The 72,089-nt window shown below is 38.1% G+C and overlaps 1 protein-coding gene and 1 long non-coding RNA gene across 17 annotated transcripts; one reads left to right on the top strand and one right to left on the bottom strand.

The window, feature by feature from the left end:
- Positions 1-39,310: 39,310 nt before the first annotated feature.
- Positions 39,311-53,313, bottom strand: LOC127132472 (uncharacterized). 15 transcript variants are annotated; one of them, XR_007806737.1, is made up of 8 exons: positions 53,170-53,304; positions 52,898-53,035; positions 52,571-52,770; positions 52,363-52,450; positions 51,932-52,177; positions 51,638-51,798; positions 39,910-40,037; positions 39,311-39,737 (listed from the first exon to the last, which is right to left on the bottom strand). It is a non-coding gene; the product is annotated as an uncharacterized LOC127132472 (long non-coding RNA). The 15 variants fall into 15 exon arrangements; XR_007806738.1 differs by having other exon boundaries at positions 39,910-40,034; XR_007806725.1 differs by lacking the exons at positions 51,638-51,798; positions 51,932-52,177; positions 52,363-52,450; positions 52,571-52,770 and adding exons at positions 40,117-40,277; positions 40,411-40,656; positions 40,842-40,929; positions 41,050-41,249.
- A 16,829-nt stretch (positions 53,314-70,142) lies between these two features.
- Positions 70,143-71,770, top strand: LOC127132471 (uncharacterized). 2 transcript variants are annotated; one of them, XM_051061419.1, is made up of 2 exons: positions 70,143-70,571; positions 70,708-71,321. In XM_051061419.1, exons 1-2 carry the CDS (start codon positions 70,182-70,184, stop codon positions 70,759-70,761), a joined length of 444 nt encoding a protein of 147 aa, XP_050917376.1. In that variant the 5' UTR covers positions 70,143-70,181; the 3' UTR covers positions 70,762-71,321. The 2 variants fall into 2 exon arrangements, with proteins under 2 accessions (XP_050917376.1, XP_050917377.1); XM_051061420.1 differs by lacking the exon at positions 70,708-71,321 and adding an exon at positions 71,344-71,770 and having other exon boundaries at positions 70,154-70,571.
- The last annotated feature ends 319 nt before the right edge of the window (positions 71,771-72,089 follow it).

Below are 72,089 nucleotides of genomic sequence, written 5' to 3'. Positions count from 1 at the left end.
TTCTAAGAAAGGAACTTCTTCATTTGCGTCCTATAATGATGCGAAGTTGGCCATTGAGCATGGCGCAACTACTGGTTTAGGACAAATGATTAAGTTGGAAGACAATAAATCCCGGGCTGGCATAGGGTATTCTTCAGGCACTTCCAACAAGCACGGTCTGTTCCAGAGTGGTGGTTTCATCCACATGGTTGACGACCAGGAAGTTGCTGCTATTGTGGAAGAGGATGCAGAGGAAGATTCTGGCGACTTTGTTATCCCTGGAGGAGTCTGCAATAATTGGGTCGCTGTTGATGTTCCAACAGTTGTCCATAAGTCAACGTAATGTTCATTTTGGTTTAAAAACCCTTCTCCCATGCCAAAATAAGAAGTGATGACATTGTTGGCCCATAAATACAATGATATTCATTCAATAAATTCATGTTAAATATTTGTTTTTCTAAATTATTTTCACTTTTTGCTTTTTGCATAAAATTGGTGATCACATAAAACCTTAAAAAATAGAATAAAATCAATCTTTTCATCTGCATAATAATTTGCCTTGTTTGAATTCTAAAATCTCTTTTATATCCAAAATTATTATGCAGGTTGATCAAACCCATTGAACATAATGATCCAACACCATCTCCCAACTTTGAGTTCCCTGTACTTGAGGCCGAAGAAGATGATGTTGAAGAGATTCCTGATGAGACTACCCGTCTATTTGAGCACGAAGAGAAGATCATTAAGCCAATCTTGAGAATCTGGAAACAGTCAACTTGGGGTCTGAAGATTGTGTTCGTGAGGTGAAGATTGGAGCACTCCTTGAAGAATCTGTTAAGAAGGGGTTGATTGAGTTGCTACGAGAATATGTCGACGTCTTTGCCTGGTCATATGAAGACATGCCTGGTCTGGATACTGATATCGTGCAACATTTCCTGCCTTTGAAGCCTGAGTGTGTGCCTGTGAAGCAGAAGCTCAGAAGAACTCATCCTGATATGGCAGTGTAGATTAAAGAGGAAGTTCATAAGCAAATTGATGCGGGGTTTCGGGTGACTTCTACATATCCTCAATGGGTGGCCAATATTGTGCCCGTGCCTAAGAAAGACGGAAAAGTCCGAATGTGTGTGGACTATAGAGACTTGAATAAAGCTAGTCCAAAAGATGATTTTCCTCTACCACATATTGATATGTTGGTAGACAATACAGCTAAATTCCATGTCTTCTCATTTATGGACGGATTTTCCGGTTATAATCAGATCAAAATGGCACCCGAGGATATGGAGAAGACAACATTCATCACACCTTAGGGAACATTCTGTTATCGAGTGATGCCCTTCAGTTTGAAGAACGCCGGAGCCACGTATCAACGAGCTATGACTACCTTGTTTCATGATATGATGCACAAGGAGATCGGGGTGTATGTTGACGATATGATTGCAAAGTCGAGAACGGAAGTTGAACATGTAGAACACTTGTTGAAGCTTTTTCAGCGTCTGAGGAAGTATAAGCTTCGTCTGAATCCTAACAAGTGTACATTTGGAGTCCGTTCCGGCAAGTTATTGGGCTTTATTGTCAGTGAAAGAGGTATTGAAGTTGATCCTGCCAAGGTCAGAGCAATACAAGAGATGCCTGCACCCAAAACTGAGAAGCAAGTTCGAGGTTTTCTTGGCCGCTTGAATTACATTTCCAGATTTATATCCCACATGACTGCCACATGTGCACCAATATTCAAGCTCCTCCGGAAAGATCAGCGTCATGATTGGACCGAGGATTGCCAGAAGGTCTTTGACAGTATCAAAGAGTATCTGTCCGAGGCTCCGATTCTGTCTCCGCCTGTGGAAGGGAGACCCTTGATTATGTATCTGGCTGTTCTTGAAGACTCTATGGGTTGTGTCCTTGGTCAGCAAGATGAATCAGAGAAGAAAGAGTATGTCATCTACTATCTGAGTAAGAAGTTCACTGATTGTGAGTCTCGATACTCGATGCTTGAGAAAACATGTTGTGCTTTGGCTTGGGCCGCTAAGCGCTTACGCCAGTATATGTTGAATCATACGACTTGGTTGATATCCAAAATGGATCCAATCAAGTATATTTTTGAGAAGCCTGCTTTAACTGGGAGGATTGCCCGTTGGCAGATGCTGTTGTCTGAGTATGATATTGAGTACCGAGCTCAGAAAACTATTAAAGGTAGTATCTTGGCTGACCACTTGGCACATCAACCAATTAAGGATTATCAGTATGTTCAGTACGACTTCCCGGATGAGGAGATTCTGTATTTGAAGATGAAATATTGCAATGAGCCTACGCTCGATGAAGGGCCAGAGCCTGGTTCCCGATGGAGCATGGTGTTTGATGGCGCTGTAAATCAATATGGAAATGGTATTGGGGCAGTGATTATTACTCCTCAGGGCACACATTTTACTTTTACAGCAAGGCTGACTTTAAAATGCACGAATAATATGGCGGAATATGAGGCCTGTATTATGGGTTTGGAAGAGTGTATTGATCTTAGGATCAAACATCTTGATGTTTATGGTGATTCGGCCCTTGTTGTTAATCAGATTAAGGGTGAATGGGAGACGAATCATCCTGGCCTCATCTCATATAGAGATTATGCAAGGAGGATTTCAACTTTCTTTACTGAGGTTGATTTCCATCATATTCCACGAGATGAGAATCGGATGGCAGATGCGCTTGCTATGCTTGCTTCGATGATTATGGTGAAATTCTGGAATGAAGTCCCCAATATCACTGTGATGCGCTTGGATAGACCAGCTCATGTATTTGCAGTAGAAGAAATGAAAGATGATAAGCCTTGGTATTTTGATATCAAATGTTTCCTTCAAAGTCAGATTTACCCGCATGGGGCATCTGTGAAAGATAAGAAGACTTTGAGGAGATTGTTTGGCAGTTTCTACCTCAATGGCGATGTGCTTTATGAGAGAAATTTTGACATGGTTCTGCTCAGATGCGTGGATAGACACGAAGCAGACCTGTTGATGACTGAAGTCCATGAGGGTTCATTTGGTACTCATTCTAATGGACATGCCATGGCTAAGAAGATGTTGACAGCAGGCTACTATTGGCTGACAATGGAGTCTGATTGCTGCAAATATGTGAAGAAATGCCACAAGTGTCAGATTTATTCAAATAAGATTCATATTCCCCCAACACTTTTGAATGTGTTTTCATCACCATGGCCTTTCTCTATGTGGGGGATTGACATGATTGGCATGATAGAGCCAAAAGCGCACAAGGGTCACAGGTTTATTCTCGTAGCAATTGATTACTTCACCAAGTGGGTTGAAGCGGCATCATATGCAAACGTGACCAGGCAGGTGGTTGTGAAGTTTATCAAGAATCAACTCATATTCCGTTATGGTGTGCCGGATAAGATCATTACTGATAATGGATCTAACTTGAACAACAAGATGATGAAAGAGCTGTGTAGCGAGTTCAAGATTACGCATCATAATTCTTCTCCTTATAGACCCAAGATGAATGGGGTTGTTGAAGTTGCTAACCAGAATATCAAGAAGATTATTCAGAAGATGGTTGTTACGTACAAAGATTGGCATGAGATGCTGCCATTTGCTTTGCATGGTTATCGTACATCTGTCCGTACTTCAACAGGGGCAACCCCTTTCTCCCTTGTATATGGCATGGAGGTTGTGCTCCCAGTGGAGGTGGAAATCCCATCAATGAGAGTCTTGATGGAAGCCAAGTTGACTGAGGCTGAATGGGTTCAGAGTCGTTATGACCAGTTGAATTTGATAGAAGAGAAGAGATTAACTGCCATGTCCCATGGTCAGTTATATCATCAAAGGATGAAGAAAACCTTTGATAAGAAGGTCAAGCCTCGTGTGTTCAGAGAAGGTGACCTTGTGCTCAAGAAAGTCTTGTCTTTCGCGCCCGATTCCAGGGGCAAGTGGACTCCAAACTATGAAGGTCCATATGTTGTTAAGAGAGCCTTTTCAGGCGGTGCTTTGATACTTACAACTATGGATGGGGAGGATTTCACTCGTCCTGTGAATTCAGATGCAGTCAAGAAATACTTCGCCTAAAATAAAAATAGAATAACTCGCTAAGTTGAAAAACCGAAAGGGCGGCTTAGGCAAAAATGAGCGTCTCGGTGGATTGAAAACCCGAAAGGGCGATCCAGGAAAAAGTTAGAGACATATATTATATATATATATATATATATATATATATATATATATATATATATATATATCTATATATATATATATATATATATATATATATATATATATATATATATTATATATATTATATATATATATATATATCCCGCTAGATTGAGTACCTCACCCTGGGGAAATCTAGGCAAAAATTAGGGATTTGGCAAGTAACTGCATCCTGACAAGACTTTGTTCTACAACTTTCTTCTGTCAGAAATTCTCGCCCAGTCATCATCAACTGAAGATTCAAATACATTGAATTCAGAGTTGGTGGAGAAATGGTCATTATGTTCAATGCAGCCCTTTTCCAATATATATCACCAATTTCAATTTTGTAAAGATCTGTGGAGTCTTGCCATTTGCAGACTACCATTCCATCAAATAAATTTGAGCCTTTACCCAATTCTTTGCACTCTTATTTGTTTCTGTTTAACAAATGTTTGCATGTTTTAATTTCTAAATATCATTGTTTTAAATAAATAAAGTTTTTTTTTATAAATTGTGTTTAAACGAAGTGAACATTCACAACGACTGAAAGGATAATTGGGACATCTTCAGTGCTCTCCCAAGGATAGTATGATCTCCAAAAGGGTAAGACATTTGTTCATATTCCTAGCATATATGTATCCTCTTCATTATATTTTAGGTTGTCTCCTCCGCGAGCACAGAAGAAGGTTAAGCATCACCAACTTCCCCTGAGAGAGTCTGGAGTTTGGCCTTGGTATTCTAGCTCCCTAGTGGAGTCTGGGTCTAGCATTTGTGTTATCAATTATATCGTTGTCATCCCTTGTGCGGATTAACCTAAAATACCTTATAGATTGATAAATTGGTATGCTAATCTTTTCGAGGAAGATAGTCTTCCCTCATTCAGGTTGGAAATCTCCATAGAGCGAGCAAGAAATCCCAGCATGAGTGGAATTTTCAAACAAGTTGGTTTGTAGTTTATCCTCAGCAGATTCGCGTACTGTGATCTCCAGCAGGTTTGCTTCCCATTCATCCTCAGCAGGGTTGTTCACGTGAGACTTCCCCAATTTGGTCGCCAGCGGTTTATCTCTAGCTGATCGTCTTCAGGTTGTTCCCGGTTTGATCCCCAACAGTCTTCCCCCAGGAGAGTTGTCTAATCGAAGCCTCCTTGCTGTTACTTCCTCCTTCTCGGATAGTTTTTCCTCCTAGCAGAGAGGGTGATGGAAATGTTCATTTTTTCTATCCCCAGTGGAGCTTTGTTTCCCTCTTTCTCAGCAGAGATTGTTTCCCCAGCAGTATGAGGAATTGTGATGGTTTTGAAACCTCTATTTGGTGATTGTTCCCCACATAATTTCATATCCTATCCCGATAGATTCCCCAGTAGATTTTCTTCTACAATGGAACCTTATCCGTGTAGTCTCCCCCCAACTAAGGCACTGTCTGATTCTAGTTTGACGTTGGAATTGCTGAGGAAGACGTTTTCCTTCCTTCCCCAGCGGAGTGACTGGTTCTCCTTCTCCGCAACAGAGACATTCCTTCCGTGGTTAGAAGTGAATGATTGTTTGATGTGCTTTTATTTGGTGGTTGTTCCCCACAGAATTCTACATCATCCCCTGATAAGATCCCCCAGTAGATTGCTTCTCTGACTGATCTTATCCTTGTCTCTGCGTATTGTTGAAAGATCCCTAACTTTGGTAATTGTCATCCCTTGCTTATTCCCAACAGCGGTCTCTGATCCCCGGTGATCCTGTTTGTTCCCCTAGCAATGATCTTTGCCCCTGGCAGTGATTTCGCTTGTTTCTCAGCATTGGTCTTTATACTCTGTAGAGATTGGTGTTTCCTGGTATTTTGTTGCCCCCACCAGATTGGTTTTTCTCCTGTGGGCCTGGCTTTCTCTTTTGAGATGTATTACCGGATGTATGTCCATTGATTCTTGGACCTGGTTGTGTTAGATATGTCTGTTTGTCAGCATTCATCATACATAAATCACGCATATACATGCATAATTTTAAAATTCAGATATTCATGTTGCATTCTTTGCCATATATCTTTGTTTGTTGTCTCCTGCTATTTGGTGATATATATTTCCTCAAGCAGATGTTTGTGTCTGATCTCTCCATATAGAGTCAGCCCTATAGGCAGAAAGCGTTTATCCTTTCTTCCATATTCCCCACTGAGTTATGTCCTCGTGGATGATTGTTGTTTCTATTTCCTCCCGAAACATGTATTGGGATGGAATTACTCCCCTGAGTTATATCCTCATTTGGTTGAGTCTTGTTTCATTGCGTCTCTCTAGTTTGTTCCTAGATTGACTCCTTGCTTATTATTTCCCCTGCAGTTCCCCGTAGTTTAGATGAATGATTTCTCAGTAACCAGTAATTGTCCATCTTTTACCCAGCGGAGTTTTGTGGCCTTCTACCCAGTAACCGGTAGTTGTAAGTCCTAATTTATGTGGATTTCTACCCAGTAACCGGTAGTTGTAAACCCCATTTTATCCCCTTGCAGAGTTAACCCTTGATTTTGTTCATCCTAACCGATGACGGTTACTCTCTTCTGTGGTTTTCTACCCAGTAACCGGTAGATGTAATCCCCTCTTTATCGGTTATCTTTATCCAATATTCGGTATTGATATTCCTTCGTTCTGAGTATACCACTCAGTAACCGGTGATATATCTCTTAGATAATTGCTCTGATCAAGCAATTTATCCCCAGCGAGTCATCTTTCATTTACCCTTGTTTGGTAATGATGGTCTCTCCCATTGATTGGTCATCATTTTATAACCAGTAGCCGATATCCCGATGTCCTTTCTTTTCGGTCGATTTCTCCTTTATTAACCCAGTAACTGGTTGTGGATAATCTTCCATGAGAGTATGTTGTCTACGTTCTAACGGTAATAGATAATGTATCTCATGCGCTCTTCGGTCGAAGTCCTTTTCTTCCCCAGTTGAGTAAGATTCGTATTTCCTTATGGGATCGAATGTCCATCTAGTAAACGAGTTTGCTTTTTCAGCCCTCATTTCGGATGATGAGTGTCTTGGAAATATTCCCTAATTCACGCCTTGGTTGGTCACCTATTATATGCCCAGTAACCGGTATCCCTGGTGTTCCTTCCTTCTGCTCCCTATTATGACTTTTTGTCCCCTGTGGAGTCAGATTTTCCTGAGTTGAAATATGCCTTTTAGGTTTTCCTCAGATGTGTTTTAGATAATTGGTATCTCTCACCCTTATACCGGTCTTAGATATTCATTCTCCCCGAGCGTGTTGTTCTCTCACCCTTATACCGGTGTTTTGATCACATGTCTCCTTGAGCTTATTACCCAGTAGCCGGTAATACCTCAGTTTGTTGTTTCCTCAGTTGAGTCCTTTATGGATCTTCCCAGCCTGAGTCCCTTTGTGGGTTTTCCCCACCTGAGTTCGGATTTTTATCCGATGTTTCCTTTGTAGATAGTTTTGCTGTATTGGCATATTCCCCAATACATGCATCTTTGCATCAGCTCGAGTCTTTCCGTTGATTTATTTTCATGGAATCCCTCTCGTGTCTCTCAGCAAGTTTTAAGTCGTGACCTGCTCACGTATTTTATCCCTTTATTCCCCAGTAAAGTCCCCAGAGTCTCTATCCCATTTATGAGTGTATTATTCACATGGATTGTCAGTCTCTCCTGATTTCTTTTTCCTTTGTGGACATATATCCCCACAGAGTATTAAATTTTGCATACATACATTTGCATCATGAGGTCTCTTAGGGACCAAAATTCTTCTCTTTGTTATTATTTAAGCCCATTCTACCTCGTCGAGACAAAGATTTTAACCTTCACTTCTCCGGCTAGAATGGTCTTAAATAGGGGCATCTGTAAGACCCTAATGTTGACCCTAAGTGAAGGTGAGAAAAACAAGAAAGGGGGGTTTGAATTGTTTTGGACAATAAGCGCTTTTGCAAAATAAGAACACACAGAATTTTATACTGGTTTGCTTATAACACAAAGCTACTCCAGTCCACCCGGCCAAGGTGATTTCGCCTTCAAAAAGGACTTAATCCACTAATCTTGAAAGATTATTACAACCAAATGTCTAAGAGAAAGATCTCTTAGTCCTCCCAAGTATACAGACTACGCAGAGTCACTTGAGGAACAAAATCAATTTTATCAAAAGGAATTGTAATCTAAAGTGCTTCTAAGAGTAAGCAAATATTACAGCAAGTAGAGCAAGCAAGTGTTTTCACGTATGAGCAACGACTCGTGAAACACTAAGAGAGAAGGTAGAGAATTTTCTGTGCGTTCAGGTGTGTCTCTCACTGAAGTATGCTGTCATTTATATAGTGGTGAAAGGACCATTGGAGTGATGACAGAATATTGGTCTTTGATGAGCATTCAATGCCATTAGTGCTGTGTTTCTTGCCATAACCAATTTGTCTCCCTGAATAACTTCTTTCCAAATATACTTTCTTTCCATTTGAAGTTGTTGTTTCCGTTACTCTTTCTGGATTTTGGAGAACCTTTATCAGAGTCCTTGTTATCTCGGAGTTTCTGGGTCAAACGGAGATAGCGTTGAGGTTACATCAGAGCTTCTAAGAGTACTGGTCTTTTAGATCATCAGAGTTGAGTCCAGTGGAAGTTTAGAGCTTCTAGTATTCTGTTGTCCTGTTTTGCTCAGAGTCAGAACTTCTAGAGCGCACTTCTTCTTCAGATGCTTCTGATCTTTTAGTACTTTGTATCTGATTGGAGTTTATATCTGATAAAGCGATCAGATAGCTTTGTTCTTGGTCAGAGTCCTGCACACTTAGAGAAATTTCGTTAGGGTACCATTTTGGGTTTCATCCTTTGTTATCATCAAAATCCTGGAATCTATTGTAGAACTAATTTTGTTCTTACACTAAGATCCCTCATGGCATCATATCATTGCACTCTGCATTTTCCTCAAGGATCATAGCATTTTGGCTCCTTACCCTAAGCTGGGACTTGTGTGAGTTGGTTTGAGATCACCAAGCATGCTTGAATTGTATGTTATTGCTTTTCTTATTTTGTTTACTAACCAAAAGCACAAAAATATGTCACTAACATCTTTTGTTTTGTAGCTTGAGCAATCATAAGATCCAAGGCTCCTAGGAGGCCCCTATGCTCAAAGAATGGCCAGATGAAGTTGAAAGCAAGCATAGTAATGGTTCCTAAAGCTCTCAATCATCATATATGCCTCCCAAGTATCTCAATTTGTCAATTTGATCAAGATAAACCTAAGGGCTTGAGGATTGTTTCCCAAGGAAACCCTAATTCAACTATGCATCAACTATGCCTTGCTCATGAAGCAACCTTAACCCATGATCAAATAAAATCAAGGGAAGTTATTTCATTCATCATTTTATGCATATATGTGTCTATGTGAGTGTCCTCAATCATCAATTCATCAAGATTTGAAGTTTGGACTTGAAAAGTTGATCAGTCAATTCATCTGACTATTTTGAAATCTACTGAGACTTAAAGTTTGATGTGTTTGTCAAATTATGATGACTCCAAGAGAAACAATGTTCTAAAGAACCATATGAACAACTTTCATGTTCATCAAAAATTGATTTGAAGCTTGGAAGGTCATCATTCATTTCAAAACATTAAAGGTCATTTTGACTGAAACCCTAATTTTGGGTCAACTTCCCAAGGACCTAACTCCTTCATTTTTCATGATTTTGAGGTGGGATCAAATGAATTGGAAAGTTTAAGATGTCTAATTAATTTTTTATATTGAACAAAATTTCATAATCCTAAAAGAAACACATGTGATAATACAAAACATTATAGGTCACTTTGGACCAAAGTCATTGAAATGTGAAAAAGTACAACTTCAAGTGCCCATAACTTTCTCATCAAAAATCCAAATGATGCAAAATTTAAGTCCAAATTTATTGTCTTAAAAATATCTACAACTTTGATGTTGAAGGTTTTGTAATTTGAGGCTTTCATCATTGAAACAAAAGGGATTGAAGTTGGTCCATTTTGACAAAATTCACATACACATGTTTTGTACATTGAACTTCATGGCCTGTTTTCATAAGTTTCCCAATCCCAAATGGATTTTTGTTCAACATAATAATTGTTCCTCATGTCAAGACCTTTCCAACCATTACCGACATGGCCATGTTTCAATTTGGCAAAGTGCATTTTCGAAGAGATGAAGATTTATGTTCATTTATGCATAACATATCCAAACTCCATGCACAAGCCAATTCAATCACATTTTCACGTCCAAAACACTCCAATTACACTTCAGCATGCTAAACCAACTGCATTTGGGCCTCCCATGCGCCTATACAGACCCATGTGTAACACCCCTTTTTCTACCCCAAAATACTTAACATATAATCAGAGTAAATAAGCACGCATATAAACAAAAGGGCGTCACATCAACGTTTTCAAAAACTAAAAACTTTCAAAAACCAACAACATTCATCATCAATATACATGCACCTGGTCATTTAAAATAACACATTTCAATTATCATGAATATTCAAGAATATGCGTTCGCAGCAGAAAATAATGAATACTCATGCATTTCATAAAATGATCCATGTCCCATACCATGATCATCTCTCAATAATCTCTTCAAGATAACTAAAACCATATCCAGAATATTTGGCACGATGGCCTCTCCAACAGCAATTTCAAATAAATATGTTCACAAGTAATAACGTAATGCATATCCAAATAAGATATGAGTTCAATACTAACAATCTACCCCGTGTTACATGACCAGAGCATTGAATCATTACCTAGTCTTCAACTAAAATACGGAAACTCTCCGGCTAATCTCGAGTGAGCTACCGTCCACTTACTTCAGCAATACTACTCCTGAGTATCTGCACGATACCCATGTAAAGGTAACATTCAAACAGAAAGGGTGAGAATTCAAATCATTATGAAGAAGTATAATAAAGCACAATGATTAAATCAACAATTAAAGGAATTCATCACACTTCGTATAACCATGTAAATAATATTAACCAGCATTTATTTCACATGTTTCAAACATTCATCAAAAACTCAAGGAGTATAATATTCAAATCCAATACTATATTCCCAAATATACACATAACTACAATCATCACATAATCATATACTTTGCCAAGTTATGTATCCAAACATCATCAAATTCAATTACACACATCACAATCACAATAATGCATACACTCAATTATCACATAACTCTAATGTGACTCAATGCAAGACATGTGACTCTATGCATGTGGTACCTCAATGTGAACCCAACGTTTCACCGCATTCCGATTCAATATCTAGAATCCAAGCCACGCTTCCGATCCGGACAAGATCAAAGCCACTGCTACGCCTATTTCCAATTAAGGATCAACGTATGCTACGCCTATTTCCAATTAAGGATCAACGTTTATGTGAACCCACAATTTCATCGCTTTCCGATTCAATATCTAGAATCCAAGCCACTACTACGCCTATTTCCAATTAAGGCTCAACGTATGCTACATCTACTACGCCTATTTCCAATTAAGGATCAACGTATGCTACGTCTACTACGCCTATTTCCAATTAAGGATCAACATATGCTACCATGTGAACCCACAGTTTCACCGCTTCCACCATGAAGCCGACCATGCCATGAATGAATGTACAAATACCAACACATATGCAATTAAGATCATCTCTACCATCTTAACATTCCACATATCACCATAATTCAACTCTATGAATTATCCATCAATGGTACATATACACATTCATAACAAATACACCATTCACATAATATGCAATTAAGATCATCTCTACCATCTTAATCATTCCACATATAACCATAATTCAACTCTATAAATTATCCACCAATGGTACATCTACACATTCATAACAATCCACTATTCACATATATATGCTAATTATCAAATACACACACCTAGATTTCATTCCAAATTGAATACACCTTTTAAAATCTCAATTTTTCATTTTTCACAGCAAGTAACCGGTTAACGCTCGGTGGGTAACCGGTTAACATAAAACAGAATTAATTTCCTGCGCAGATTTTCAAGCAAGTAACCGATTAACGCTCGGTGGGTAACCGATTAACACAAAAACATAATCAACAGATTTTTAAGCAAGTAACCGGTTAACGCTCGGTGGGTAACCGGTTAACATAAAACAGAATGCAGAATTTTCTGCGTTTTTCATCGTTGGAGGACTTTCGGACCTCCGATTTCGATTCCGTAAAAAGCCAAACGTTCAGAAAATTATGACTCATACAATACTCTAAGTATATAACATTAATTTACAATTTTAACACAATAAAATCACCACAAATCGAGAATACTCATCAACCTAACAATTTCAAACAACCATACAAAATTAGGGATTTTAACCTAAACATACATCTACCCATTGACCCGATCATACTAACCCATAATAACAAGGATTCCCCCCTTACCTCTTCAATTTCCTGGAAACCCTAACTTCTCTCTTGTTCTTCCCCTCTTCTCCTTACTTTTCCTCTTCTCTTTCTCTATTGTTGTCAAATGATCAAAATAACCCTACTCCTCACTCTCCTCACCTCTTATATACTAGTATTATATTTAGGCTTAAAGAGTGATACCTCTAATTTAATTAATAGGCCCAATAAGACCTAATATTTAAATATCTCTATTTAATTCAAATAAATCAAACCAACTCAATATACACACCAAGTTAATTAATTCCATTATTCATTATATCTCATATCAACTAAATAATTAATTAACACACCAAATTAATTAATATAATCGATTATTATACTACCTAACAACCAATTAATTAATTCACACTCCAAATAAATAAAATAAAATATAGTAATAATAATATAAGAAATAATTACTAAAATTGGATTGTTACATCATGCATGGAGGCCTTCATTCCACATGAACACGAGTTTGGCAAGGCTTGCATCAGCTTTCACTATAAATACAGGTGCTTAGCTTCATTCATTTCCAACCTTAAGGCGCCTAATACTCTGCAGAATTGAAATCCCACCCTTCACCTAAAGGAATTTTGAGTTTTCTTCAATTTTTCAGTTCAATATTCAACTTCCTTGGTTAATTATTGAGCTTCAATTCCTAAGCCTAGCTACTTTGCCATCTCAAGATCACACTGCATCAAAGAGTTGGAAGAGATCGTGCCTTGTAAAGATGCACTTCAAAGGTTGTTGTTCAAACTTTTTCCATTGGAATCTCCCTGGATCTTGCTCATTTCTTGTGTTTGTTGGTTCTTCTGAAGTCCTCTCATAAGAGGAAACTGATCTGTGTATTTAATTTCATGAATTCATCAAGTTCAGTTTGAACTCCATAATTTTCTATCTCGAATTTCTCCTTCTATAAGAGTCTAGAGTAGAAACCAATGGCACATGGATGATGTACATCACCCCAGCTTTCCAATTATATGAGGATCGTGCATTTTGGTGAACTTTTTAAGACCTGCAACTCAGGCCGGAGTCGGCTTGCTCGTCGGAGAAGACGGTGGTGTACACCACCGTCCCCCACGCCAGTTTGCATCTAGACCGTTGGTTGTTGTTTCCAGATTGAATCATGACCTTTGATTGTTATGACTTTTTTAAATGCTTCGTTTGGTGAGCGCGCGCTTTACAGCCATCTGATGTGCCACATCATTTAATGAATCTGATCCAACGCGCCAGGCTTTTTCTAAATTTCTGAATTTCATTTTATTTTCTTTTATTTCCTTTTATTTCAAAAATTCATATCTTCTTCATTTTTAATCCAAAAAATATGGGACCAATTGCATTATTTCCCTTTTTAATTCTAGTTTATGAAAATGATTTTTAATATTTTTTATGATGTCATTTAATATTTTTTTGTGAATTTTCTCTTTTCTGGTTATTTTTAATTCATTTTAAATAGTTTCCAATATTCAAAAAATGCAAAAAATATTTTCTTAACATCTTTGAATGATGATGAATCTATGAAAAATATTCTCATCAATTTTTTAATTGATTTGATATTTATTTGAGATTTTAGTTCAATTATGTTATATTATCTTCATTTTTAATTGTTTAAAATTAGTTTCTGGTTTCTAAAAATGATGAAATTTTTTGTCAAACTTTGTTTAACCTTGTTGAACTTAAGATGATCCATTTGGACTTTTTCAAGTTGATTTGAAATGGATTTGAAGTTTGACCTTTATTTGTTTATTTTAATTCAAGTATTATTTTAATTCTCAAAAATACCAAAAATATTTTATTTGTTTCTTGACTTCTAAGCTTCATCTTGATCAATGTGTGTTGATTATTTCATTTTGAAATCCATTTATGTACATTTCCATTTCTTCTTCTTCTTCTTTTTTCTTTTTGATCAATGAGTTAAAGATTGGCGGTTAGCCTTGACATATGAGAGGCTTAACCTTCCTTGGTTCAAATCAAATTCATCTTGATCAAAGATCAAGTGAATTGCTTTGCATTAAGGATAGGTTGCTTCTTGGTCAAGCAAAAAACCTAAATCAATACAAGATCATCCTTCTTTTCTTTTGGCATGGCAAGTTGTAGGAGCTTGGCTTACTAGTCATGATCTCTAACTTGTGGTTGTTGCCTATAGTTTTATTGACCGACCTCAGATAGGTGTGACTACTACATTAGTCCACTTACGATTGCTTAACATAGAGCTAAATTGCCTTATGGCACACTAACATTAATTACTAATGACTAACTTTTAATTCAAGTCTTTAATTCTTGCAATTTACTTTAATGCAATTTAATTTCTTGCACATTAATTCATTTTCTTTTGCCCTTTGCTCACTTGAGCTCATGTTTATGTTAATACAATTTGCCTTTTGCTCACTTGAGCACATTATTGTGTATATACTATTGTGCTTGTTTTGTTGTGTTTGTGTGAACCCAATGCAAATGGAGAAAGGACTTAGATTTAGGACCTTACCTATGCTAATGGAGTTTGAAGAGCAACTAGGTCTCATGCCTTTAGAGTGCTAGAATTGTCAAAGAGCAACTAGGCCTTATGCCTTTAGAATGCTTAATCTTGAAGATGAACTTGAAAGGACCCTAATTCTAAACTCACTCTTGTCCATTCTTTATTTGTATTGTGGAACCTTTTGATTTGTGTGTTCTTGTGTGCTAGGGATCCCAAACTTTCCAATTAGAAGAACCATTGTCATGAGCATCCAAAGTGAGAGATACAAAAGCCATTGAAAGATTCCTTGGAGCTTGATTGCTTGCTTGATTTCTTGAGTTATTTGCTTATTGCTTGCTAATTCCAAAGGATGGGAGCAACTTGGATCATCTTTATGATCTCAAGAAGGGAACCCCAAGTGGTTTTATTTCTCTTCCTTCATCTTTGCATGTTTAGGACCTAGCCATTCTTCTTCTTCCCTCCACTCTAACCCAAGCCAAACTTTTGTGCAAACATTAACATTGTTTTCAAAAATTAGAAACCTAAGCACTATGCTTTTGATTTTCCAAACTCTTTTCATAACACTTATCTTGAATTGAATCCTTAAGTCAACTTTGACCTTATTTTGTAAATACTTTTCATTTGTAAGTACAACTCACTCAATTGTTTTTGTGGTTTCAATGGCCACTTTTGCCAAAGCTTTTTTCATAAACATTAGCTATTAGGTTTGAGTTATCCTAGAGGTTGATATAATACTCACCTACATCCTTAGTGATGGACTATAAGACTTCCATGCTTATTATAAGGTTAACCCCTCACTAACATGTTGAAGGTCTCCTCACATGGTGGATTTGTGGTTTTAGATTGAGTTTTCTCCCTTTGATAACAAAAGACCTTAAGGATTTTAGTTAAAATCAATTCACCCATCTTTGAGATTTTTACCCCGAACTACGAGGTTTTGATCCTAATCTTTTTTAAGATGGTACGTAGGTAATGGGTTTATCCATTCAAACACAAAATTGTAAATAACTTGTGTATTCTTCTCTCATCTCCCCAATCATGTTTGCACAAATACATTTTCACAAATACCAACCTACCTTACAACATTGGTGAAAAGGGCTCCCTTAGAGTACTAAGGATGTTTTGGGTGCTTAAAACCTTCCCATTGCATAACCAACCCCCTTACCCAGATCTCTGACATTTTTATTAGTTTTTGATTTGATAAAACTTCTCGGTTTTTGTTCGCTTTCTAACCTTTCCTTTGGATAAATAGAAGTGAGGTGGCGACTCGAATTGTATGATTTACTTTTGATTTAGTCAATAAATCTAAAGGTAACGAATACCCCGCTACAATAGTCTATATAGGCCATGCAGCTATCTGTTACCTTGTAAGCAAAAAGGATGCAAAACCTAGATTACTCAGGTGGATCCTTTTGCTACAAGAATTCGACTTAGATATTAGAGACAAAAAAGGAACAGAAAATGTAGTTGCTGACCATCTTTCCAGACTAGAGCATTTGAAGCCAGATCATTTACCTATAAATGATGACTTCACTTATAACAGATTGATAACTAAGTTAGATACCGTTCCCCTTGAACCTGATAGAGACAACTTTGGGACAGTTTCAGAAATTAGCAGAGTACCATGGTACGCTGATTTTGTGAACTATTTAGCCGCTGATATCATACCACCTGACCTCAACTATCAACAGAAGAAGAAATTCTTTAAAGATATAAGACACTTCTATTGGGACGAACCACTCCTTTTCAAAAGAGGAATTGATAACATATTTCGATGTTGCGTCCCGGAAGAAGAAGTCAGAAACATCATAGAACATTGTCACTCTTCACCCTATGGTGGACATTCAAGCACATCCAAGACATACACTAAGATCTTTCAAGCTGGTCTTTATTGGCCAACATTATGGCGTGATGTCCATACATATATTGTCCAATGTGACCGGTGCCAACACGCTGGGAACATCTCAAGACATGACGAAATGACTTTGAAGAACATCCAAGAAGTAGAACTATTTGACGTTTGGAGTACAGACTTCATGGGACCATTTCCATCTTCGTTGGGAAACAAGTAAATTTTGGTAGCTGTTGACTATGTGTCCAAGTGGATAGAAGTTATAGCCGCACCCACCAACGACACGGGAGTAGTCATAAAGATGTTCAAGAATAATATCTTTCCCAGATTTGGAGTTCCACACACTGCACCTTCTTCCTCTAACCATTTTGCAGGTGCCACTCCCGGTTCGTACATCACCGAGGAGATGTGGCGCGAGCACCTGGCTCGTGAAGAAAGGCATGACACCCTCCTGAATACCATGAACTAACAACTAACAGATAATATGAGTTTTATGGTAGCTTCCCAGCAGCATAGTGAGCAAGCACACCAGACTATCACTTAGTCCTTACTTGTGATCACTAATGAGCAGCATCGCCAGCGACAGGCTAATGAGCGTCACTTCGCTCTTATCGAGGCCACCCAAGAATCTCTCTTAGGTCGCTCTCAGCAGCTGCAGGAAGGACTTAGTACTCGTAACAGACATCGTCGACCCAGGCATCCTGACCAGGGCGGTGACGGTGACAGTACCGGTGATCACCCCTAGTTCTCTCTCTCTCTTCCAGGTTACTCCTACCCTATCTCATATCGAAACATTGAGGATAATGTTCGGTTTAAGTGTGGGAGGAGATTTTTATCGCTTTTTATCGTTTTACTTTATTTTTATCATTTTTTATCGCTTTCCTTTATTTAGTATGTTTTGTTTGTTTTAGTTGTTTATTTTTCCTTTCAATAAAATAACATGTGTCTGACGAGTCATCTGTGTAGTGTATCCGTATTTCTCCCATTTCTTTAACCTTACCAAAAAAAATTTGAGCAAAGAAAATAGTACATCTTGAATATTCAGGCTGTAAGACAGGTTTATAACAGGATGTAAAAGACTTGGGAAAACTTTTTCTAAAAAATCGGTATTGTCTCAACACCTTAGGCTTCATGATTATAAGAGTCGATCCCGATACCCCATATGTTGTGGCCCCAATTTTTGTTCCAAATAAGTCCTTAAGTAGTTTATCCTTGCAGTCAGCTCCGGCTTAAGCATGCTCTACGTAGGGGACCGATGAAAATAAGTGAATGATCACAAAAATTCCTGCCTTGTTCTCAAATCGTATGAAAATCCAGGCTAGGTGACTCTCACACGGTCATTTAACCTAGCAAAATAAAGACATATGTGGAACATGCAGAAGAAAAATAAAAATAATAATAAGCCTATTTGTTGGTTGGTGTAGCGGGGTATTCGTTACCATTAGAGATATTGAATAAATCCAAGGTAAATCATACAAGTCGAGTCGCCACCGCACTTTTATTTATCCAAAGGAATGGTTAGAAAGCGAACAAAAACCTAAAAGTTTTATCAAATTAAAAACTAGTAAAAGAGAGTCAGAGATCTGGGTAAGGGGGTTGGTTATGCAATGGGAAGGTGTTAGGCACCCAAAACATCCTAGGTACTCCTAGGGAGCCCTTTTCACACTTGTCGTAAGGTTGTTGTTTTGTGAAAAATTTGTTTGTGCAAACATGATTGAAGAGATGAGGAGAGAATGTACAAGTTATTTACATTTTGTGTTTGGATGGATAAACCCATTGCCTACGTACCATCTTAAAAAAGATTAGGATCAATACCTCGTAGTTTGGGGTAAAAATTTCAAAATGAGTTGGTGAATTGATTGGTCCAAAAGCCTTAAGGTCTTTACATCAAAGAAGTACAACATGGGTAGCTAGACAAAAATACAAGAGAGAAGGAAAATGATCATCCCATGGATCCCTAGAAACAATCATCTAAAGCTCGGGACACAGGAATATAAGAAGCGCGAAGCCTCTTCACCTCTTCCTCATAGGCTGCCTCCATATCTGCCTTCTCCTTGGCGAGTCGATCGTACTTCCTCTTCTAGAACTTGGAAGATTGAGGAAGTAGAGAAGTCCATGCATCATTAGGATCATCAATAACCTGATGCTCGAGGAACTCAATCAAAGCATCCTTTTCCTTGATCTAATGAAGAAACTCTTCCCATTCGCGGATCCAGGCACGTGAACGGTCTTCGTCTCTCAACTCCTCTACTCCTTGGTTAGGGAGGGTTGAAGGCCCAGCCATAACCAAAGGTGTAGGTCTCGGATACTCGTACGGCATGAGATACTCGGACGCTCTCTTCCTAACCCAAGCAGTGTAAGGCTCCAAAGCGACACAGTTCTTAGGACCCAACTCATTCCTTCCTTTCCTATGAACCTTGCGCCAAGTGCGGGCCATCCTAGCTTTCAAGCCTTGGGGATCTTTACCCTCCTGTAGTTAATCCCACCACATGTACCGAGAAGAGGTACATTGGAGAATTCACCACAAGAGTCGAGAATCTTCACACCATCATACATACGGTTGTACCAAGAGATATCATCATTAGTGAGAGACATAAGCCTCGTGGACCACCGTAGACATCGCTTATTCTCTTTGAAGACGACCATCTGTGGTAAGTGAGAAATAAACCACTTATACAACAGAGGAAAACAACATACAATGGCACCACCACCCTTTGCATTCCTCATATGTAAAGAAAAATAAGTGTCACCCAACAGAGTCGGAACGGGATTAAGAGTAGAGAAAATCCTAATAAGCGTTCATATCCACAAACTTGTCGATGTTGGGGAACAACACTAACCCATAGATGAGAAGTACAAATATGGCCTCAAAGGCGTCCTCACTCATGGCCTTCCCATACATAATAGCTTGAGCAATGAGGAACTCAGAAGGGAGAGCTTGAATCCACCTTTGGTAGTCATATGAGCACCAACCAGAGATTCATCTATATGCAACATGTCAGCTATCTCTTGAGAAGTAGGAATACTCTTCAAGCCACTGAACGACAACTGGTCTAGAATTGGTATACCCACAAGATAGGAATACACCTCAAGCGTGGGCAAAAGCTGAAAATCCGGAAATGTGAAGCAACGGTATAAAGGATCATAAAACTGCACCAATACACTCATCAACCCTTCATCCACCTGAGTAGTCAGAAGAGGAAGAAGCTTCCCAAAACGAGCCTTGAAACCCAAGGGATCTAGTACATAGGATGTCAGATTCCTTAACTCTTTCAAATCTGGTTGTCTGAAGTTGTACTTCTTTGTATTCCTTCTTTGTCTTTCCATGTCTGAAAATTTGCAAATAGACCTCTTAAATTCCTTGAAAATTTTCTTCATTATTGATGATATGGATGCAAATGGGTGCATGAATGCATGAATGCAACAATCACACTCAAGGATCAAGCAAAGCACACCAAACAAAGGTCGTGGGATGGATCATGTTATCCTTAATATCAATCATCCATTTTGGTGGATTATGGTTTACACCTTATCAACACCCAAGTTCCATTGATATTAAGGACACATGAACGGATCAACCACGAATCAAGGGTTTGTTACGAGTCACGAGCATGGAGTCTCGATTAAGAACCACCCAAAGGGAGCGTATTAGGGTTTAAACCTGCCAAACATGTTCTACAAGAGGTTCCCATAGTCATCATCCCATCTTTCGGATATTGTCGGAGAAACGACTACTCGTATTCCAAAAATATTCTCAAGAGAGACTCTTATGAGTGTAGTATCGTGTAACAATCGTATCAAATCTTACACTTGAACGACTTTCGCACTACATCCTAAGAATATGCCAAGATGGGCTTGGTAAACTAAGGTCCTTGGCTTCTAAGGTCTATATTGGAAAGAGTAGTGTCTAACCACAACTACTTGTGTGATATTATTGATCCCAACATGACCTCCACCAAGTGAATGGGCTTGCAAGTCAACTTGCTAAGGAATAACTCCACACAAGTCAACGAGACTACCATTCTCCTATCCTAAGTGCACTCGAGTCCGGGTATAGAACTCATCTAAGATCACCAAGCATACAAGGAATCAATATTCAAGCAATTCAATCATTACATACAATACAGTAATCCCAAATTGCACAAAAATATGTCACAAAATGATATATAATACAACAAATATGAAAAGCAGGCAAAACCCACTAGGTAAATGTCTCCCTAGCAGAGTCGCCACTTTTCTGTAGCGGGGTATTCGTTACCATTAGAGATATTGACTAAATCCAAGGTAAATCATACAAGTCGAGTCTCCATCGCACTTCTATTTATCCAAAGGAATGGTTAGAAAGTGAACAAAAACCTAAAAGTTTTATCAAATCAAAAACTAGTAAAAGAGTGTCAGAGATCTGGGTAAGGGGGTTGGTTATGCAATGGGAAGGTGTTAGGCACCCAAAACATCCTAGGTACTCCTAGAAAGCGCTTTTCACACTTGTCGTAAGGATGTTGTTTTGTGAAAAATTTGTTTGTGCAAACATGATTGAAGAGATGAGGAGAGAATGTACAAGTTATTTACATTTTGTGTTTGAATGGATAAACCCATTGCCTACGTACCATCTTAAAAAAGATTAGGATCAAAACCTCGTAGTTCGGGGTAAAATTTTCAAAATGAGTTGGTGAATTGATTGGTCCAAAAGCCTTAAGGTCTTTTGTTATCCAAGGGAGAAAACTCAACCTAAAACCACAAATCCACCATGTGAGGATAACTTCAACATGCTAGTGAGGGGTTAACCCTATAATAAGCATGGAAGACTCATTGTCCATCACTAAGGATATAGGTGAGTATTACATCTACCACGAGGATAACTCAAACCTAATAGCTAAAGGTTATCAAAAAGTTTTGATTAAGAGAGTGGCCATTGAAACCACAAAAAGACATTTGAATGGGTTATATTTACTAATGAAAAGTATATACAAAATATGGTCAAAGTTGACTTAGAGATTCAATTCAAAATGAGTATTAAGAAAAGAGATTTTGAAAATAAAAAGCATAAGGCTTAGGTTTCTAATGTTAAAAACAACTATTAAATGTTTGCACAAAAGCTTTGGCTTGGGTTAGAGTGGAGGGAAGAAGAAGAATGGCTAAGATCCTAAGCAATGCAAAAGTGAGGGATAAGAAACAAAACCACAAAAGGAGTTCCTCTCTTGAGATCATATGGATGATCCAAGTAGCTCCCATCCTTTGGAATAAGCAATCACATAAGCATAAACTCAAGCAATCAACAATCAAATGAACTCTTGGAAGGTTCCCCAATGTATCTTGGATTTCTCTCTCTTGGAAGCACATGGCAATGGTTCCCCAATTTGGATCAAGTTGGAATCCCTAGCACAAAGAAACACACACATCAAAAGGTTCTATTTACAAATCAAAGAATGGACAAGAGGGAGTTTAGAATATGGTCCTTTCAATGTTCATCTTCAAGCTTTAAGCATTCTAAAGGCATGAGGCCTAGTTTCTCTTTGACATTTATAGCACTCTAAAGGCATGAGGCCTAGTTGCTCTTTGACTCCATTTTGCATAGGGAAGGTCCTAAAGTCTAAGTCCTTTTATCCATTTTTTGCATTTGGTTCACAACAATCAAACAAAACACAAACACAATAGTATATACACAATTATTGTGCTCAAGTGAGCAAAAGGCAAATTGCATTAACATAAACATGTGCTCAAGTGAGCAAAGGAAAAAGCAAATGGATAATATGTGCAAGAATAGTAAATTGCATAAAAGTAAAGAGCAAAAGTAAATGTTAATGGTTAATGATTAGTGTTAGTAGTTAGTGTGCCATAAGGCAAATTTAGCGATATGTTAAGCAATCGTAATTGGACTTATGTGGAAGTCACAACTATCTGAGGCCGGTCAATAATAATGTAGGCAACAACACAAGTTAGAAGTCTTGATTAGTGAACCAAGTTCGAACAACTTGCCATGCCAAAAAGAAGAAGAGAATTGATCTTGTATTGGTTTAAGCCTTTTGCATGTTTAGGAAATAACCTATCCTTAATGCAAAGCCATTCACTTGATCAATTGATCAAGATTAATTAGATTTGAATCAAGAAAGATTAAGTCCCCTTAATCAATGCTAACTTATCAACCTTCAACTCATTGATCAAAAAGAAAAGAAAAAAGAAGAAGAAGGAGATGAATAATGGAAAAGAAATGGAAAGAATAAAGTGCATAAAGTGAAATAGAATGTACCAATCCATGTGTGTTGACCAAATGACATTGAGAGTCAAAGTCAAATAATGAGAAACCAGAAATGAGATGAAGATTGGAGGTCAAACAATAAGCAAAATATTTTTGGCATTTTTTAATATTAAAATAAACTTGAATTAAAATAAAAGAAAGGTCAAACTTCAAAATCACTTCAAATCAATCTTGAAAGGTCCAAGTGATTTATCCCAAGTTCAACAAGGTCAAACAAAGTTTGACAAAAAATTTCAGCATTTTTAAAAGTCAGAAACTATTTTTAATCAATTAAAAATGAATAAAAATAACCTAATTGAACTAAAATTTCAAATAAATCTCAAATCAATTAAAAAATTGATGAGAATATTTTTCATAGATCTATCATCATTCAAATATGTTAGGAAAATATTTTTGTATTTTTTGAATATCAAAAACTATTTAAAATGAATTAAAAATAACCAGAAAAGAGAAAATTCACAAAAAATAACAAATGACAAAATAAAAAATATTAAAAATCAAAATTAGAAACTAGAAATTATTTGGAGAAGAATGCAATTGGTCCCATATTTTTTGGAGTTAAAATGAAGAAGATATGAATTTTTGAAAATAAAAAAAATAAAAGAAATTAAATAAGAAAATAGAAAAATCAAAAAAAACAGGAGCGTCTGATCAAGCCTCATTAATTGACGTGGCTGATCAAACGCTCCACATGCGCGCTTCCATGGTAGACCAAAGTCAGCAGCGAAACACATGGCATTAAAAGAAGTCATATGAAGCAAGGGCCAGGATTAGATCGTGGTCAATGGATCCAAGGGCCATGAGGCCATCCACGTGTGGACGGTGGTGGAAACCACCGTCTTCTCCGGTGAGAAGCCAAAATCCGGCCACCAGTTGCAGGTTTTTAAACCTCAACCAAACCACACGATCCTTATATCAAAATGAAGCTGGGGTGATGTACATCACCCCTGTAACCTTGAATTGCACTCAATCTTTCTATAGAATAAGAAATCTGAGCTGGAAGATTCAGGTACAAAAATTACAGTTCATTAAAACACAAAATTAAAGCCACCACTGGCTTGCCTCTCAAGTGAGGACTTCAGAAAACACAATAGCCAGGCAAATAGATCATGGAACAAGGAGATTCAAAGCAAAAATCAGTTGGATCATACCTTTGAATTGAGAAGATTTGAGCTGATTTCTTTGCTTCCTTTTGCAAAACAGAAGTACAATGGACTATGAGAGAGAGGTTTAGGAACTTTAGATCCAAAGATTCAACCAGATTTAGTTGAATTTCAGATCTGAAAAATTTGAAGAAAAGTGAAATAGTTCCTTTGGTAATGGTTATGGATTCAGTTGTGCAGCATCTCAAGCACCATTAGGTTGATCATGAATGAAGTTGAACATGTTTATTTATAGTGGAAGCTGATGCAAGGTGGTGGAAAATCTGTGTGCATGGCAAGAGGATATGCATTGCATGGGCTTGCATGATCATGTAAAAGGCCCAAAATCCAATGCCAAATGCAATCTGAAGTATAATTGAGCTGAAATGGACGTGTAGTGGGCAATGCATAGGCTTGTGTAATGAGTTTCAACATGTTATGCATAATTATGCCTAAAATTTCTCCTCTTCGAAAATGCCATTTGCCAAATCCAAACATGAGCATGTGAGTAATGGTTGGAAAGGTCTTGATGTAAGGAACAAATTTTATGTTGGGAAAAAATCCATTTGAAGTGTGGAAATTAGTGAATTTTGAGTTTAAAGTGTAAGGTGCAAAACATGTAAAGGCAAGGTTTCCAAATTTGGACAATGTTCAAGCCCCCCTGTTTTGATGATGCAAGCCCCAAATGAAAAAACCTCCAACATCAAAGTTGTAGATATTTTCAAGACAATCAAAATGGACTTAACTTTTGCATCATTTGGATTTCTGATGAAAGAGTTATGGGCACTTGAAGTTGGACTTTTTTGCCTTTCAATGCATTTGGTCCAAACTGACCTATAATGTTTTGCATTATCACATGTATTTCCTTTGAGATTTTGAAATTTTGTTCAACATAAAATTTGAAGTATACATCTTAAGCTTTTCCAATGCATTTGATCCCACCTCAAAATCATAAAAAATGAATGAGTTATGTTCTTGGGAAGTTGACCCAAAATTAGGGTTTCAGTCAAAATGACCTATAATGTCTTGGAATGGGAGATGACTTTCCAAGCTTCAAATCAATTTTTGATGAACATGAAAGTTGTTCATATTTTCCTTAAGAACATTTTTGCTTTTGGGATCATCACCATTTGACCAACACATAAAAAGTTAGGTCTCAGAGCATTTCAAAATAGTCAGATGAATTAACTGATCAACTTCTCAAGTCCATGACTCATATCTTGATGAATTGATGATTGAGGACACTAAAATAAGTTCAAACATGCATGAAATGATGAGTTAAAGAACTTCCCTTTATTGTATTTGATCATGGGCTGAGGTTGCTTCAAGAGCAAGGCATTGTGGTACACAGATGAATTAGGGTTTCCTTGGGAAACAAACCTCAAACCCCTTGACTTGCTTTGATCAAAATGATGAATTGAGATGCTGTGGAGGAATATTTGATGGATGAGAGCTTTGGGAACCATTTCCATGTTTGCTATCATCTTCACTTGGCCATATCTCTGCACAAAGGATCTCCTTGAAGCTTTTGACTTTGTGATTGCTCGAGCTACAAACAAGAAATGTTAGTGACATATTTTTGTGCTTTTGGTTAGTAAACAAAATAAGAAAAGCAATAATATACAATTCAAGCATGCTTGGTGATCTCAAACCACTCACAAGAGGTCCCACTCAAAGGTAAGGGGAACCAAGATGCTTATGGTCCTTGAGGCAATGCAAATGCAATGTTATGATGCCATGAGGGATCTTAGGGACAAAATTGGGGTCTTACAGATGCCCCTATTTAAGGTCATTCTAGCCGAAGAAGTGAAGGTTAAAATCTTCGTCTCGACGAGGTAGAATGGGCTTAAATAATAACAGAGAGACGAATTTTGGTCCCTAAGAGACCTCGTGATGCAAATGTATGTATGCAAAAGGTAACACTCTGTGGAGATATGTATCCACAAAGAAGGAAAAGAAATCAGGAGAAACTGATAATCCATATGAGTAATTTACTCCATGGGACAGAGACTCTGGGACTCTGATGGGGATAAGAAGGGAATAAAATGCGTGAGCAAGTCACGACTTCAAAGCTTGGGGAGCAAAATTCCAAAAGGAGTAAATCCATGGAAAGACCCGAGCTGACTCAAAAGCACATGTATTGGGGGAGTAATACCAATACAACAAAAATTATCCATAACGGATGCTTCGGATGAAAATCCAGACTCAGATGGGGAAAATCCACTACGGGACTCCACTGGGGAAACACCAATATGAGGTATTACCGGTTACTGGGTAATAAGCTTAAGGAGACATGTGATTCGAACACCCGTATGAGGGTGAAGGAACAACATGCTCGGGGAGAATGAATATCGAAGACCGGTATAAGGGTGAGAGATATCAAACATCCGAGATCATCTGAGGAAGACCTAAAAAAGGTACACTTCAGCTCAGGAAAATCTGACTCCGCAGAGGGACACAAGGTCATAATAGGGAGCAGAAGGAAGGAACACCAAGGATACCAGTTACTGGGCATATAATAGGTGACCAACCAAAATGTGATTTGGGGAATATTCCCAAGACACTCATCATCCAAAAGAGGGCTAAAAGCAAACTCGATTATAGGATGGACATTCGATTCCAAAAAGGGATACGAATCTTACTCAACTGGGGAAGAACAAAAGGCTTCGACCAAAGAGGGCATGAGATATATTATCTATTACCGTCAGAACATAGATAATATACTCGCATGGAAGATTATCCACAACCGGTTACTGGGTTAATAAACGATAAATCGACCGACAAAGAAAGGCATCGGGATACCGAAACTTGGTATATAATGATGACCATTCAAGGGGAGCAACAACCATTACCGGCAATCGGTATATGAAAGATGACTTGCTGGGGATAAACTGCTTGATAAGAGCAATTATCCAAGAGATACATCACCGAGGGGTGAAAGACTTATCAATACCGAATATTGGATAATGATAACCGTCAAGGAGGGGATTACATCTACCGGATACTGGGTAGAAAACCACGGAAATGTAACCGTCATCGATTAGGATGAAAAAGAGGTTAACTCTATAGGGGATGAAATAGGGTTTACAACTACCGGTATGAGGGTAGAAAACCACAGACTCCGTCAGGGATAAGATGAATAATTACTGACTACTGAGCAATTATTCATTTATACCACAGGGAAGCGCAGGAAATAGTCACAAGAGGCCAATCTAGGATCAAACTAAAGAGGCAAGCTGAATCAAGACTCGTCCTAGTGAGGATATAACTCAATAGGGAACTCCCATCCCAATATATGTGTTGAGAGGAAACAGAAATAATCATCATCCACGAGGCTATAACTCGGTGGGGAATATGGAAGGAAAGATAAACACTTTTGCTTAAGGGGCTGACTCTATATGGGGAGTTCAGACACCGACATCTGCTTGGGGAAATGTATTACCAACTAGCAGGGGATCACAAACAAAGATATATGGCAAAGAATGCGATATGAATATCTGAATGTTTGAAAACTATATGCACACATGCGTAGTTTTTGTATGATGAATGCTGACAAACAGGTATCTCTAACACCGACAAGTCCATCGAACAGGTACAAACATCCGGTACTACATCTCAAGAGAGAAAGCCAGGATAACAAAGATCTCCGCAGGGGATGAGCGAAACATTCCAGCTAGAGGCAAAGATCATCAAAAATCCGCCATGGAAACACTCTACTGAGGAAATCATCAGAGGGGATCATGGAACTCTGTGGGGAACAACCCCCAAATCAGAAATTTCCAAAGGTCATCAAACACTGTCCCAAATAATGAAATCACATCTTCCGAGGAGGAAGCATCACTATTTTGCTGAAAGAATGAGGGAGGAATAAATCTTCCTAACACTCTGCTAGGGGGGAAAATCACAAAAGTCTCAGGAGGAAGAGGACACCAACATGCCAGGAATATGAACAACTGCCTTACCCTGTCAAGAATCTTACCATCCTTGGGAGAGCACTGAAGGCATTCCCAGTATCCTTATGTCATTGTGAATGTTCACTTTGTTTAAAAACAAATTATGAAAAATTTGATTATTTAAAACAATGACATTTTTTTCAATGAAAACATGCAAAACATTTGTTGAATAGAAACAAATAAGAGTGCAAATAATTGGATAAAGGCTCAAGCTTATTTGATGGAATGGTAGTCTGCAAATGGCAAGACTCCATAGATCTTTACAAATTTGAAATTGGTGATATATATTGGAAAAGGGCTACATTAAACATAATGACCATTTCTCCACCAATTCTGAATATGATGTATTTGAAGCTTTGGTTGATGATGAATGGGCGAGAATCTCTGACGGATAACAGTTGTAGAACAAAGTCTTGTCAGGATGTAGTTACTTGCCAAATCCCTATTTTTTTGCCTAGATTGCCCCAGGGTGAGGTACTCAATCTAGCGGGATACATACATTCATTTTTTTTTGTCTCTAACTTTTGCCTGGATCGCCCTTTCAGGTTTTCAACCCACCGAGACGCTCATTTTTGCCTAAGCCGCCCTTTCGGGTTTTCAACTTAGCAAGCTATTATGTTTTTATTTTTAGGCGAAGTATTTCTTGACTGCATCTGAATTCACAGGACGAGTGAAATCCTCCCCATCCATAGTTGTAAGTATCAAGGCACCGCCTGAAAAGGCTCTCTTAACAACATATGAACCTTCGTAGTTTGGAGTCCACTTGCCCCTGGAATCGGGCGCGAAAGACAAGACTTTCTTGAGCACAAGGTCACCTTCTCGGAACACACGAGGCTTGACCTTCTTATCAAAGGCTTTCTTCATTCTTTGTTGATATAATTGACCATGGCACATGGCAGTCAATCTCTTTTCTTCTATCAAATTCAACTGGTCATAACGACTCTGAACCCATTCAGCATCGGTCAACTTAGCTTCCATCAAGACTCTCATTGATGGGATCTCCACCTCTACTGGGAGCACAGCCTCCATGCCATAAACAAGAGAGAAAGGGGTTGCCCTTGTCGAAGTGCGAACAGAGGTACGATATCCATGTAAAGCAAACGGCAGCATCTCATGCCAATCTTTATACGTGACAACCATCTTCTGGATAATCTTCTTGATATTCTTATTAGCAGCTTCAACAACCCCATTCATCTTGGGTCTGTAAGGGGAAGAATTATGATGCGCAATCTTGAACTCGCTACATAGCTCCTTCATCATTTTATTGTTCAGGTTAGATCCATTATCAGAAATGATCTTATCTGGCACACCATATCGGCATATGAGTTGATTCTTGATAAACTTCACAACCACCTACCTGGTCACATTAGCATATGATGCTGCTTCAACCCACTTAGTGAAGTAATCAATTGCTACGAGAATAAATCTGTGTCCATTGGACGCTTTCGGTTCTATCATGCCAATCATGTCAATTCCCCACGTGGAGAAAGGCCATGGTGATGAAATCACATTCAAAAGTGTCAGAGGAATATGAATCTTATCCGCATAAATCTGACACTTATGGCATTTCTTCACGTACTTGCAGCAGTCAGACTCCATTGTCAGCCAATAGTAGCCTGCTCTCAGCATCTTTCTGGCCATGGCGTGTCCATTGGAATGAGTACCAAATGAACCCTCATGGATCTCAGTCATTAATAGGTCTGCTTCGTGTCTATCCACGCATCTGAGCAACACCATGTCAAAGTTTCTCTTGTAGAGTACATCACCATTGAGGTAGAAACTGTCTGCCAATCTCCTCAAAGTCTTCCTATCTTTCACAGATGCCCCAGGCGGGTAAATCTGGCTCTGAAGGAAACACTTGATATCATGATACCACGGCTTATCATCTTTCACTTCTTCTACTGCAAATACATGAGCTGGTTTGTCCAAGCGCATCACAGTGATGTTGGGAACTTCATTCCAGAGTCTAACCACAATCATCGAAGCAAGTGTAGCAAGAGCATCTGCCATCCGATTCTCATCTCGAGGAATATGATGGAAGTCAACCTCAATAAAGAACGTTGAAATCCTCCTTGCATAATCTCTATACGGAATGAGGTCGGGTTGATTCGTCTCCCATTCACCCTTAATCTGATTAACAACGAGGGCCGAATCACCATATACATCAAGATGCTTGATCCTTAGATCAATGCACTCCTCCAACCCCATAATACAAGCTTCATACTCAGCCATATTATTCGTGCATTTGAAAGTCAGCCTTGCTGTAAAAGGAAAATGTGTGCCCTGAGGAGTAATACTTACTGCCCCAATACCATTTCCATATTGATTTACAGCGCCATCAAATACCATGCTCCATCTGGAACCTGGTTCTGGCCCTTCATCAAGTGTAGGCTCATCACAATCTTTCATTTTCAAATACAGAATCTCCTCATCTGGGAAGTCATATTGCACTGACTGATAATCCTCAATCGGTTGATGTGCCAAGTGATCAGCCAAGATACTACCTTTAATAGCCTTCTGAGCTTGATACTCAATATCATACTCAGATAACAACATCTGCCAACGGGAAATCCTCCCTGTTAAAGCAGGCTTCTCGAAAATGTACTTAATTGGATCCATTCTGGATATCAACCAAGTCGTATGATTTAACATATACTGGCGTAAGCGCTTAGCAGCCCAGGCCAAAGCACAACATATCTTCTCAAGCATTGAGTATCGAGACTCACAGTCAGTGAACTTCTTGCTCAGATAGTAAATAGCATACTCTTTCTTTCCTGATTCGTCTTGTTGACCAAGGACACAACCCATTGAGTCTTCAAGAACAGTCAGATACATAATCAATGGTCTTCCTTCCACGGGCAGAGACAAGATCGGAGGCTCGGACAGATACTCTTTAATACTATCAAATGCTTTCTGGCAATCCTCGGTCCAATCATGAGACTGATCTTTTCGGAGGAGCTTGAATATCGGTGCACATGTGGCAGTCATGTGGGATATGAACCTGGAAATGTAATTCAAGCGGCCAAGAAAACCTCGGACTTGCTTCTCAGTTTTGGGCGCAGGCATCTCTTGTATTGCTTTGACCTTTGCAGGATCAACTTCAATACCTCTTTCACTGACAATAAAGCCCAATAACTTACTGGAACGGACTCCAAATGTACACTTGTTGGGATTCAGACGAATCTGATACTTTCTCAAATGCTGAAAAAGCTTCAACAAGTGCTCTACATGTTCAACTTCCGTTCTTGATTTCGCAATCATATCATCAGCATATACCTCGATCTCCTTATGCATCATATCATGAAACAAGGTAGTCATAGCTCGTTGATACGTGGCTCCGGCGTTCTTCAAACCGAAGGGCATCACTCGATAACAGAATGTTCCCTAAGGTGTGATGAATGTTGTCTTCTCCATATCCTCGGGTGCCATTTTAATCTGATTATATCCGGAAAATCCATCCATAAATGAGAAGACATTGAATTTAGCCGTATTATCTACCAACATATCAATATGTGGTAGAGGGAAATCATCTTTCGGACTAGCCTTATTCAAGTCTCTATAGTCCACACATATTCAGACTTTTCCATCTTTCTTAGGCACGGGCACAATATTGGCCACCCATTGAGGATATGTAGAAGTCACCAGAAACCCCGCATCAATTTGCTTCTGAACTTCCTCTTTGATCTTTACTGCCATATCAGGATGAGTTCTTCTGAGCTTCTGTTTCACAGGCACGCACTCAGGTTTCAAAGGTAGGAAATGTTGTACAATATCAGTATCTAGACCAGGCATGTCTTCATATGACCAGGCAAAGACGTCAACATATTCTCGTAGCAATTCAATCAACCCCTTCTTAACAGACTCTTCCAGGAGTGCCCCAATCTTCACTTCTCGCACACAATCTTCAGACCCCAAGTTGACTGTTTCCAGATTCTCAAGATGCGGCTGAATGATTTTCTCTTCATGCTCAAGTAGACGGGTAATCTCGTTAGGAATCTCTTCAACATTATCTTCTTCCGCCTCAAATACAGGGAATTCAAAGTTGGGAGATGGTGTTGGATCATTATGTTCAATGGGTTTGATTAACCTGCATAATGATTTTGGATATAAAGAGATTTAGAATTCAAACCAGGCAAATCATTATGCAGATGAAAAGATTGATTTTATTCCTTTTTGAGATTTTATGTGATCACCAATTTCATGCAAAAGCGAAAAGGGAAAATAATTGGAAAAACAAACATTTAACATGAATCTATTGAATGAAAATATCATTGTATTTATGCGCCATCAATGTCATCACTCCTCCCTTTGGCATGGGCGAAGGGTTTTTAAACACAATGAACATTACTTTGACTTATGGATAACTGTTGGAATATCCACAACAACCCAATTATTGCAGATCCCTCCAGGGATGACAAAGTTGCCAGAATCCTCTTCGTCCTCTTCTAAGATAGCAGCAGCCTCCTCGTCTTGATTGGTGTGGATGAAACCTCCACTTTTGAACAGCCCTTGCATATTGGAAACCCTAGAAGAATAACCTATGCCATCCCGGGACTTGTTGTCTTTTAACTCAATCATTTTCCCCAAACCAGCAGTTGCGCCATGCTCAATGGCCAACTTTACATTTTTGTAGGAAGCAAATGAAGAAGTTCCCTTCTTAATAGGCTCTGCAATAGATAAAGCTTGGAACGGAGTTCCAACTTCATCCTCAGAATCTATATAAGAGAAGGAAGACAAATGGCTAACCAGGAGAGCCTTTTCTCCCCCTACCACCACCAGCTTCTTATTCTTTACAAATTTCAATTTCTGGTGTAGGGTGGATGTCACGGCGCCCGCCTCGTGAATCCATGGTCTGCCCAAAAGACAACTATACGATGGGCGGATATCCATAACCTGGAAGGTAATCTGGAAATCACTTGGTCCGATTTTGACTGGGAGGTCAACCTCGCCAATCACAATTTTGCGAGACCCATCGAAAGCCTTCACAACTACTCCACTCTGCCTCATGAGAGGCCCTTGATATGACAGCTTCGCAAGAGTGGATTTCGGCAATACATTTAATGATGACCCAGTGTCCACCAGAATATTGGACATGGCGTCATCTTTGCAACCCATTGATATGTGTAAAGCCAAGTTATGGTCTCTTCCCTCCTCGGGGAGATCAGAGTCACAAAAACTCAAGTTGTTACAAGCGGTAATGTTTGTAACAATGTTATCAAATTATTCTATCGTGACATCGTGATCCACGTACGCCACATCCAACACCTTCTGCAGAGCCTCTCGGTGTGGTTCTGAATTCAAAAGCAATGATAACACAGATATTTTGGATGGCATTTGTAGAAGCTGGTCTACAACGTTGTACTCGCTTCTCTTGATGAGCCTCAGCATCTCATCACAGTCTTCTTTCGTATTGCCACTCGGGCCAGCAGAAGCAGGAGTTCTTAACGTAGAGGAGGGCTTAACAACAAGTGTCGGATTCGGAGTGCTCACAGCATTCCCAATCGGGCGTTCAACAAAATCAGCATCAACACTTCCTCGGGCATCAGCTTGAGGCTTTGACGGTGCTGAAAATACACGACCACTGCGGGTCAACCCACTGACATCAGCAATGTTAACAATAGACGAAGAGGGCAAGGGCACCTCTTTCCCACTTTCTACTACCACAACGTTGTAGCGATAGGGAACCGCTTTCTCGGAGGAGTATGGTACAGGTCCGGCAGGTTTGATGACGAGAGCAGGAGAAACCTTCTGCTTGCTACCATCATACTTGATGACAACAGGCTCAGGTATCCGGAATACCGGGGAAATCACATTGACTTCAAGTTCATCTTCATCAACATTTCTATTTTGAAGGATCTCAATGACTCCTTCGTCCAACATCTCTTGCACATCTTTGCGCACCTGGCGACATCCTCTCTGATTGACGGAACAGACTCTACATCTATCATGGTCATGCTCATAATGGCTATAGTCACACAGCAATCTATGCATCTCAACCAGCGATTGCCGGATATGATTGACATATTTAACCTTGTACTTGCCAGGGCAGCCCTGGACCATATTGACAGACTTCCCATGCTCGGGCAATGGGTTCTTCTTCACGTTCGGACCTACGTCCTCGAAAAACAGAATCCCACTTCTCACAAGGTCTTGCACCTTGGTCTTCAAGGGATAACAGTTCTCTACGTCGTGTCCGGGAGCACCGGAATGATACACACAATGAAGCTCAGGCTTGTACCACCACTGAGGGTTGGCAGGTACAGCGGGAGGGTCTCACGGCGTGATCAACTTTCTATCGATCAACGACGGATAGAGTTCGGCATAAGTCATCGGAATTGGATCAAAGGTGACCCTCTTCCTCTCATAGCTGGTGTTGGCACTGTTGTTATTTCGAGGCTGATAGGCTTGCTGTTGTGGATGCTATTGTTGTTGATATTGCTGAGTTTGCGGTTGCTGATAGTGTTGAGCTTCCCTAAAAACAGGTGCTATATGAGCCACCTGATGCTGATTGTTGGCTGGGCGAGCCATCTTCCTCTTCACAGAGGGTCTTCTTTTGACATGGGAAGACACGGCATGTGCCTCTCCCTCTTTCTTCTTTGCAAAGCTTCCATATCTCTTTACTGAAGAGCCTTCGTCTCGAGTTAAGCGTCCTTCACGGGCTCCTTCTTCCAATCTCATCCCCATATTCACCATCTCGGTGAAGTCTGAGGGAGCACTGGCTATCATTCTCTCGTAATAAAACGAGCTCAAGGTCTTCAAGAAGATCTTGGTCATCTCTTTTTCCTCTAGGGGAGGCACTATCTAGGTTGCCAACTCGTGTCATCTCTGGGCGTACTCTTTGAAGGTCTCCTTATTCTTCTGTGACATTGCTCTCAGCTGGTCCCTATCAAGAGCCATATCCACATTGTATTTATATTGCTTGACGAAGGCCTCGCCAAGGTCGTTGAAAGATCGGATGTTCGAACTCTCCAAACCCATGTACCACCGGAGAGCGGCACCGGACAGACTGTTTTGGAAATAATGGATGAGCAGTGGGTCATTGTCAGTTTGCGTTGACATCTTGCGAGCATACATCACAAGATGGCTGAGTGGGCATGTGTTTCCCTTATATTTCTCAAAGTCAGGCACTTTGAATTTAATAGGGATCTTCACGTTGGGCACAAGGCACAACTCAGCAACACTTTTACCAAAGAGGTCTTTCCCCCTCAAAGTTTTCAGTTCCTTGCGAAGCTCAAGGAATTGGTCCTTCATATCATCCATCTTTTCATAAACATCTGGGCCCTCAGATGGCTCAGAGTGGTAGATGGTATCTTCGGCCCTTGGTAAAGTGTGCACAACGGGCGGTGGCACTGAAAGGACCGGGCTAGATGTCGGCAGAGAAGCAAGAGTAGGAGCGAAATCCTCTGGTACAAAGTTGGGGGGAATTCCCTAAGGGAACCCGGGTGGCATAGATGGCGCAAAATGAGCCGTTGCAGCAGGCACAATAGAAGTCATGATCTCAGAAATGACCGTCCTCTGGGGAGGAGTTGATGGCGTTGGAGAAGATTGGCTCTGAGCGGCCAAGAATGACTCCATCAAGGCAGTCAACTTGGCTACTTCTTCCTTCAGCTCGCGGTTTTCTTGTTCTAGATGATCCATCAGTCTTGATGAATTGGCTCTGGTGTAGTACCGGTGAGTCAGCTTCCTTCAGCATGCAATGCTTGTGCATATGATTTATTTTTATTTCAGAGGAATTTTAGAGTTCTATTTGCGAATATTTGGAAGTATTAAACATTTATCATATATGAAAGTATCTTGTCACTAATATCTGGAAAATAGTTTTACATCAAAGAAGTACAGCATGGGTAGCTAGACAAAAATACAAGAGAGAAGGAAAATGATCATCCCATGGATCCCTAGAAACAATCATCTAAAGCTCGGGACACGGGAAGATAAGAAGTGCGAAGCCTCTTCACCTCTTCCTCATAGGCTGCCTCCATATCTGCCTTCTCCTTGGCGAGTCGATCGTACTTCCTCTTCCAGAACTTGGAAGACTGAGGAAGTAGAGAAGTCCATGCATCATTAGGATCATCAATAACCTGATGCTCGAGGAACTCAATCAAAGCATCCTTTTCCTTGATCTAATGAAGCAACTCTTCCCGTTCGCGGATCCAGGCACGTGAACGGTCTTCGTCTCTCAACTCCTCTACTCCTTGGTTAGGGAGGGTTGACGGCCCAGCCATAACCAAAGGTGTAGGTCTCGGATACTCGTACGGCATGAGATACTCAGACGCTCTCTTCCTAACCCAAGTAGTATAAGGCTCCAAAGCGACACAGTTCTTAGGACCCAACTCATTCCTTCCTTTCCTATGAACCTTGCGCCAAGCGCGGACCATCCTAGCTTTCAAGCCTTGGGGATCTTTACCCTCCTGAAAGAATATACCCTCTAACAGAATGTTATTGGGTTTATCCTTTAGGGGGAACCCAAGCTGACGACGTGCCAAAACAGGGTTGTAGTTAATCCCACCACATGTACCGAGAAGAGGTACATTGGAGAATTCACCACAAGAGTCAATAATCTGCACACCATCATACACACGGTTGTACCAAGAGATATCATCATTAGTGAGAGACATAAGCCTCGTGGACCACCGTAGACATCCCTTATTCTCTTTGAAGGCGACCGTCTGTGGTAAGTGAAAAATAAACTACTTATACAACAGAGGCAAACAGCACACAATGACACCACCACCCTTTGCATTCCTCATTTGTAAAGAAAAATAAGTGTCACCCAACAGAGTCGGAACGCGATTAAGAGTAGAGACAATCCTAATAGCATTCATATCCACAAACTTGTCGATGTTGGGGAACAATACTAACCCATAGATGAGAAGTACAAATATGGCCTCAAAGGCGTCCTCACTCATAGCCTTCCCATACATAATAGCTTGAGCAATGAGGAACTCAGAAGGGAGACCTTGAATCCACCTTTGGTAGTCATATGAGCACCAACCAGAGATTCATCTATATGCAACATGTCAGCTATCTCTTGAGAAGTAGGAATACTCTCCAAGCCACTGAACGACAACTGGTCTAGAATTGGTATACCCACAAGATAGGCATACTCCTCAAGCGTGGGCAAAAGCTGAAAATCCGGAAATGTGAAGCAACGGTACAAAGGATCATAAAACTGCACCAATACAGTCATCAACCCTTCATCCACCTGAGTAGTTAGAAGAGGAAGAAGCTTCCCAAAACGAGCCTTGAAACCCAAGGGATCTAGTACATAGGATGTCAGATTCCTTAACTCTTTCAAATCTGGTTGTCTGAAGCTGTACTTCTTTGTATTCCTTCTTTGTCTTTCCATGTCTGAAAATTTGCAAATAGACCTCTTAAATTCCTTGAAAATTTTCTTCATTATTGATGATATGGATGCAAATGGATGCAAATGGATGCATGAATGCAACAATCACACTCAAGGATTAAGCAAAGCACACCAAACAAAGGTCGTGGGGTGGATCATGTTATCCTTAATACCAATCATCCATTTTGGTGGATTATGGTTTACACCTTATCAACACCCAAGTTCCATTGATATTAAGGACACATGAACGGATCAACCACGAATCAAGGGTTTGTTGCGAGTCACGAGCATGGAGTCTCGGTTAAGAACCACCCAAAGGGAGTGTACTAGGGTTTAAACCTACCAAACATGTTCTACAAGAGGTTCCCATAGTCATCATCCCATCTTTCGGATATTGTCGGAGAAACGACTACTCGTATTCCAAAAATATTCTCAAGAGAGACTCTTATGAGTGTAGTATCGCGTATCAATCGTATCAAATCTTACACTTGAATGACTTTCGCACTACATCCTAAGAATAGGCCAAGATGGGCTTGGTAAACTAAGGTCATTGGCTTCTAAGGTCTATATTGGAAAGAGTAATGTCTAACCACAACTACTTGTGTGACATTATTGATCCCAACATGACCTCCACCAAGTGAATGGGCGTGCAAGTCAACTTGCTAAGGAATAACTCCACACAAGTCAACGAGACTACCATTCTCCTATCCTAAGTGCACTCGAGTCCGGGTATAGAACTCATCTCACAAAGATCACCAAGCATACAAGGAATCAATATTCAAGCAATTCAATCATTACATACAATACAGTAATCCCAAATTACACAAAAATATGTCACAAAACGATATACAATACAACAAATATTTAAAGTAGGCAAAACCCACTAGCAAATGTCTCCCCAGCAGAGTCGACACTTTTCTGTAGCGGGGTATTCGTTACCATTAGAGATATTGACTAAATCCAAGGTAAATCATACAATTCGAGTCGCCACCGCACTTCTATTTATCCAAAGGAATGGTTAGAAAGCGAACAAAAACCTAAAAGTTTTATCAAATCAAAAACTAGTAAAAGAGTGTCAGAGATCTGGGTAAGGGGGTTGGTTTTGCAATGGGAATGTGTTAGGCACCCAAAATATCCTAGGTACTCCTAGGGAGCCTGTCATACCCCGATTTTGACCCTGGAAATTTTCCATTTTTTTTCTTTTATTTTTGCATTTTTGCATACATTCATCGGTATAAAATGGATTTTAATCACTTGACTTTTGTAATTTTTCAATATTTGATTTTAATTTCAAATCAAGTTTAAAGCCAAATTTCAATTTAATTTTAATTGTTATCTTTACTAATGATTCAAATCTCTAATTGATTTTAATTTTCAAATAGATGTTAAAATTGATGTCAAAAGTAATTTTAACAAATTATTGGATTAATTTGATTTTGATTGGGTTTTCTACTGATTTTTTATTATTATTTAAATTGATATTTAAATTAGTCTTGGATTATTTCTAAAAAAAAATCCATTTTTATATCCATAGTACATTTCAAAATCAAAATAGCATTACAACATTTTCATAAATAATAAAAAAATCATGTTCCAAATTGCATTTCTCAACATTTTCATGCAAGTTCATCCTATTACATAAATCCTACAAATACAATCTTAATGAATAATCAAAATTCCATCAAGAATCTAAATTCCAGCATCCCAATAATTCACTCCAAAAAAAGAGTTCTACAACACATGATAACAAATCAATATCATAACAGAAGGTTTTCAACATCGCTTTCCAGTTCCTAATAGAACCTTCACAAAAAAGAAGGAAAATTGATCAACTTGTTATAGTTTACTAGAATCAAGAATGACCAATCAATTTTGTTTACAAAGTGACAAAGTTAACAAATAATAAGGGAGGAGCAGTTCATGCTCATAGCCACGGATTTACACATCAGTTGCATATGAAAGTATTGTTGTTGCTGCTGAAGGTAGTTTCCACTAGTTACTTGAACTCGTGAGTATGAAGGATTTTGCTGTTCACATTGGCGGAAGACTCCTTTGTATCCATGTTATACAAATCCTCTCTGCCCAGGCTGGTTCAAGCCACCTGTTTTTGTTTCCTTGCAACCACTCGGTCTTCAGTTCCTGCATGACAGATAGTTCGACGGTTAGATCTGAATGTGCTCTCCGGTACCAAATATGCTCAAATAGATTTAAGGCATGTGATAAATTTGAAGCTTTATGGTGCAGATGTCATAGTTACTAACTAGTTTTCAACCAACACTGATGCCGAATTAGAATGCGGTTAGAAATTTACCTGAGATGCCAGAGCTTAAGATGCTGTAGCATGTAGTCATCACAGCTATGTTGACAAAGGAACTGTAACCTGTGGTATTTGCAGTTCAAACCTGAAGCATGTTTCCTTGAAACTAATGGTTGAAGCTACTGAAAGAAAACTTTGGAATAAGGAGATATCTGCTAGAAGGAGAGCCTTGAGAAGTTGATGGAAATATATCAAACTTACCATAAGAATCCTGCAGAATTTTTGATTAGTCACCTCTCATTCGAAGTGTTTCAGACAGTAGGCCAAATCGCAAAGACAAGAGGTTGGTAAGGATAGCCTCTCGGCCCCAGATTCTAGGCTCTAGGTTGGTGAAGATCTTAGAGGCCCCACAGTTTATGTACCTGCCAAGATGAATGCACTGGTTGTGACACATGGAGAAATCCCTCACAAAAGAGAACATATCAAATTTCATTGAAATTCAAAGCTCATAAAAAGGGCAAAATTGCGGTGTACACTGTAATTATCGTTGCATACCGTTGTTAACTTGAAGACTTCTTCTCGCGATATTACTTTACAAAGGTCTTCACCAAGTTTATTTGCAATTTAAGGAGCATCATTAGCAATGTTTTACTTGCAGCAACACCGCCTGCCACTGTTGCACCTACTGCAGTAGCATTTTAACCCGACAATCACAATCCAAACTCTTTGACCAATACCTTTCCACAAAACCAACGGTTCCAAACTGTTATGACTTGTTTTCTGCAACAAATAACAAACTGCCTGCACAATGTTAACCACAACGGTATCAGTAACAAGCAAGCAATTCTTCAACAGAGAGCTTTAGGTAGAGAACTTGGTTTAGCGTTTGATCTGATAAATACTACTCGGTTACTATCCATTATCAGATTAGACAAAGGAAGGGATTGGCCATGTCAAGATAAGATGCAAGGGAAGAGATTCTGTACCTGATGATGAATCTGCACAAAAGCTTTGCAACGAGGTTCTGAACTTTTGCTCCCAGAGGCCAGACACAAAGAAATATATACTCGTACACTGCATTCCCAATCATATTACACAAGAAATAAATGAGAAAGAATAAGAAAAACAAAAACATAAAGTTGATTTCGAGATAATAACCATTGAATTTGATGGCAAACGCATTAAGTTGCAAACCTGGGATACAGCCGGCCTAGAGAGATTCAGAACTATTACTACAGCTTATTACCGTGGAGCCATGGACACCTTGCCGGTTAATGATGCCCTGAAAGTGAATGACAAGAGTCCAAATGCATTATCTATGCTGTTTGAGCTGGAATTGAAAAATGACGAGTGGGTGAAGGCAAAAGAAACTCTCCAGGCAACTAGCGATGCCACTGATAGGAAAGATTCATATGTTACACTTTCACTAAGAAAACCAGAATTACTTTGCTGCAGTTTGCAATAAAAAAGAGAAATCCAAAGCTAGAAGCGACTCATTTGGAAAAGGATAAAGATGGTTACCGGAAGTGGTTGGCTGGTGACTTGGCCTCAGGAGCACGAATCTAAACCGTAGCCACCGGTGTTCATCGCTGAAGCATCAACCGCCTGCATTTTCGACCAAGTCAAGCTATCTGCAACCAGTACACCTTGAACCTCAACCTGCTTCATCAAACAGATGTTCAAAATTTTCACTGCGGTAAAAGTTGAAATAATCAGTCAAAGCAGTAAAATCCGAAATACCCAAAATGGAGTCAAGACGAAACAGAGGAAGAAAAAGCAAGAGCGCAGATTACCTTTCCCAATTTGTATCATCAAACGGGCTAAAAGCACTTCTGAGCATCCGAAAAAGCACTTCTGAGCTTTCTCCTTTGAGCCTTTACACACCAACTGAAACCCTAATGCGCAAGGATAAAAGGAAGCGAGTGAGAGGGAGAAAAGGGGACGGCGGAGGCGATTCAAAAAAACCCTAATCAATCAGAAACGAAAGGGAAAAAACGGCGAAGAGGCTTCAAAGAAAAAACCCTAAATCACAAATCAGAAAAACCAGCGTTTAAAGAAGGGAAAGGAGAACTCAAGCGTTACCTGAGCTCGCCGTCACCGTCGAAGGTGAGTCCTTTTCAACCGCCCTTGCCTCTGTTTGCATGTAGAATAAAGTTTGAGAGAGAGAGTTTGGACGCGAGAGAGACGATTGAGTGCGATTGAGAGCGACTGAAAGAAACGCTAGGTTGGGCGATGGAGAGATGATGAGGATTGAGCGAGAGAAGGGAGCGAGAGAGCTAGACGAGGACGATGAAGTCTGTCTCCTCTTGTTTTTCATTCTTTTTAATTCGAGTGAGGTGTTTATTTATTTTTTCTTTTATTTATTGTATTTCAGAATAAGTCTTTTTTTAAAAAAACTATTAAAATTCATTTTAATTTTCCTAGGTATTTAGTTAAATGTTGTTTATATTTTCAATTTATTTCCTCCTTTCCAATACACATTCCCCATTGACAACCCAACAGCCAAGCGGCTGGGTTCAGTTACTAGCAGACCAACAGTTTTTTATTATTTAGTTTTATTTTTATTTCTTTTTTAATTATCTTAGTTTAATACATTTAAGTTAGCATTAAATATTAGTTAGTTAGTAAGTGGTCTGGTGGAGGGAAGTGGCTTCTAGATCTTTAGTTTTAGTGGGTTCGATACTCCTAGGCGTAGTTTTTCTTTCTTTTAATATTTTCTTTCATATTTATGCTTTATTATTTATATTTCCTTTTTTTATTATTGTTTAATAATATAGATTTGTTTTTTTTTCTTTTAATTGCATCATGCATTTGAACCCATTTTTTTAACTTATAAAAAATCATATTTTCTCGATTTAATATCGAGCCCCTTTTTTCACACCCTTGTAAGTCGATTGCTTTTTTAAGCATCGCCGCCAACCTCACATAGCTTACTCTTGGGCTTTCTTACAATGAGCCAGTTCTCTTGCACTTACACTCATGCATTATTTGTTTGTGCCCGATTTTATTTATTTCATGATTTTTTTCAATAAAGATGGAAATGGAACATGGCGTATGCCGTGCACTCCTGAGATTAGGATTCGAGATGTATATCTCGCCAATCCTAGTTCTCGCCATCATCCAAATTTATCCACTTTGCTCTCTCAAACACTCAGCCAAATTTCTTTTAAACGTCCATCAATACTTGATCTAGGTCAAGTCATTTTCACAACAAACTCAAAACACCTAATTCTTACTTAAACACTTTTTCAATAAAGGTGGAAATGGAACATGATGTATATCATGCACTCCTGAGGTTAAGATTCGAGACGTATGCCTCGCCAATCTTAACTCTCGCCATCGCCTAAAAAAATTGTCAATGCGGTTTCTTCAAACCCTTTCTCAATCAAATTCCAAAATACTTAATTCATATCTTAACCTTTTTAATAAAGATGGAAATGGAACATGGTGTATACCATGCACTCCTGAGTCTAGGATTCGAGATGTATATCTCGCTCATCCAAGTTCTCGCCATCACTCAAAATACATCCAACCAATCAAATTCTTTTCTCGCCGCCGTGCGATTAATCAAAAACCTTTTTCATAAACGAAAGGTATCTTGTCTTAAGTGATACAAAACAATGTTTCGGCCACGATTGTTGAGTAGAGATAAATGACGCTTTTCCGAATGTAGATTTATAAATCTGTTCGATGTGTGGTATGCGTCCACTCCTCATCTGTTTTGGGTAAAACGATGTTTTCGTCGATTAATACAGTATAGCTTTCGCTAAAATCGACCAACAAACAAACATTTTTCTATCCAGAACTACGTAAGCCTTGATTTCTCTTTTGAGATACGTAGGAGCAGGATTTTTAAATCTTGTCAGGCCCATTAATAAAAAACTTAGGTTTAGTCCTTCGTTAAAAAATCCAAAAACATTTTCCTTTCTTTTATTCTTTCTTTCCCACCTAATAAACTGAAAAGCCTAACATTTCAACTAACATTAATGCACACAACTGACCTAATGGTTCCCGTTGAGTACAACGGACGTGAGGGGTGCTAATACCTTCCCCTTGCGTAATCGACTCCCGAACCCTGATATTGGTTGCGATGACCATATCTTATCCTTTTCTTTTGTCTTGGGTTTTATCGATATTTCCCCTTTCCTTTTTAGGAATAAATAAAGTTCGGTGGCGACTCTGTTCAGTCCATCATTGCGAGCGTGCGATCGCGCTTCGCTTTGAAGTCATATCCCCATTTTTTTTTCGAGGTGCGACAGATGGCGACTCTGCTGGGGACGTTATTGTCCTAAGCGAGTCAAGCCTAGTTAGGACGTCTGTGTGCCTTTGTTTGTTTAATTGTGTGGCTTTTCCTTATTTATTGCTTTCTATTATCTTTATTATTATATTGATATATTTGTTGTATGTTGGTTCCAATGTGTTGGTATTTGGGTTTTTGATTGCAAACCATGTGGGAAAGACTCTACACCCGAGTCTAGAGTGAAAAAACATAAGATAGGACGATGGTTGAGTAGTACGGACTCCCGAGGTGTATACTTCGTAAGAGTCGGTACGAGAACCTCACTTAGAGTAGATCCTTTTGCAAATATTGTCGCCCGAGGTGTATACCTCGTAAGCGGCGATGTTTCAAAGGGGTCCATGACTCTAAGAACCTTTTAGAACATTAAACCTTTGGCCGACTAGAAATGATGGTTGCGTAGTATGGATTCCCGAGGTGTATGCTTCGTAAGAATCGATACGAGAACCTCGCTCAGAATAGATTCCCTAGATGGAGTTGATGACCGGAAAGTATTTTCCGTAAGCGTCAAACAGTCTTTTGAATCCAGGACTCTGAGTACCCTGTCTAGAACCCAGTCGATGGTTACGTAGTACGGACTCGCGAGGTGTATGCTTCGTAAGAGTCGGTACGAGAACCTCACCCAGAATAGATTCCCTTGATGGAGTTGACGACCGGGAAGTATTTCCCGTAAGCGTCAAACAGTCTTGTGAATCAATGACTCTGGGAATCCTTTGTAACAAAGCCTTAGATCTTACCCGGTGAGAACCTATTCTTGGAAAACAATCAGATTTATCAGTACCTCGGACTTTTGAACCCGTGTATTGAAGAAAAAGCACAAATGTGCATGGCTTGCATTGCATTCATTCGCATTCCATTGCATTTGCATCGCATCATAATGCATGTCATTCTCCAGACAAAATACCAAAAAAACTCATCCATCTTTTGTCCGTGAAGCAAAGTGATTCTCAACACGCGTTTAGAACAAAGAACCATGTCTCAGGAGATGATGGACGAGCTAAGGAAAAGCCAAGAAGCACTGAAGGAGGAACTTAATCTTTTGAAGAGCCAAATGAGATGGGTCTTGGAAACCCTGCAAGTCTTGTTGAGAAAAGAGGGTCACCCAATATACACTGCTGCAACAAAGAGAGCTACTACACCACATCCATCTGGTGTTACCCCAAGTCAAGGGAAATGTTATGTGGCAACTCCTCATTTACCAGTATATGGACCTCCCTCAAGGCGTCATCATCAACATCCTCTAGCTATTGCTCCTCAAAATCACCGAAGTCAGGTTCAAAACAAAAATCAGAATCAGAGCAAGAAGAACCAGGATCACAATGACTCGATTCCGGTACCATATAGCAAGCTCTACCCGCTACTGATCCAGAATGCTTTGGTGACCCCTCGAGCTCTCACGCCTGTGTCACCAGACCTACCATGGTACAATCCAAATGCAACGTGTGAATTCCATAAAGGGGCATTGGGACATGACCTAGATTCTTGCTGTGCGCTAAAATATTTGGTACGAGAACTGATTAACAAGAAGAGCTTAGTCTTTGAAGAAGATCACCCGAAGATCAAGTGCGAATACCATACTGGAACAATGGGGCACTCCATCGAGGAATGTATGAGTTTTAAACTCAAGCTGCAAAGATTGATTGACATAGGGTCACTAACACTCAAGGAGGAAGGCTCAAGTACATATACCTTGATTTCTGGGCCAGGTAATGAGAAAGGGAAAGGACCCTTGAAAACCCTCAAGGTTTTGTTCCACAAGGAAGATGTCAGGGATGTGGCTAGTGAGCTATCATTGTTTCCTGGTAAGAGCATTGAGATACCGCCTTGGATTTCCAATGTCATGACCCATACCAATGAAAGAAAAGGAGAAGTGAGTAGTGGATTCAAGAAGGTTGCGTTCAACGTTGAGATTGAAGGAAAAGAATTTGAAGATCATCATGCCAATGTCAAAAAGCTTGTTGATCCCAACCTTCAAGTTTGAAGAAGTCAATTCCCTAAAGTTGGCAATCATTTGGCTGTTTCAGCATTTCTTTTGTAGTTTCCTTGCATGTTGACTGTTAATTGCCTTTAAGCATTGTTGTTTTCTTTGAATTGGTAAGATTAATGAAATGTTTATGCATCTTTTGAATTAATCCATTCGTATTCACTCGTTTTTCATTTATGTTAAAAAACAAAAACAAAATACTCCTCTCATTCACTTTTGTTTATCAAACCGTTGTGTTAACAAAGATTGGAGGGAGGATGATGAAAACGAAACACCTGAAATTGTTATGGTATGCTTTTGAGTAAAACCTTGTCGATGATGTAAGGCATTGTTTCAAATCCCCAAACACCGAAGAGATAAGGAGTTAATCCCTAGTCAACCACTTTGAGCCTAGAAGTTGGTGTTTATTTCGGATCTAAAACCCTTAATCTTAACCTGGGGCAGGGTAGTTATGTTCAGATAGTTTGATCATACATTCGATCTTTCAAAAAAAAAAATCGTCCATATGTGCACCCTCCAATTAGGTTCAACCACATGTTATCCTTCGCGCACGTGTTGAAGTGTCGTAGAAGTTGAGAAAAGATAAAATTAGTGTTGGTTGATCCCCATCCACCAATAATGTGGCAGTCAATACCTTTAAAAAATAAAAAAATAAAAGTCCGCTAAGTCAAACACCACAAAAATGACTTAGGCAAAAGTCAGGGCATCCCGATGGACCGAAAGCTTCAAAGAAGCGGTCCAGGCAAAATTAGGGATAAAGAAAATCAATCAAAAGAGGTCACCAAAATCCTCAACAAAAACAAAATAAGGTGACTGCCATTCAAGAAAATTCGTCTTGAATCCTCATCACACCTTCGAACCCTCTTGGAAGTCGAATGCGTGTATTGAATTAACTGAACGTAGGAACTGGAGATCATCAAGAAGAAGGGGTGGGTAAAAACAAATTTTGAGCCTTATATCCTTTTGTTTCAAAAAACCGTGAACCAGACCACGTTACAACCCTTAAAAGACCTAATTGAGGCAGGGTTCATTTTGAAAGCATACTATAACCAGGTGGTGTTAACTTGACTCCAAACGATTTTTGTTAATCATTTGATGGCACCAGCTTGCATACTGTGAATGAGTTGATCACCATTTGTGTTCTTATCAACGACTCGTTCACTGTATTTCACCCGTTCATATCAATAAATTTTGGTTTCAAATTTTTGCATAAGCATTGAATTAAAATTACCATTTTTGAATGAACAATCTTATTTGCGAGTCAACACTCAGCATCAAAGAAATTCAATACACAGTTGGGGAACTAGATGGAGTGAAAGAAGTCTAGTCAGGGGCAAGTCACTTTGAGCATCAGTTAATTCGAGCTAGTCACCCTAAGGGTCATCAAGGCAAGAGTAATTTGCTTCAAGACTTAGACCGGGGCAAGCCACCTTAGAGCTCAGTAAGTCCAATCACTCCAAGGTTCAGTTAACCAAGAGTAATTTGCTTCAAGACTTAGGCTGGGGCAAGCCACCTCAGAGCTCAATAAGTCCAACTATCCAAAGGACAATCAATCAAGAGTCTACCATTCCAGCATTTGGTTAGTCAAGTTCGGACCGCTGCAAGTTACAAACACTTGGGGCAATCCATCTCGAGGTAGTCTCATGGAAAGTTGTTTCCAAACTCACTTTCAAGGTGAACATTTCCAAAGACCCAACAAACTGGGGCAAGATGAGCCACAGAGGGGCAAAACCTCTTTCTTCGTGCTTTCAAATTGCTCAAACAAATTCCGCCATACGTCAACAACTATTGAGTTCAAGACGAGTGCCCGAAAATTATGCTAGCACGATTCATTAATCCTCCAAAAGGATCCATTGGCTAAGCTGTGGCTATCAAGCTGGATAGAATCCTCATTTGACAACATCTATCATAAAATATTTGTTTGAGTTCTCGGTGTTGAGGAATCATGAGCTTCCATAAAAAGCCTTTACAAACTCCTAATCTGCCCAGTGTCAGCATTCTTATAATCATGATCATTCATATATCATGCATAAAAGGAAATTCAAATCATGCATAGCCGAAATGTACTTCGTGCTCATTTTGCATTGACCCAGGTCTTGTTGTCGATCCTAGATCCTTTGACCTCTAATTCCAGCTTGTCTTTGGTATCCCTAAACCAACATCCGGTTTTCCCGGTCATTTTCAAGTCCAATTGTTGTTGGCAAAATCCGTTAAAGGGTGGTTGTAGTCCATTTCTTACGGTCAGAGTCCATTTGTTGCTATTCCGGTATCAGGTCATGAACCTGCTCTGAAGAGTTTTTCCATTCTTTGTTCAATCCTATTCAGGTCATGTACGAACCTGTCATTGAACCTTTTTATTCCGGGGTCAGGTCATCCTTGAACCTGCTCTGAAGATTCTTTGTTCAATCCTATTCAGGTCTTATACGAACCTGTCATTGAACCTTTTTATTCCGGGGTCCGGTCATGCTTGAACCTACTCTGAAGATTCTTTGTTCAATCCTATTCAGGTCTTATACGAACCTGTCATTGAACCCTTTTATTCCGGGGTCCGGTCATGCTTGAACCTGCTCTGAAGATTCTTTGTTCAATCCTATTCAGGTCTTATATGAACCTGTCATTGAACCTTTTTATTCCGAGGTCCGGTCATGCTTGAACCTACTCTGAAGATTCTTTGTTCAATCCTATTCAGGTCTTATACGAACCTGTCATTGAACCCTTTTATTCCGGGGTCCGGTCATGCTTGAACCTGCTCTGAAGATTCTTTGTTCAATCCTATTCAGGTCTTATATGAACCTGTCATTGAACCTTTTTATTCCGGGGTCAGGTCATCCTTGAACCTGCTCTGAAGATTCTTTGTTCAATCCTATTCAGGTCATGTACGAACCTGTCATTGAACCTTTTTATTCCGGGGTCAGGTCATCCTTGAACCTGCTCTGAAGATTCTTTGTTCAATCCTATTCAGGTCTTATATGAACCTGTCATTGAACCTTTTTATTCCGGGGTCCGGTCATGCTTGAACCTACTCTGAAGATTCTTTGTTCAATCCTATTCAGGTCTTATACGAACCTGTCATTGAACCATTTTATTCCGGGGTCCGTTCATGCTTGAACCTACTCTGAAGATTCTTTGTTCAATCCTATTCAGGTCTTATACGAACCTGTCATTGAACCTTTTATTCCGGGGTCAGGCCATCCTTGAACCTGCTCTGAAGAGTTTTTCCTTTCTTTGTTCAATCCTATTCAGGTCTTATACGAACCTGTCATTGAACCTTTTTATTCCGGGGTCCGGTCATGCTTGAACCTACTCTGAAGATTCTTTGTTCAATCCTATTCAGGTCTTATACGAACCTGTCATTGAACCTTTTTATTCCGGGGTCCGGTCATGCTTGAACCTACTCTGAAGATTCTTTGTTCAATCCTATTCAGGTCTTATACGAACCTGTCATTGAACCTTTTTATTCCGGGGTCCGGTCATGCTTGAACCTACTCTGAAGATTCTTTGTTCAATCCTATTCGGGTCTTATATGAACCTGTCATTGAACCTTTTTATTCCGGGGTCCGGTCATGCTTGAACCTGCTCTGAAGATTCTTTGTTCAATACCATTCAGGTCATGTACGAACCTGTCATTGAACCCTTATTCCGGTGTCAGGTCATACATGAACCTGTTCTGAAGAGTTTTCTCCTTGATTATTCCCCAGCGTTGTCAGGTCTTATATGAACCTGTCATAGCATCTTTTTCTTTATTCGGTTGTATTCTAAGTGCCGTTTATCAAATCTCACTTTGAATACTCCCCAGTGTGTGTCTGATTCGCCAGCAGGACTGTTTTCCCAGCAAGTTGTTTCTTACCGTTTGTCTGTCCCCCTGTGGATCATCAGCTTTCCCCACAGTTGGGTCTGTCTAGTAGCATCTCCTGTCAAGGGTCCATCATATCCCTAGCAGATAAAATTACAAAAAAAAAGAATCATGCATATCATATCATATCATATCATATCATATCATATCATATCATATCACATCATGTCATGGGGATTCAGGATCAAAATCCGGGTCTTCTTAGTATTTAATCATCTCCCACTATGATCATATGAAGAGTGTCCTGCTTCATATTCTCTAGTTGAAGACGCTTAAATAGGGGCAACTGTCATACCCCGATTTTGACCCTGGAAATTTTCCATTTTTTTTCTTTTATTTTTGCATTTTTGCATACATTCATCGGTATAAAATGGATTTTAATCACTTGACTTTTGTAATTTTTCAATATTTGATTTTAATTTCAAATCAAGTTTAAAGCCAAATTTCAATTTAATTTTAATTGTTATCTTTACTAATGATTCAAATCTCTAATTGATTTTAATTTTCAAATAGATGTTAAAATTGATGTCAAAAGTAATTTTAACAAATTATTGGATTAATTTGATTTTGATTGGGTTTTCTACTGATTTTTTATTATTATTTAAATTGATATTTAAATTAGTCTTGGATTATTTCTAAAAAAAAATCCATTTTTATATCCATAGTACATTTCAAAATCAAAATAGCATTACAACATTTTCATAAATAATAAAAAAATCATGTTCCAAATTGCATTTCTCAACATTTTCATGCAAGTTCATCCTATTACATAAATCCTACAAATACAATCTTAATGAATAATCAAAATTCCATCAAGAATCTAAATTCCAGCATCCCAATAATTCACTCCAAAAAAGAGTTCTACAACACATGATAACAAATCAATATCATAACAGAAGGTTTTCAACATCGCTTTCCAGTTCCTAATAGAACCTTCACAAAAAAGAAGGAAAATTGATCAACTTGTTATAGTTTACTAGAATCAAGAATGACCAATCAATTTTGTTTACAAAGTGACAAAGTTAACAAATAATAAGGGAGGAGCAGTTCATGCTCATAGCCACGGATTTACACATCAGTTGCATATGAAAGTATTGTTGTTGCTGCTGAAGGTAGTTTCCACTAGTTACTTGAACTCGTGAGTATGAAGGATTTTGCTGTTCACATTGGCGGAAGACTCCTTTGTATCCATGTTATACAAATCCTCTCTGCCCAGGCTGGTTCAAGCCACCTGTTTTTGTTTCCTTGCAACCACTCGGTCTTCAGTTCCTGCATGACAGATAGTTCGACGGTTAGATCTGAATGTGCTCTCCGGTACCAAATATGCTCAAATAGATTTAAGGCATGTGATAAATTTGAAGCTTTATGGTGCAGATGTCATAGTTACTAACTAGTTTTCAACCAACACTGATGCCGAATTAGAATGCGGTTAGAAATTTACCTGAGATGCCAGAGCTTAAGATGCTGTAGCATGTAGTCATCACAGCTATGTTGACAAAGGAACTGTAACCTGTGGTATTTGCAGTTCAAACCTGAAGCATGTTTCCTTGAAACTAATGGTTGAAGCTACTGAAAGAAAACTTTGGAATAAGGAGATATCTGCTAGAAGGAGAGCCTTGAGAAGTTGATGGAAATATATCAAACTTACCATAAGAATCCTGCAGAATTTTTGATTAGTCACCTCTCATTCGAAGTGTTTCAGACAGTAGGCCAAATCGCAAAGACAAGAGGTTGGTAAGGATAGCCTCTCGGCCCCAGATTCTAGGCTCTAGGTTGGTGAAGATCTTAGAGGCCCCACAGTTTATGTACCTGCCAAGATGAATGCACTGGTTGTGACACATGGAGAAATCCCTCACAAAAGAGAACATATCAAATTTCATTGAAATTCAAAGCTCATAAAAAGGGCAAAATTGCGGTGTACACTGTAATTATCGTTGCATACCGTTGTTAACTTGAAGACTTCTTCTCGCGATATTACTTTACAAAGGTCTTCACCAAGTTTATTTGCAATTTAAGGAGCATCATTAGCAATGTTTTACTTGCAGCAACACCGCCTGCCACTGTTGCACCTACTGCAGTAGCATTTTAACCCGACAATCACAATCCAAACTCTTTGACCAATACCTTTCCACAAAACCAACGGTTCCAAACTGTTATGACTTGTTTTCTGCAACAAATAACAAACTGCCTGCACAATGTTAACCACAACGGTATCAGTAACAAGCAAGCAATTCTTCAACAGAGAGCTTTAGGTAGAGAACTTGGTTTAGCGTTTGATCTGATAAATACTACTCGGTTACTATCCATTATCAGATTAGACAAAGGAAGGGATTGGCCATGTCAAGATAAGATGCAAGGGAAGAGATTCTGTACCTGATGATGAATCTGCACAAAAGCTTTGCAACGAGGTTCTGAACTTTTGCTCCCAGAGGCCAGACACAAAGAAATATATACTCGTACACTGCATTCCCAATCATATTACACAAGAAATAAATGAGAAAGAATAAGAAAAACAAAAACATAAAGTTGATTTCGAGATAATAACCATTGAATTTGATGGCAAACGCATTAAGTTGCAAACCTGGGATACAGCCGGCCTAGAGAGATTCAGAACTATTACTACAGCTTATTACCGTGGAGCCATGGACACCTTGCCGGTTAATGATGCCCTGAAAGTGAATGACAAGAGTCCAAATGCATTATCTATGCTGTTTGAGCTGGAATTGAAAAATGACGAGTGGGTGAAGGCAAAAGAAACTCTCCAGGCAACTAGCGATGCCACTGATAGGAAAGATTCATATGTTACACTTTCACTAAGAAAACCAGAATTACTTTGCTGCAGTTTGCAATAAAAAAGAGAAATCCAAAGCTAGAAGCGACTCATTTGGAAAAGGACAAAGATGGTTACCGGAAGTGGTTGGCTGGTGACTTGGCCTCAGGAGCACGAATCTAAACCGTAGCCACCGGTGTTCATCGCTGAAGCATCAACCGCCTGCATTTTCGACCAAGTCAAGCTATCTGCAACCAGTACACCTTGAACCTCAACCTGCTTCATCAAACAGATGTTCAAAATTTTCACTGCGGTAAAAGTTGAAATAATCAGTCAAAGCAGTAAAATCCGAAATACCCAAAATGGAGTCAAGACAAAACAGAGGAAGAAAAAGCAAGAGCGCAGATTACCTTTCCCAATTTGTATCATCAAACGGGCTAAAAGCACTTCTGAGCATCCGAAAAAGCGCTTCTGAGCTTTCTCCTTTGAGCCTTTACACACCAACTGAAACCCTAATGCGCAAGGATAAAAGGAAGCGAGTGAGAGGGAGAAAAGGGGACGGCGGAGGCGATTCAAAAAAACCCTAATCAATCAGAAACGAAAGGGAAAAAACGGCGAAGAGGCTTCAAAGAAAAAACCCTAAATCACAAATCAGAAAAACCAGCGTTTAAAGAAGGGAAAGGAGAACTCAAGCGTTACCTGAGCTCGCCGTCACCGTCGAAGGTGAGTCCTTTTCAACCGCCCTTGCCTCTGTTTGCATGTAGAATAAAGTTTGAGAGAGAGAGTTTGGACGCGAGAGAGACGATTGAGTGCGATTGAGAGCGACTGAAAGAAACGCTAGGTTGGGCGATGGAGAGATGATGAGGATTGAGCGAGAGAAGGGAGCGAGAGAGCTAGACGAGGACGATGAAGTCTGTCTCCTCTTGTTTTTCATTCTTTTTAATTCGAGTGAGGTGTTTATTTATTTTTTCTTTTATTTATTGTATTTCAGAATAAGTCTTTTTTTAAAAAAACTATTAAAATTCATTTTAATTTTCCTAGGTATTTAGTTAAATGTTGTTTATATTTTCAATTTATTTCCTCCTTTCCAATACACATTCCCCATTGACAACCCAACAGCCAAGCGGCTGGGTTCAGTTACTAGCAGACCAACAGTTTTTTTATTATTTAGTTTTATTTTTATTTCTTTTTTAATTATCTTAGTTTAATACATTTAAGTTAGCATTAAATATTAGTTAGTTAGTAAGTGGTCTGGTGGAGGGAAGTGGCTTCTAGATCTTTAGTTTTAGTGGGTTCGATACTCCTAGGCGTAGTTTTTCTTTCTTTTAATATTTTCTTTCATATTTATGCTTTATTATTTATATTTCCTTTTTTTATTATTGTTTAATAATATAGATTTGTTTTTTTTTCTTTTAATTGCATCATGCATTTGAACCCATTTTTTTAACTTATAAAAAATCATATTTTCTCGATTTAATATCGAGCCCCTTTTTTCACACCCTTGTAAGTCGATTGCTTTTTTAAGCATCGCCGCCAACCTCACATAGCTTACTCTTGGGCTTTCTTACAATGAGCCAGTTCTCTTGCACTTACACTCATGCATTATTTGTTTGTGCCCGATTTTATTTATTTCATGATTTTTTTCAATAAAGATGGAAATGGAACATGGCGTATGCCGTGCACTCCTGAGATTAGGATTCGAGATGTATATCTCGCCAATCCTAGTTCTCGCCATCATCCAAATTTATCCACTTTGCTCTCTCAAACACTCAGCCAAATTTCTTTTAAACGTCCATCAATACTTGATCTAGGTCAAGTCATTTTCACAACAAACTCAAAACACCTAATTCTTACTTAAACACTTTTTCAATAAAGGTGGAAATGGAACATGATGTATATCATGCACTCCTGAGGTTAAGATTCGAGACGTATGCCTCGCCAATCTTAACTCTCGCCATCGCCTAAAAAAATTGTCAATGCGGTTTCTTCAAACCCTTTCTCAATCAAATTCCAAAATACTTAATTCATATCTTAACCTTTTTTAATAAAGATGGAAATGGAACATGGTGTATACCATGCACTCCTGAGTCTAGGATTCGAGATGTATATCTCGCTCATCCAAGTTCTCGCCATCACTCAAAATACATCCAACCAATCAAATTCTTTTCTCGCCGCCGTGCGATTAATCAAAAACCTTTTTCATAAACGAAAGGTATCTTGTCTTAAGTGATACAAAACAATGTTTCGGCCACGATTGTTGAGTAGAGATAAATGACGCTTTTCCGAATGTAGATTTATAAATCTGTTCGATGTGTGGTATGCGTCCACTCCTCATCTGTTTTGGGTAAAACGATGTTTTCGTCGATTAATACAGTATAGCTTTCGCTAAAATCGACCAACAAACAAACATTTTTCTATCCAGAACTACGTAAGCCTTGATTTCTCTTTTGAGATACGTAGGAGCAGGATTTTTAAATCTTGTCAGGCCCATTAATAAAAAACTTAGGTTTAGTCCTTCGTTAAAAAATCCAAAAACATTTTCCTTTCTTTTATTCTTTCTTTCCCACCTAATAAACTGAAAAGCCTAACATTTCAACTAACATTAATGCACACAACTGACCTAATGGTTCCCGTTGAGTACAACGGACGTGAGGGGTGCTAATACCTTCCCCTTGCGTAATCGACTCCCGAACCCTGATATTGGTTGCGATGACCATATCTTATCCTTTTCTTTTGTCTTGGGTTTTATCGATATTTCCCCTTTCCTTTTTAGGAATAAATAAAGTTCGGTGGCGACTCTGTTCAGTCCATCATTGCGAGCGTGCGATCGCGCTTCGCTTTGAAGTCGTATCCCCATTTTTTTTTCGAGGTGCGACAGAGCCCTTTTCACACTTGTCGTAAGGTTGTTGTTTTGTGAAAAATTTGTTTGTGCAAACATGATTGAAGAGATGAGGAGAGAATGTACAAGTTATTTACATTTTGTGTTTGGATGGATAAACCCATTGCCTACGTACCATCTTAAAAAAGATTAGGATCAAAACCTTGTAGTTCGGGGTAAAATTTTCAAAATGAGTTGGTGAATTGATTGGTCCAAAAGCCTTAAGGTCTTTTGTTATCCAAGGGAGAAAACTCAACCTAAAACCACAAATCCACCATGTGAGGATAGCTTCAACATGCTAGTGAGGGGTTAACCCTATAATAAGCATGGAAGACTCATTGTCCATCACTAAGGATATAGGTGAGTATTACATCTACCACAAGGATAACTCAAATCTAATAGCTAAAGGTTATGAAAAAGTTTTGATTAAGAGAATGGCCATTGAAACCACAAAAAGACATTTGAATGGGTTATATTTACTAATGAAAAGTATATACAAAATATGGTCAAAGTTGACTTAGAGATTCAATTCAAAATGAGTATTAAGAAAAGAGAGTTTGAAAATCAAAAGCATAAGGCTTAGGTTTCTAATGTTAAAAACAAGTATTAAATGTTTGCACAAAAGCTTTGGCTTGGGTTAGAGTGGAGGGAAGAAGAAGAATGGCTAAGATCCTAAGCAATGCAAAAGGTGAGGGATAAGAAACAAAACCACAAAAGGAGTTCCTCTCTTGAGATCATATGGATGATCCAAGTAGCTCCCATCCTTTGGAATAAGCAATCACATAAGCATAAACTCAAGCAATCAACAATCAAATAAACTCTTGGAAGGTTCCCCAATGTATCTTGGATTTCTCTCTCTTGGAAGCACATGGCAATGGTTCCCCAATTTGGATCAAGTTGGAATCCCTAGCACAAAGAAACACACACATCAAAAGGTTCTATTTACAAATCAAAGAATGGACAAGAGGGAGTTTAGAATATGGTCCTTTCAATGTTCATCTTCAAGCTTTAAGCATTCTAAAGGCATGAGGCCTAGTTGCTCTTTGACATTTATAGCACTCTAAAGGCATGAGGCCTAGTTGCTCTTTGACTCCATTTTGCATAGGGAAGGTCCTAAAGTCTAAGTCCTTTTGTCCATTTTTTGCATTTGGTTCACAGCAATTAAACAAAACACAAACACAATAGTATATACACAATTATTGTGCTCAAGTGAGCAAAAGGCAAATTGCATTAACATAAACATGTGCTCAAGTGAGCAAAGGAAAAAGCAAATGGATAATATGTGCAAGAATAGTAAATTGCATAAAAGTAAAGAGCAAAAGTAAATGTTAATGGTTAATGATTAGTGTTAGTAGTTAGTGTGCCATAAGGCAAATTTAGCGCTATGTTAAGCAATCGTAATTTGACTTATGTAGAAGTCACAACTATTTGAGGCCGGTCAATAATAATGTAGGCAACAACACAAGTTAGAAATCTTGATTAGTGAACCAAGTTCCAACAACTTGCCATGCCAAAAAGAAGAAGAGAATTGATCTTGTATTAGTTTAAGCCTTTTGCATGTTTAGGAAATAAGCTATCCTTAATGCAAAGCCATTCACTTGATCAATTGATCAAGATGAATTAGATTTGAATCAAGGAAGATTAAGTCTCCCTAATCAATGCTAACTTATCAACCTTCAACTCATTGATCAAAAAGAAAAGAAAAAAAAAAGAAGGAGATGAATAATGGAAAAGAAATGGAAAGAATAAAGTGCATAAAGTGAAATAGAATGTACCAATCCATGTGTGTTGACCAAATGACATTGAGAGTCAAAGTCAAATAATGAGAAACCAGAAATGAGATGAAGATTGGAGGTCAAACAATAAGCAAAATATTTTTGGCATTTTTTAATATTAAAATAAACTTGAATTAAAATAAAAGAAAGGTCAAACTTCAAAATCACTTCAAATCAACCTTGAAAGGTCCAAGTGATTTATCCCAAGTTCAACAAGGTCAAACAAAGTTTGACAAAAAATTTCAGCATTTTTAAAAGTCAGAAACTATTTTTAATCAATTAAAAATGAATAAAAAAAACCTAATTGAACTAAAATCTCAAATAAATCTCAAGTTAATTAAAAAATTGATGAGAATATTTTTCACAGATCCATCATCATTCAAATAGGTTAGGAAAATATTTTTGTATTTTTTGAATATCAAAAACTATTTAAAATGAATTAAAAATAACCAGAAAAGAGAAAATTCACAAAAAATATCAAATGACAAAATAAAAAATATTAAAAATCAAAATTAGAAACTAGAAATTATTTGGAGAAGAATGCAATTGGTCCCATATTTTTTAGAGTTAAAATGAAGAAGATATGAATTTTTGAAAATAAAAGAAATAAAAGAAATTAAATCAGAAAATAGAAAAATCAAAAAAACCAGGAGCGTCTGATCAAGCCTCATTAATTGATGTGGCTGATCAAACGCTCCACATGCGCGCTTCCATGGTAGACCAAAGTCAGCAGCGAAACACATGGCATTAAAAGAAGTCATATGAAGCAAGGGCCAGGATTAGATCGTGGTCAATGGATCCAAGGGCCATGAGGCCATCCACGTGTGGACGGTGGTGGAAACCACCGTCTTCTCCGGTGAGAAGCCAAAATCCGGCCACCAGTTGCAGGTTTTTAAACCTCAACCAAACCACACGATCCTTATATCAAAATGAAGCTGGGGTGATGTACATCACCCCTGTAACCTTGAATTGCACTCAATCTTTCTATAGAAGAAGAAATCTGAGCTGGAAGATTCAGGTACAAAAATTACAGTTCATTAAAACACAAAATTAAAGCCACCACTGGCTTGCCTCTCAAGTGAGGACTTCAGAAAACACAATAGCCAGTCAAATAGATCATGGAACAAGGAGATTCAAAGCAAAAATCAGTTGGACCATACCTTTGAATTGAGAAGATTTGAGCTGATTTCTTTGCTTCCTTTTGCAAAACAGAAGTACAATGGACTATGAGAGAGAGGTTTAGGAACTTTAGATCCAAATATTCAACCAGATTTAGTTGAATTTCAGATCTGAAAAAATTTGAAGAAAAGTAAAATAGTTCCTTTGGTAATGGTTATGGATTCAGTTGTGCAGCATCTCAGGCGCCATTAGGTTGATCATGAATGAAGCTGAGCATGTTTATTTATAGTGGAAGCTGATGCAAGGTGGTGGAAAATTCGTGTGCATGGCAAGAGTATATGCCTTGCATGGGCTTGCATGATCATGTAAAAGGCCCAAATCTAATGCCAAATGCAATCTGAAGTATAATTGAGCTGAAATGGACGTGTAGTTGGCAATGCATAGGCTTGTGTAATGAGTTTCAACATGTTATGCACAATTATGCCTAAAACTTCTCCTCTTCGAAAATGCCATTTGCCAAATCCAAACATGAGCATGTGAGTAATGGTTGGAAAGGTCTTGATGTAAGGAAAAAATGTTATGTTAGGAAAAAATCCATTTGAAGTGTGGAAATTAGTGAATTTTGAGTTTAAAGTGTAAGGTGCAAAACATGTAAAGGCAAGGTTTCCAAATTTAGACAATGTTCAAGCCCCTCTGTTTTGATGATGCAAGCCCCAAATGAAAAAACCTCCAACATCAAAGTTGTAGATATTTTCAAGACAATCGAAGTGGACTTAAATTTTGCATCCTTTGGATTTTTTATGAAAGCGTTATGGGCACTTGAAGTTGGACTTTTTTGCCTTTCAATGCATTTGGTCCAAAGTGACCTATAATGTTTTGCATTATCACATGTATTTCCTTTGAGATTTTGAAATTTTGTTCAACATAATATTTGAAGTAAACATCTTAATCTTTCTAATGCATTTGATCCCAACTCAAAATCATAAAAAATAAATGAGTTATGTTCTTGGGAAGTTGACCCAAAACTAGGGTTTCAGTCAAAATGACCTATAATGTCTTGGAATGGGAGATGACCTTCTAAGCTTCAAATCAATTTTTGATGAACATTAAAGTTGTTCATATTGTCCTTAAGAACATTTTTTATTTTGGGATCATCTCCATTTGACCAACACATTAAAAGTTAGGTCTTAGAGCATTTCAAAATAGACAGATGAATTGACTGATCAACTTCTCAAGTCCATGACTCATATCTTGATGAATTGATGATTGAGGACACTCAAATAAGTTCAAATATGCATGAAATGATGAGTTAAAGAACTTCCCTTGATTGTATTTGATCATGGGCTGAGGTTGCTTCAAGAGCAAGGCATTGTGGTACACGGATGGAAACAAACCTCAAACCCCTTGACTTGCTTTAATAAAAATGATGAATTGAGATGCTAGAGAGGAATATTTGATGGATGAGAGCTTTGGGAACCATTGCCATGTTTGCTATCATCTTCACTTGGCCATATCTCTGCACAAAGGATCTCCTTGAAGCTTTTGACTTTGTGATTGCTCGAGCTACAAACAAGAAATGTTAGTGACATATTTTTGTGCTTTTGGTTAGTAAACAAAATAAGAAAAGCAATAATATACAATTCAAGCATGCTTGGTGATCTCAAACCACTCACAAGAGGTCCCACTCAAAGGTAAGGGGAACCAAGATGCTTATGATCCTTGAGGCAATGCAAATGCAATGTTATGATGCCATGAGGAATCTTAGGGACAAAATTGGGGTCTTACAGTTGGTTCAGAGGTATCTGGTGCTGAACTTGGTAGGGTGGATTACGATCCAATCCCCCACAACTGTAAATTGGGTTGAATAAATGGGTAACACCAACTTATGTACCGGAGCCCCATGCTTAGAAAAATAAAAAATAATAAGCCTATTTGTTTGTTGGTTCAGAGGTACCTGGTGCTGAACTTGGTAGGGTGGATTACGATCCAATCCCCCACAACTGCAAATTGGGTTGAATAAAGGGGTTACACCAACTTATGTACCAGAGCCACATGCTTAAGATCATAATCACTAACCGGTCACTTTACTATGAGTATGTACGGATAACGGGCTTAATGTGATTGCACCTGAATGAAAAGAACTTTGAGAAAATGAAAAGAAGGCCTAGGTATGGTGGGGTAATGTGGATTGATTTGTATATGAACGAAGCCTACGACCGCATTTGCAGGAAGTGTCACTACAATATCCTTAGTTCGATTCGTTAGTACCTATCGATACATTCCTTGAATGAAATTATAAGTCTTTTTTCCTTGAATTAACTCTAGTTGATATTGTTTTTCTTGCATAAACAATAAAGAGTTTTTCTTGAGGACAAGCAAAGGTTTAAGTGTGGGAGAATTTGATCACACTGAATTACACCGTGTTTTTGACTCGAATTTCACATGTTTATTAGGACTTTATTATCATTTTGTTTGTATTATGCTCTCTTTTATGTTGTTTTCATATATTTAGCACTTTCAGACCCTTTTAGAAGAAACGAAGCAAAAAGACCTAAAATTAGGGTTTTTTGGCGAAAATTGTACACATGGCGTTGCACATGGCGGTCGCTATAGGAGAAGCCATGACTCATCAACCCTCAACCAGAAGATAACCGCCATGTTCCCATGATCTTTCCCATTTACACACATGGCGGGCGCCATGAAGGGATGGCGGGCGACACCTTTGGAAATCACGTTCCCACTAAGGAGAAGTTGGAAGGTACCATGGTCTTTGCAAGTTGCTGAAATCCTCTATAAATAGTTCGTTCCATTTCATTTTTAAAGCATCCAACTTAGTTTACAACACTAAGCCTATATTTATCATTTGTAAAAGCGGTAATCTGTCACATCGGGGGGTTATCGCACCTTAGTGAGATTGAGTTGGGTCACTTTGAGTTGCTGTAGTCTTTATCTTCAGAGTCAGAGGTTTATTTTTCTTGTACCAGATTTAAAGTCCTCCGTTTGGAGCAGATTCTTATTTTATCGCTTTTATTTATTTACCTGTCTCGGTTTACTTTATTTATTTTCCGCACTCGCTTTACTTTATCTATTTTCCGCACTCGCTTTACTTTATTTATTTTCTGTCTACGCTTTAATTTATTTACTTTCCGCACTCGCCTTACTTTATTTATGTTCCGTCTCGCTTTACTTTATTTACTTTACACACTTTACTCATTTTTTACACCTCACATCCTAAAACAACTTTTCATCATGATCAATATCGTTGTGTTTGTTGGTATTACCATGTCTGGCTAAATCTTTTAAAGGTTAGAATGTAAGGATCGCGGTTAAAGAGATGTTTCACATATTGAATCTGTATATATATTTTAAATGCTCTTTTGATTTTTAACTTGAGTTTTCTAAAACAAACTTGGTTAGTTTTAATTATTCAAGGAGTGCGAAAGCACTCTGGCTTAGTTAACTAGGAATTTTTATCACTTTAAGGAAAAACTATTTTTGAAACTGTTTTCAGGCGCATTGATAGATTTAAAATCAGGAAACTCCTTGGGTAAACTTTCCAAATCAAAATCATTTTTCAACTAAGTTTACGAGTCTCATTTCTTAAAAATAAGTTTACTACTTTAGCATTCTGCGCACCTTTTATAAGTGACAATAAAAGGCCTTAATTTAAGGGTAAACTCGGTTCTGAATACGCGAAAGCGACAGTTCCTGTTAAATGGATTCTTTTCAAGAGTAGAAAATATTGCCTCATAAGTAGTTCTATTTAGACAATCGAAACATCACTTAACTGACGTGAATTACATTCAAATATGTATTTATTATCACTGCATTTATTATTTGTCGATAGTAATCGATAGATTGATGATTTGGTCTCTGTGGGATCGATATTCTTTTATATTACTTTGACGCGATTCGTGCACTTGCGAATTCACACGATCAACCACCATGACCCTAATGATCAGGGAAAAACTTTTTCAAGACTCTAATACTGGGGCATACCAAATCAAGGGAAAAGTGAGCCCGATCACTCTAAAAGTTAATCAATCAGGGGCATATCGCTTCAAGACTATCCGAACTCGGGAAAGATCATATGAAGATCCTAGTGACATGGGGCAGATCATTCCTAGAAATGGTCAAACACCAATTAATCAGGGGCATAATATCTTGAAGATTCAAATACTAAGGAAATTCATATCAAGGTCGTATAAAAGCATGGTGGAATCCAAGTTCCATTTTAGGCAAATCCTTCAGAAGACCTACAAAGAAGGGTAATACCCTCAAAGGCTCAATCAATCTGGGACAGACTGCTGCAAGGCTTGATCAAAAGAAAGCGCTTCAAAAACAGTTCAACAGGGGAAGATCATTCCAAGAATTAATTAATCAAGGACAAATGTCTCCAAGGTACATACAATGGCAGGCCGTCTCAAGTGCATGGTATGGCAAAGCTGCTTCAAAAATCATATTAAGGCGAATCTCTTCAAAGACCCCACAGACTGGGGAAACTATAGGATACTGCAGGGACCAACCCTCTCAACACTTTCAATATTTGTCGTACATTAGCAATCATCAAGTTCAAAACGAGTATCGGGAAGCCATGTTGACGTAATATCCTATCACCCTTTGACAAATATCATGGTTACACGAACAACCTCCTTAATTCATAACCACTCACAACCCACCCCAGGGGAACTCAGTGAAATATTCAAGTCAACGCATAAATCATCATCATGTATCAATCATGTCGCTTCATTCTAACATCTAATTATGCATATCATCTCACTCATCTGAAATATTCCCAATAACATGAATTTGGCCTCCTCATAAAGCCCAATCTTACTTGGCACCTCACAAAAGAAAGGGTCCAATCTTAATTGGCACCCTACATAAAACCCAATCTTACTTGGCACCTCGCAAAAGTCTAACATTACTGGGCACCTCACGAAAGCCCAATTTTAATTGGCACACCATAAAAAGCTCAGGACCCTACAAAAATCCCAACCTCATTTGGAATTTTCCCAAAAAGCCCGATCTTGTTTGGCACCCAACATTCATAATCAAAGAGCTCGATCTCATCCAACATCTTAAAAATCCCAAACCCATCCTCATTAACAATTCCAAAACCCAACCTTCAAAATCCACTTTCCGAAGGTACCACTTAACTCTTCTCCGTAAGAAAATAAGCCCTATTCTCCAAATGGTTATATCATCCATGGACGAATCATCCATAACATCGCATCCATGCATCATATCACGTGTAGCATTTCCATGAATGTGGAGCATTACGCCATATAAACTATAAACATGCAAACATAACATAGCACAACATGCATACATAACATAGATACATAGCATATGCTAAGACTCATGACTCATTGCAAGAGTTTGGATCAACCCTTAGCTAAGTCGGTAATAGATCTCTGTCCAAGCTTCTCCCCAACTCTTTTCTCACTATACATCCTAGTGAGTTGATCTTAAAGACAATCCCCCAGTAAGTATCCTTGGAAATCATTCCCTAAGCAGAAAATACTTAGCAACGTTGCCCCTAGTATGACCGAATGATATACAATTCTCTCACCAGATCCTCGCAGGTATTTCTTAGGACTTTCCCCGATATTGGAGATCCTTAGGGAACCTCTCCTGGAAGCCTATTCCCCAGTAGAGACGGAGAGTTCTTCTATCAATCCCCTTTTTACACCGTTCCTCTCAGAGAACTCCCTAACATAAGTTCTTGCTCTAGTACCATCCGTGATGATATCCTTCTTCCTCTGGACCTATCCATGACACCTTTACTTCTCAAGTACCACTGTAATGAGAGATTTATTTAAGGGTCCCCACGGAGCCCCAATGGGGATCTCTCCCTAATAATACGAGTATCATGACAAACTGTTATTCTTTTTATTTATGGTTCTTACACCATTGTTCACTTTGGTTCTTATACCATTGTCACTCACTTTGGTTCTTACACCGTTGTTTTTATTTACGGTTCTTACATTATTTTATCGTTTCATTTTACGGTTCTTACACCGTTTATTATTTCATTTTATGATTCTTATATCGTTTATCATTTAATTTTACGGTTCATACATCGTTTGTCATCTTGATTTACATTTCTTATACCGCTGTTATTTCTTTCGGTTCTTATACCATTGTCACTACTCTTGAGTCTTACCCCAGTTTTCTTGCCAATGATGATTTATTTAGCATCGGGGTTATTATACTGATGACAATTAAAGTGTAATCCCCAACTATACTAGTACAATTCCCCAAGCAGGAATGCTTATTGTCCTTCCCTAGTAAGTAACATCTCCGTCGAACCTTTTAAAAAAAGGTTTTCCCTAGCAAACTCACCCCCAGTGAATCTTAAGAGAACCTCCCCAATAGCAGGTTTTCCTAGTGAGTAGGTTTTCACCTCTCGTATCCCCAATTTATCAACCTATCCCTCATACATGATAAATTCCATCAAAATAATTAAGGCTTCCATCTAAGGGTTTTTATCAAGGGTTCCATCAAGGTTTCGTCAAGGTTTCATCAAGGGTTCCATCAGGGTTTCATCAAGGGTTCCATCTAAAGGTTTTTATCAAGAGTTCCATCAAGGGTTCCATCAAGAGTTTTATTAAGGGTTTCATCAAGGGTTTCACGAGGGGTTTTATCATATTTTATCAAAGGGTTTCATCATGGTTTCCTCTAAGGGTTTTGCCAAGGGTTTCATCAGAGTTTATCAAAGGGTTCCACTAGGGTTTCATCTAAGGGTTTCACCAAGGGTTTCATCAGAGTTTACCAAGGGTTCCGCTAGAGTTTCATCAAGGGTTCTATCAAGATTTCATCAAGGGTTCCACCAGGGTTTCATCAAGGGTTCCACCCGAGTTTCATCAAGGGTTTGACTATGGTTTTATTAGAGGGTTTCATTAGAGTTTTTGTCAAAGGGTTTCATAGAGTTCCACCAGGGTTTCATCAGGATTTCACCAGGGTTTCATTAGGGTTTCACCAGGGTCTCATCAGGGTTCCACCAGGGTTTCATTAGAAACAACCGGAGGATTATTAGAGTCCTACCCAGATTCCGTCAAGAATGATCGAAGGATCAGTGAAATCGTACACAAGTTTCACCAAGAGGGGTTGAAACCTATCAAAGATTCGGGTTCCATCAAAGTGTTGCATGGATTCCTCCAAGGAAGTGGTTCAGAGATTTGAGTTTCATTAAGGGTATTATCTGGGTTCCATCATATTGGTTATGTAAGTTTCATAGGGGTCTCACCAAAGGTTGGTTTGGATACCAACGGAGTATCAGATGCATTAAGTCCTTATACATCCCCAGAGAATCTACTAACTTTGTGGACAAAGTTAGAGTCCCTCTCTATATTCAATCATCTTCAACCATGAGAGGATGAAGACGTGTCGTCATCATCATCTCAATTTAAAGTTGATTAAATAGGGGCAGCTGTCATACCCCAAATTTTGCCCATCTTTCATATGTTTTTTAGTGCCACTTTATTTCGAATAAATGAAATGGCACAATTGGTATAAGAACATGTATAAGGAGTTACAACAGAAAAGTCACGGGTTTGAATCTCACCTTTCCTTTTTTTTTTGCGCATTTTCCCCTTTTTATGTGTTTTTTCCTTTTTTTTGCGCATTTTCCCCTTTTTATGTGTTTTAATATAAAAATCATAAAAAATTCAAAATTTGCATTTTTTTACCATTTTTTAAATTAATTTTCATATTTTTAGTTTAGGTATTTTTAAAAAATTTATTTTTTCACTTTTTTGCATTTTTTTCCATAAAAATAGTCATAAATTATAAAAAATATTAAAAATATCAAAAGTGTCTAGATTCAATGTATTTTGTCAGAGTCTTTTTTGATTGGTCAATTTTTCCAAATCTGATTTCATATTGGTTGTGATTTGTCATAATTAATTCCTTTCAATTTGTAGTGACCTAATTTGTCCTATAAATATTTTTTTTTTTTTTAATTTGAATAATATTACTAACACCATTTATTTATTTTACTCTTCTCATTCATCTATCTTACTAACTTACTAGTTTTTTTTTCTTTCTAACAATTTCAATTTATCTAACCTTATTCAATCTCTTGTTTTTCAACCAAAACCAGTATAACCACTACACAAACCATAATTGTAAATTCATTCAAAAACAACAAATTTTTACCAATTTCTAACACACTAATCCACTATTTTTACAAATCTCCATCACCAATATTCATAAACCTTCATAAAAAACTTCAACCAAACTATCATCTTCCATTGAAACTAACACAACCAAAACATTAACCTTTCCTTCAACCATCATTGAATCAGAACTTGCAATTTCTATGGATATTTTCGAATGAAGAACAAGTGAAGGTTAATGGATTTGGAGAAGATAACTATTGTGGTATACTTTTTTTCTTTCGGATATAAGGTCGTAAATGAATGGTACTCTAACTGAATGCTTAATCCCTTTTATGTTTTCTTTCTTATTTATTTTTTCATTATTGTCTCATTATTATTTTATTCTATTATTATTCTAATGAATAGATAGTAGGAATTATCTATATATTTAGTATATGTTGAGTATCTTATTTATTTAGGTTGAGATCTCAGTATCTAAGAGTAAAGTGTATGGTATAAAAGTATTAATTAGAAATGGGCCATTAATTATTATTATTAAAAATTACTAAAAATTACAAAAAAGAAATAATATTAAAATACCATAAATAATAATTAAAAAATAATAATAACGAGAATCTCAAATTTTATAAGTGAAATTGATTAATTTAATTATTAGGTTTTATTTATTTATTTTAGTTTTTTAAACCAAAATAATTTCTCTTAATATATTTCATTAAGAGTAGAAAAAAGAAAGTTCAAATATATCCCTTTATTCTATTAGATATTTATAATAAAACTTAATATTTTCACATTTAGATAAAAATATTAAAATATCATTTTTATTACAACTAATTGGTTTTGATTATTTAATTTAATTTCATTAGGTTTTTCCCCTCTTTTTATTAATTATTTTTGGTTAGTCGTTAATGTAAAATAAAATATAAGTTGGTTTCTTTTAATCTTTCTTTAGGATATTTAATTAAATAAATAAAAAAATTGTGTATTCTATTATTTTATTTTGTTCAAAAAGCAAAAAAAAAAATCTTTTATGCCCCCTTAATAAAATTTGTCCCTTATTTTTTAAAATTTTATTTACTCTTAATTAAAAAAGATATAAAAAAGTATCAAAAATACTAAAAAAGAGATAATAAGAAATAATAATTAAAAATACAAAGATAGGTGTCGCACCGCGAAAAATACAGAGTCACCACCAGATTTTATTTATTCCAAAGGAAAGGAAAAATAGCGATAAAACCCCAAATGAAACAAAGGTCTCGCAACCAAGAGCGGATTCGGAAGTCGGTTATGCAAGATGAAGGTATTAGCACCCCTCACATCCATGGTATTTCATGGGAATAACTTGCTTGTATCAAATGTGTATGGATGTTGTTTATCTATATGTTACTTGCTATCGGGAATGAGATGAAAGAATGAGATGGGGAGAGAATAAGTTTTAATTTAGTGTGCTCGCCAAGGATTTGGGCCCTTGTGCCTACATATCCTCATACGTGCAATAAGGAAGTCAGAGCTCCGTAGTACGACTCACAAACGGAACATTTGTTTGGCTGTTTTTACTGAACAATATTAACATCCGCGTGCTACTATTCACTTGCTTGTATACTTTGTCATGGGAGCGAGAAGTATTTGCTTGTTTGCGGTAAAGTGGATGCGCTTGGATCACACTCTAGCAGTTAAACATTACTTGCTCACACATGGAGGCTTAAGCGTCGTTCACGGTAGAACAGAAGTAATACGTCCTTTTTGAAAGGTTTTAAGAGAGTGCACTAAGGCAAAAGATGATTTGATTTGTTGGGGTTGATTTTATGTACAGAGACAAGCATCAGACCCTTGGCTAAATACAGTCAATAGTCCAAGAACTCGGAAGTTGAGAGGACAATGTTATCCTAACCACTTTTTTTCATCCAAAAAAGATATTTGAATTATGAAAAGAGTTTGGCAAGTATAATCATTTGAACTTAGAGGGAAACAAGTATCTGACCCTTGACTAAGTACGTTCAACAATCAGAGTACTTGGGAGCTGAGAGGACAATGGAGTCCTAACTACCCCTTTTCTACCTCATAGCACCTAGATCTAACTTATTTGAATCATTAGATGTTTTAATAGGGAAAGTTAAGTGTCGGGTCCTCAAGCTAGTTACGGCCGACAACCCAAGTACTTGAATGTTGTGTACAAACACGTACACCCCATTTTTGCATTCCAGTTTGTTATGAAAAGGTTTTGAAAAAGGAACTTGACGTTGGATCAAGTGTTTGAGTTTTTTATGAATTTTTTTTGTGAAGAGTGGAGGAGAGAGATAGAATGAGATTGAGAAGAGAATGGAGAAGAGACGACAGAATGAATCATGGAGTGGATGGGAAATACTTGACGTTGGATCAAGTATTCACGTTGTAATGGTGTGAGTTTTATTCGGAAAATAACTTGAAGTTGGATCAAGTACCTTTTGTTTCTTTTGAAATGCTTTATTTATCATTTTGTTTTTTATCTTCGTTATTAGCATGCATGGTGAATTAACTAAGACAAATAAAGCTAAGCTATTTCATGATCATGGGGTGGGGGAACATTTAACCCACAATGGGGGAATGGATCCACACAATACAATATAAGGGGATGAAGATACAAGTTACAAACTACTAAATTGTGTAACATGCCTAAAGCATACAAGTGGCATGGTACTTCAAATAATACAAGTCGAGTGAAAGGGTTAGAGGCATGACTAGCTAGAGGTGTACTAGAATCTCCAAGTCACATGTGGAAACACAAAGCAACAAACAGGGTTAGCATGAGATCAAGTCAAATGAATGAGAATGATGCAACAATATGTAAACACATTCAATGGTTTAAGTCAATTGAAATGGCAATTGATTAATCAATGAAAAATAATCAAAGATCTATCATATGATCATGGAAAATGAAACAAGGCACACAAGATATTTATCATCTAAATTGAAATGGGATTTTCAATTTATTCAATATGATCACAAACCAAATGAATCAATTAAATGGACAATTAAAGTGAACATTAAACCTAAGGATGAAAATCTACCTAAACATGAATTAGAGAACACACTAATCTAATGAGAATTAAACCTAAAGATAATCATGAAAAAATCAATATCTAACCATATTATCTAATCTCGAATGAAATGAAAACAATATCAACAAAGTCCTAATGACCAATTACAATCCAATCCAAGCATGGTTAAACTACAATGAAATTAAATCTTAAAAAAATCAAGATCAAAACCTAGATGAAAATCTTAATTTCTAAATCTAACTAGAATCACATTAACTTCTAATTATCTTAATTAACCTAAACAAGAATGATGCTAATCCTAATTAACAAACAAATCAGAAATATCCATTTCATGCCAAGATCAAAAAAGTTAGCATCATATTAATCAACAAAATTTTACAAGATTAAAATAAATTAAACTATACTTAAACATGAATTAATGGGGATTAGTGAATGATCATGGGCCATGGGGGGTTTAAAGATTGAAGGAGGTGTTTGGATGGGGGAAACATGAGGATACTTGGGCCAAAGGCCCAATTCCTAACCCAAGGAAAATTGGGTTCCACATATGAACACCCAACATCGGTCTTCACGTTCAAAAACAAGGAAAGCGTTTATGCTACTACGCAAGGGACACTCACCGTCGGTGCCAGACTTGGTACAATATGCGAGCGATCAAGAGACTCCATGAGAAATTCGACTGCGCTTGTGCGTTACGCTTTAGTCTACTTTTCGACTCGTATCGTTGTTCCGTTGATGGTGAAGAAGATGTGGTTCGGATCCATGCGCTTTACGTGGTTGATGACGAACGACGGAGAGCTTTACGTTCTTGATGATGAAGATCGTCGACGCTTCTTCTTCAATTTCTTCCCACCGTTTCGTACTCTTCACCCAGGAACCGTGAGTTTTCTATTTCTTATTTTTCAATTATCCTCTGTATCGCTCTGCTTCTGTTCTCTTTTTATGTGTGAATTTTCTTCTGTTTTGTAGCTCCATTTTCTTATCGGAAGGTTTTGGATTATCTCTATTATATCAGGTTCTTTGCAGGTTGGTGGAAGTTAGTTCTAATGAGAGGTTGTTGCAAGTTTGATTACGGTTCTTTTATTCTGTTATGAAAGCAGTTGGAGGTTATTGAAGGGTGGTTAGAAGTTGGTTATAGGTTGTTATGGAGTCTTTTTGTTAAATTTTGTTTCTGTTTTCAAATTCTGCTTTTGGAGGGAGTTCTTGTGAACTCAATCGAAAACCATTGCAGTGAGAAGATGATGAAGCTACTTATGGAGATTCTAAGTTAACAGAGTTAGAACTTTGTTGACTTGAATCTGATGAAACTAATTGAGCGTGAGGACTCTGTTAGTTTAGGGGATGCCTGAAATTCGGTTCAAGCTTTGGGATTAAGTTTTAGGGATTGGAAAAAATTATGTTAGATGATAGGGATTGAAAATATTTTGTTATGTCAGTTATAAAAAGTTGTTAGATTAGTTATATGAAAAATGAAGTTAGTTAAAAATGTGTTAGGAGGTTAATAAGTTGTTGTTGTATGCTATTGGTTTTTGCCTTACATTTAGGTTATGCTGGTTCTAGATTGTGGTTAGGGAAGAATTTGAGACTTGGTTTTTGAATTGTCGTTACAAGTGGTTTTCTTTGTTTGAATGATCTCTTATGCACCGTGCAGGTTAATCTTTGTTGGAGTTTGCTTTGAGCTCATGTAAATGGCTAGGATTGGTGAGAAGTGTAAGTCTTAACATTGTTATGCTTGTGTAGCGGTAAATTCATGACACCATCAATCTATGGATAAGCTAGACGTCAATAAAATCAGAGTCGCCACCGCGCTTTTATTGTTTCCAAGGGAAAAGGGAAAAGTACGAACAAAACCCAAAAAGATAAGAATTTTTCAAATCAAAACTAAAAATAAGGTCAGAGATTACAGGTAAGGGGATTGGTTACACAGAGGGAAGGTGTTAGCACCCAAAGTATCCTAGGTACTCTTAGGGAGCCCTTTTTTGTGTGCATATGTATTTTTTGTATTAATGATGTTTGCAAATAAAATAGAGTGTGGGGATGAGAAAAGAATTCATTAATTATATTTTTGTGTTTGACAAGACCTTCGGACTTGTGCCTACGTACCAACATAAAAATGAGGGATTAAAACCTCGTAGTTCGTGGTATCAATTTCAAAGTGAGTACATTGCCTTTAATAAAAATTTAAGTTTTACAAAGGGCACAAGGGCCTAAAAATGGTTTGAATGAGTTTTAGTTCTTTTTGGCTTTTGAAATTTTAAGTCAAGTATAGTTAAGTTTATTTACAAGTTTGATTAAGAAAAAGTTTGAAAATGCAATGGCATAAGGTCAAAGTTTCTAATTTGCAATATGGTCAAAGTTTAGAAAACAGATACAATCAAAGAAGATTTTTAAAAGAGG

Source organism: Lathyrus oleraceus, chromosome 3, assembly GCF_024323335.1.
Source record: "Lathyrus oleraceus cultivar Zhongwan6 chromosome 3, CAAS_Psat_ZW6_1.0, whole genome shotgun sequence".
In the NCBI taxonomy this organism is placed as follows: Eukaryota; Viridiplantae; Streptophyta; class Magnoliopsida; order Fabales; family Fabaceae; genus Lathyrus; species Lathyrus oleraceus.
This window is presented reverse-complemented; position numbering and strand designations above follow the sequence as displayed.

Coding starts and splice junctions, on each gene's coding strand:
- LOC127132471 (XM_051061419.1), top strand. CDS start 70,182: ATGAGGATACTTGGGCCAAAGGCCCAATTCCTAACCCAAGGAAAATTG. Junction 70,572..70,707: donor GTACTCTTCACCCAGGAACC/GTGAGTTTTCTA, acceptor CTATTATATCAG/GTTCTTTGCAGGTTGGTGGA.